General features: G+C 42.5%; 1 long non-coding RNA gene and 1 pseudogene across 2 annotated transcripts; one reads left to right on the top strand and one right to left on the bottom strand.

Moving 5' to 3' along the window:
* Positions 1 to 24,191: 24,191 nt before the first annotated feature.
* On the bottom strand, positions 24,192 to 24,664 carry LOC146696519 (uncharacterized). Its single transcript, XR_014923101.1, has 3 exons — positions 24,525 to 24,664; positions 24,314 to 24,438; positions 24,192 to 24,231 (listed from the first exon to the last, which is right to left on the bottom strand). It is a non-coding gene; the product is annotated as an uncharacterized LOC146696519 (long non-coding RNA).
* Positions 24,665 to 29,639: 4,975 nt separating this feature from the next.
* Positions 29,640 to 33,106, top strand: LOC146696518 (uncharacterized; annotated as a pseudogene). The gene is made up of 5 exons (XR_014923100.1): positions 29,640 to 29,713; positions 31,085 to 31,474; positions 31,632 to 31,784; positions 32,071 to 32,154; positions 32,248 to 33,106. The product of XR_014923100.1 is annotated as an uncharacterized LOC146696518 (transcript).
* The last annotated feature ends 38,983 nt before the right edge of the window (positions 33,107 to 72,089 follow it).

The raw sequence follows: 72,089 nt of genomic DNA, 5'->3' as shown, positions 1-72,089 counted from the left end.
CAGCTAAGATTGCCATGACATGGCTTCCACGCACTGGCAAGCGAAAGCAAGGCCGACCAAAGACCACATGGCTTCGAACATTCATGGACGATCTGAGAACTGTCGACATTGCCTGGCACGAAGCTGAAGCAGTCGCTGCTGACCGACATCGATGGAGATCACTAGCTGCCCGATGTGCCGCCCAGCGTAGGAGGAACTAAGTGCTAAGTGCTAAGTAATCCTATTAAAACACTGAACCACTGCAAATCAGCTCACTTTAAAAGAAATCTTGATTGCCTGCATATGCTTTGTATTGTGGCTCCCCTGTGGTGCTCTGATCAGAATCAGAATCAGAATCAGAAAGGGTTTTATTGCCAAATGTTCGAGCAGGTTTACAACATTAGGAAATTGCTGCGGTGCTTCAGTGCAAACATGCTGTCATAAATTGCGCTTAAATAGACATGAAAAAATAGAAGTAAGAATAAGAATTAAAAGTGCTACATAGAAAGATATATACATGAGTGCAGGTGGTGATCAGTGCCAAAACATGGAATCATGCAGTGAACACAGCGTAGGGTCATGAGCTAGTGGTGGGAACAGTCATACGGTTATTGTTCATGTGACCAACAGCAGAGGGGAAGAAACTGTTCTTATGGCGAGAGGTTCTGGTGCGAATGGACCGGAGCCTCCTGCCTGAGGGTAGCAGGTCAAACAGACTGTGTCCAGGGTGAGAAGGGTCAGCTGAGATCTGAGCTGCACGCCGCAGTGTCCTGGAGGTGTACAGGTCCTGCAGAGATGGGAGTCTGCAGCCAATCACCTTCTCAGCAGAGCGCACAACACGCTGCAGTCTCTGTTTGTCCCTGATAGTGGCTCCAGCGTACCACACGGTGATGGAGGAGGTGAGGATGGACTCGATGATTGTGGTGTAGAACTGCATCATCGTCCGTGTTGGCAGGTTGAATTTCTTCAGCTGCCTCAGGAAGTACATCCTCTGCTGGGCTTTCTTGATGACGGAGGTGATGGTGGGCTCCCACTTCAGGTCCTGAGTGATGGTGGTACCCAGGAAGCGGAATGAGTCCACAGAGGTGATGGGGGTGTCAGTCAGGATGATGGGGGGGAGTGGGGCTGTGTGCTTCCTGAAGTCCACAATAATCTCCACTGTCTTCTGGGCATTCAGCACCAGGTTGTTGTGGCTGCACCAAGACACCAGACGTTCAACCTCCCTCCTGTAGGCAGACTCATCCCCGTCTGAGATGAGCCCAATAACGGTAACGGTGATAGGAATACGCCTACAAATAATGTAATGAGGTCAACAGCAAAAATAAATGCCAATGGGCCAGATTTACTAATGCTTTGCCACAGAGCAAAACCTTCTTTGGCTACTGTCAAGATCTTCTAAAGTGTCACAGTGTCAGTGTTGTGACTGAAAGGGACACAGGTATTTTCTGTGGCTGGCCTTATACATATGTGTATTTGTAGGAGTTTCCCTTTCCTGCTACAAAACATTGGGAGAATATTTAAAATAATCATAGAAGCACAATTTAGTAAGGTTTGCATAATGACATTTAATGCTAAATTTAATAGCAGAAAGAATCATGATTTGTTTTGGCTGTGATAGCTAGTATAATTGAAATAGTTCAGGTGTTCGTTTTTTGGGACTTAGTGGGGGATTTGTTATCAGAACGAGTGTATAATTGTTACAGGTGGACAAATTGCTCTAACTTCCTCCCTATTCCTCTTTATTGAGTGCTAACCCTGAATGTTGAGTGCTGAGCCCCTTTCAAGTCTTTAATATGCTTCTGTTATTTTATTTAAACTGAACTGTGTTTCAGTTTTTTAGTCTCATTTTCACATTGACATAGGTACATAATTAAAACATCTCTCCACATCTTTCTCAGCAGTGTACACAGAGAGCTACGCTGAGTTATTTTCATGCAGCTATTAATAAGACTATGACAGAGTAACATATTAATGTCTGAATCTTAAAATATGTAATATCAACTTTAATGAAAACCTGCAGCCTCATGTAGCCTGCAGGGAAAACGAAAAACACAACAGCAATGTGCACGTTTACACACAAGGCACACACATAACACAGAAACAGCTCAGCCTCTAAAAGTAAATAATATTTAATGTTCTTGTACACAACACACAGATCAGCTGTTACATGGAGATTCTAGGTTTATACTGTGGAATAATTTGTGACTGAAAGGCAGCTTTCCTGGGGAATTCTGTGCTCCACCAAGGTTTGTAGTTCTGGGGACCACAGACAGCCTTCTTTTATTGATCTAGCTGTCAGGACATTACTCTTCTTGGACTTTCTCATTAAGTGTGCTGGTTTTTGAACCACTAATTTACACTACTCTGTGTAGGTAATTATTCAAATAAACTAGCTACATCTTTATACATAAATTACAGCACTGTAAGTATGCTAACTTGCTCTGTCGCTTTAAGTCGTGAAAATGGCACCAACCTCCAAAATAGCATTTTGATATGGTCCTAAATTTCATGATGATAGCTCTAACTCTTTGTTTTGTCTTTATAAGTTTTCTTGCATGAACTACCATTAAAGTGACATTTGTGTCAAAAAACAAGTATGATAGACTGACGTTAAACTTTATTTCTTATCACTAGCCTCTAAACTGCAGTCTAGACCTATCTACATGCATCATGGCTAACCAAAGTACTTCTGTATAGTTAAAATTATTCACTATTCTGTGGCTGCAGCCACTTACACCTTCACATACTGAAAGTTCTCTGTGCTTTCTGAGTGCTTTGAGCTAATACTAGCTTTTTTGTTAGGGTGTGTTACTGTGCCTCGACTCACAGGTGTGTCTAACGTTTGTGGATGGCATGAATCACTGGTTTAGCTTCATGATAGTTAGCATTCAAACTCTGGATTTTTTTTATGTTAGTGATAATATTTTTTGTGCTTTTTGCGTTGTTAGAGATGATTTGAAACAGTCTTTTTAAAGTAGTTTTTAACAGTTTAAATGTCTTTATATATTTGATTGATGCTGTTTTATTCTGGTAATCATATTTATAGATTTGATTTGACAGCTGTAACCACCACAACCCTTAACCCAGACTGCCTTTACATCAAACCTCTTGTTCCTCAAACATTGCAACAAATAAAATGAAAGATAATCATTGCAAATACTTATTGTTTAAAAAGTTAACACAAATATGAAAAGTTATCAATAAATAGTATATTTTCAAATCAAATCAAATCAAATCACTTTTATTGTCACATCACATGTGCAGGCACACTGGCACAGCACATGCGAGTGAAATTCTTGTGTGCGAGCCCCACAAGCAACAGAGATGTGCAAACACAACAACACAAACGAGCAAAATACAAGAATGGCCAACCTGAAACTAATAAATATATGTACAATATATAATAGTGTATGCATTTCTGGATGTGTATACTAAATATTTTCCTACGTGTGTGTGTGTGTGTGTGTGTGTGTGTGTGTGTGTGTGTGTGTGTGTGTGTGTGTATACACATTTTTACAAATTAAATAGTAAAAAAAAAAAAAAAATAAATAAATAATAATAATAATAATAATAATAATAATAATAATAATAAAATATATAAAATATACAGAGTTGAATATGTGCAAAACAAGTGGCATTTATATACAGTGTGGAGTGCATAATGTTGAAGTTCCAGTAGTGAAGCTGAGGTGTCTATGACGTGTTCAGCAGTCTGATGGCCTGATGGAAAAAGCTGTCTCTCAGTCTGCTGGTACGGGACCGGATGCTGCAGAACCTCCTTCCTGATGGAAGCAGTCTGAACAGTTTATGGCTGGGGTGACTGGAGTCCTTGATGATCCTCCCCGCTTTCCTCAGGCAGCGCTTCCTGTAGATGTCTTGGAGGGAGGGAAGCTCACCTCCAATTATCCGTTCAGAGCACCGCACTACTCGCTGGAGAGCTTTGCAGTTGTAGGCGGTGCTGTTGCCATACCAGGTGGTGATGCATCCAGTGAGGATGCTCTCAATGGCACAGTGATAGAAGGTCCTGAGGATGCGGGGGCTCATGCCGAATCTTTTCAGTCTCCTGAGAAAGAAGAGGCGCTGCTGCGCCTTCTTCACTGTTTTGTTTGTGTGTACTGACCACGTAAGATCCTCAGCCAGATGTACTCCAAGGAACCGGAAGCTGCTCACTCTCTCCACAGCAGCGCCGTTGATGGTGATGGGGGTGTGTACTTCTCTGCACCTCCGGAAGTCCACTATCAACTCCTTTGTCTTTGCGACGTTGAGGGTATTTTAAAAAGAAAACAACCTTTGAAAGAAAAATCCAAATCTTGCCGTATTTTTCTGTAATACTAATAACAGAAGATTGTGCAACAAACCAATATAACTTTTTTTTTCAGAGTAAATGTCTTAAATAATTGTGGGTATAGCTAAAATTAAGTATTAAAAAGTAATAGCAACCACACATACATGAAGACATTTCCACACACAGTAGTAAAACGATGCCCCTGGTGGCAAAATTTGGGTATTCACACAACTTAATTACTTTTTGGTATCCCTTATTTCCCAATGAGTCGGTTCACCAGATGCAACTCGTACTTTGATTTGGCATTCGATTTATGCCAGATGCCCCTCGTGACACATCCCAAGGACTTTAACTAGCTTGACCTCCTAAGCTGCTGTGTGTGCTTTATATTACAGTTACTGTCCTTTGGTGACATTAATCATGTAGTGAAAACCTGATAGCATAACACTTTAATTCCTGGACTTTTTTTTCTTATTTGTATTTAAGGTGAACTGGGGTTGTGCTGCTGGAACCATAATATCTCTGAGGGGACCTCCCCACGGGATTAAGTTCTATTCTATTCTAACAACCCCAAAGTTTTACCAAAGTTTTTAGCTTTTATGACATTGTACAAGATGTGGTGTAACTTCTACTATGAATATAAAATTCCTCTGTTAAATCTGTTGCCACAAAGCTGCATGCTCACCTGCCTCAGAACAGCTTCTGGCCTTTGAGCTTGTATGTTGCCACTGAGGTAACAACAGTGAGTAACAGAACATTGTCTCATATCTCCAAGGGCTTCTGTGCTGTGGCTGATTACTGCCTTGAGGATCACGAGCCCAGCTGTTCTAATGTTACTATTCCTCAAAGGAAAGTGTGCTACTTGACTAAATGCATATATTAAACGTGTTAAAAATGGGAGCAATTATTCTAAAGAGCCATTTAGCTATCCAGGGGGGATTTCCTCAAACACATTTCATGGTGACAGCAGTGTGTTGATGCATATCTGTGAGATATTAGTGCGCTAGTGGAGTGGACTGGATGGCTAAGGTAGTGAGATTGCTCTGAAATGAACCTTTTGTTTTACTGACGCTGGATGTTGTGTTTTCCAGGTGATGGGGCATGCTCCCCTCAGAACAAATGCAGAACCATTCAAACATCTTATTTTTGTGCTCACAGGCCAATGTGTTACAGCTAAATGCAAAAAAATACATTTTCAAAATTCAGTCCTCTTGTCTGCTGCTACGAAGGTCAGACTTAACCAAAAAAGGACGCCTTAGATTGCCAGAAATTGAACTGCAGCTTTGTCCCCAGTTCAGGGAAAAGCGATCAGATGCTGACGGCATGTTTTGAAAGGGCATATGCATAAGCGTGCACTTGTCACTTAAGCTGGGGCTCATAAATGCAATCTCGATTCCCCTAAGATCCCCTGAGGACGACACCGAGCATACAATTCACCTCTCAGCAGACGAGGCGGCAAAGAACAATGGAGATGCAGAGGTGTGAAAAAAGATGGTGCTGACTCTCTGACAGGTGAGACAGTGGTGTCACACCGAGCATGCCCACACTGTGGAAACACTGATACTCATTGTAAGTACACTGTTTCTGTCATACAGTACATCTTTACAGAAAGCGGCTTTATTTTCTCACGGTGCTGTGGGCTCATACACTATATCTGCTTTGTGAGATTAAAAGCACAAACCTACCAGGCTTTGGGGATTAACTTGTTTGAATAGATTAGGAGGCTACATCGGAATTGTTTTACACACTACTACTTCTTTTAACTCTGCATACTCATATCCAGAGTTAGCATCAGTAGTATAAATTATTCAGAGGTAGATTATCAGTCACAAGATTTTTCACAGTGGGGACCAAACCTAAAAACACAGTGTTTAAAAAGAACATATAACGAATTATGTAATCCAGTTTATATTAAGTATTTTATATTCTTCAATGTAAACACTTCTTACCTCAGCAATAGCTCTGCACACTGAAATGGGCTGGGAGGGGGTGGGGATTATGCTCTGTTGTAGGTGAGTAGTCGGTGCACGCATTGATTTATAATAGTTTTGAAAAAAGTTAATAACTTTTTTAATAATAACTTTTAATAATGCTTTTAATAATAACTTTCTTTCCGTAGTCATGGCAAAGTCTTAACATGACCATCAAAGCTTCATAGAAAGTGTTGGTTTTTTTTAACTTAAATTGTTTTTTGTTTTTTAGTTTTTAGGTTTTTTTATTTAATATTTACACAGCAGCACTGACTTTATTGTGCTCCTGTTTGCTTCTTATAACTACATATAGAATGCATTTAGTCCTTAAAGTAACCACTAAATTATGACAAGTAGAAGCATGAAGTACAATTACAATGCTGACAATACTGGAAATTTTATATAAACACAGGAAAGTAAAGTTGTTCAGCAAGCTTTTTTTTCTCTACACAGTCCAAGAAGAAAGTATCCTTGCTGCTTCCATAGGATGCATAATGATTAACTGATAATGAGCAAAAGTGAGGAACACTAGAAAAACAGAAGTTCTGCCAGTTTGCTGGTGTGGAGCATTCAGGGATATGCCTCAGTCTATAGTGCTCCACCCCAAGAGCTATATCTCAGACTCTGCAGGCCTCAGTTAACATTTTACATTTATTATTTAATTAGAAAAAGACTGAACAAGTATGGCTTGTTTGAAAGCTACCAGTCTACTGAACTGATATTATTTTGTCATATCTAGTGAAACCAAACCTGTTAATTAATTTGGTTTATTAGGTTTTTTTGTTCCCCCAAAACAGTACTATTATCCTGTTGGCATTAAAAAAAAGAGGTTGATTAATGTTCGTCTGTTCTTGTGGATACAAGCCTAGTATAAATGACTTTGGGTCTCATGAAATGTCTTTGGTGATGGTTCTTACATGTCATTCTGACAGACCTAACATGCTCTCATATAACTGCACAACAGAACACAGTGAAACAAAGATCCAGCACACTGGTTACTTATCACCAGAACCCCCTCCTACCAGCACATCACCCCTGTTCTTCAGGAACTTCACTGGCTCCCTGTGAAATTCCGGATAATTTTCAAACTTCTTCTGCTCACCTTCAAGGCCATTCATAACCTCGCTCCTTCTTACCTTTCTGATCTGTTAACCACCACTTGTTCTGCCCGTTCACTTTGTTCTTCTTCTATCCAGCTTACTGTACCTTCCTTCCGCCTCACCACCATGTGAAGCAGAGCTTTCAGCTGCTCTGCTCCCAGGCTGTGGAACTCTCTGCCGCCAGAAATAAGAAATATTGGTTCTCTCCCCCAGTTTAAATCCCAACTCAAAACTCATCTGTTCAAATCTGCATATTCACTGTGAATCCACTGTTTGTTCATTTTATCTTGTGCTTTTGTTTTATTGTTCTTATATTCTGCCATTGTTTTACTAAGTGTTTTATCCTATTGTAAAGTGTCCTTGGGTGACTTGAAAGGCGCTCATAAATAAAATTTATTACTATTATTATTATTACTGAAAACTGTTAAAAAAGTAAGAAATCATGCAAGCATATGTAACCACTGAAACGTTAAAATAAAAATATACTAGACACATGTATTTACCGCACCCAGGGAGAAAGTACTCATAATAATTGGTTTCACAATAATACCTCCGCAAAGGTTGTATTTTTCTTCAACTGCAAAGGCTGCATCATTTTTATTCTTCAGAACACAGAGCAGTGTTCATTATACAGGGTGGGCCATTTATATGGATACACCGTAATAACATGGGAATGGTTGGTGATATTAAAGTCCTGTTTGTGGCACATTAGCATAAGTGAGGGGGCAAACTCCTCAAGATGGGTGGTGACCATGGTGGCCATTTAGAAGTCGGCCATCTTGGATATAACTTTTTTTTTTTTTTTCAATAGGAAGAGGGCCATGTGACACATCAAACTTATTGTCACGGCTGGGGCGGCAGTCGTGTGGAGGGTGAGAAAGGAGGATCCAATAGCAGACAATGGCGGAGGTGCAAGTGGGTTTATTTACAGTGCACAAAACCAAGGTGTGAGCAGAACTGAACATAAACCTAAACTGGGAAAACTAATGCAAAAGGGAGGACATGAAACGAGGAGCAGAGAGACACTAAGAAATATGGAATAATGCAGACTACATGGTGCAAGTGGGTTTATTTACAGTGCACAAAACCAAGGTGTGAGCAGAACCGAACATAAACCTAAACTGGGAAAACTAATGCAAAAGGGAGGACATGAAACGAGGAGCAGAGAGACACTAAGAAACATGGAATAATGCAGACTACATGGCCCTCCTGGTGCAAAACAGACGACGCGACAGAGAGCACAGGAAAACACAGGGCTTAAATACACGGGGAGTAATCAGGGAATGGGCCACAGGAGGGAGACACAGCTGGGAGCAATAAGGCTAACGAGACAGGGGAGAGGTAAAACTGAACACACTGACATGAGACATGAACTTTCAGAATAAAACAGGAAACTAACAGACACAGAGAATCAGACAGGACACTGAACATGACAGGCAGACTCATGAGCAGACACAATAACACCATGGACAGACAGAAGGAACACAGAGAAGTGGGAGCAGGCAGGCAAAGAACAGAAACCTAACAAATGGCAAAATCACAACAGAATACACACTCGGAATGAACAAAAGCATAAGGAAACACAAAACACTGAGTCCTCAGACTCAGGACCATGACAGTACCCCCCCCCTCAAGGGCTGGCACCAGACAGCCCAACAGAAACACAAAAACGGACCAAAACCAAAAAAAAACCCCACGAACCAAAAAACAGAAAACGACCCGACCAGGGCGGGCGGTGGGGGTCCAGGACGGAGGGACACAGTCCGAAAAGGCCCAGACAGACAAGGTCAGGGGGCCGACCCGGAGGCCAAAACAGTTCAGTTCCGGGGGCCGACCGTGTGAAAGGCAGTGGCAGTGGGGCAGGTCCGGATGCCGGCCACGCAGTAGGCAGTGGCGCGGAAACAGTTCTGGGGGCCGACCGTGCAGACGGCAACAGCGGCGTGGAAACAGTTCTGGGGGCCGACCGTGCGGACGGCAACAGCGGCGTGGAAACAGTTCTGGGGGCCGACCGTGCGGACGGCAACAGCGGCGTGGAAACAGCTCTGGGGGCTGACCGTGCGGAGGGCAACAGCGGCGTGGAAACAAGTCCGGAGGCCGGCCACGTGGAAGGCAGTGGCGGCGTTCAGGAGGGCGTTCAGGAGGGCGTCCACGGTGGCGGAGATGCCCAACAAGCGGCCTGGCAGATGACCGACGATGTGAAGGTGGTAGTAGGGGACCTGAAGGCTGCGTGGCCCCTGCAGCCCCAGGCGAAGCGGAGGCTGGACCAGGCGAAGCGGAGGCTGGACCAGACGAGGCGGAGGCTGGACCAGACGAAGCTGATGAGGACGCTGAAGCAGAAGCTGGACCAGGCGAGGATGATGAGGATGCTGGAGCCGGACCAGGCGATGCTGATGAGTATGCTGGAGCCGGACCAGGCGACGAGGATGAAGACACGGAGGCTGGACCAGACGAGGATGAAGACACGGAGGCTGGACCAGACGAGGATGAAGACACGGAGGCTGAACCAGACGAGGATGAAGCGGAGGCTGGACCAGACGAGGATGAAGCGGAGGCTGGACCAGACGAGGATGAAGCGGTGGCTGGACCAGACGAGGATGAAGCAGAGGCTGGACCAGACAAGGATGCAGAGGCTGGACCAGACAAGAATGCAGAGGCTGGACCAGACGAGGATGCAGAGGCTGGACCAGACGAGGATGCAGAGGCTGGACCAGACGAAGATGATGAGGATGCAGAGGCTGGACCGGATGAAGCCAAAGCAGACGCTGGACCAGGCGACAAGGATGAAGCCAAAGCAGATGCTGAAACCGGACCAGGCGAGGCCGAAGACTCTGAGGCCGCAGCAGGCGAGGGTGATGAGACTGCAGCTGGTGATGAGACTGCAGCTGATGGCTGGACGGGCTCCTCGGGCCCCCCAGCTGACGAGGCAGAAGGCTGGACGGGCTCCTCGGGCCCCCCAGCAAAAACAGTCTCAGACCCAGTGGGCACTGGAGCCCCTGGCACACACAGAACAGAACCAGCAGGCACACGGGCCTCTGGCAGGAACGCAACAGAACCAGCAGGCACGCGGGCCTCTGGCAGGGACGCAACAGAACCAGCAGGCACGGAGACCTCTGGCAGGGACAGAACGGAACCAGCAGGCGCACGGGCCTCTGGCAGAGACAGAACAGAACCAGCAGGCGCGGAGACCTCTGGCAGAGACAGAACGGAACCAGCAGGCGCACGGGCCTCTGGCAGGGACGGAACAGAACCAGCAGGCGCACGGGCCTCTGGCAGGGACAAAACAGACTGCAGCTGCGCGGAGCACCGACCATGCTCAGGCAGCGACAGCCGGGTGCAGTTCTCAGCTGGGTTCTTAGCCTCCAGGGGTCCAGAGTCAGCTGAGGGCTGTAACTTAACCTCTGGTGAGGCCCTGGAGCAAGTAGCAGTCTCTAAACCAGCCAGCTGTTGAGGAACGATTGCATTTTTAACGTGTTTGTCTCTCTGCAAATAATACGTACTAGAAAAAGAGTCAAAAATGGGAGGCACAAGCGCAGCCTCCCGTTCACAGGGAGTCTGTGAAGACAGAGACGGCATAGATGACTGGGCTAGCGGGGATACCGGAGACCGAGTTGAATGCTGCTGTGCAGCTAAACGAGGTAAAGACAGCTGAGCAGGAGAATGAACGGGCAACAAACAGTCCTCCTTGTCATCTGCTGCACCAAACAAAGCCCCTGAATAAACTGTCCCACAGTCCAAAACAGAAAAAGAGTCCTTCTCACTCACCACAGTCGGCAGTTCTAAAGTCCTAATATCCGGCTGCGGGGTGACGCACCGACGGTGCGATCGTCGCTTCCTCCATGCTGACGGATCCAACGGGCCGGGCAAAATCACATCCGGCGGGCCGGGCAAAACCTCCGGCGGGCCGGGCAAAACCTCCGGCAGGAGAAGCTCACGTGACTGCTCCGGGGTGGTCGTAGTCCGCTGCTGCTGGACAAAGTCTGTGGTTTCCCGAGCTTGCACTACCCCCCGGGCTTTATGTAGGGTGCAAAGGAAGGCGGAAACTCCCTTAAGCTGGCAGAGGTAGGGATTTCCCTCCAGGATTGCCTCGATGGCATTTAACCCCACCACTTTTGCCCTTGTGTTGGTGGTGTGAGTTACCCAGTCCATCAGGCGTTGGATGCGTGTGAGGTCGCTCTCTCCGGACAAAGCTGCTGGATCCATCTCGTGGTCGCGTCGTACTGTCACGGCTGGGGCGGCAGTCGTGTGGAGGGTGAGAAAGGAGGATCCAATAGCAGACAATGGCGGAGGTGCAAGTGGGTTTATTTACAGTGCACAAAACCAAGGTGTGAGCAGAACCGAACATAAACCTAAACTGGGAAAACTAATGCAAAAGGGAGGACATGAAACGAGGAGCAGAGAGACACTAAGAAACATGGAATAATGCAGACTACATGGAATTAAACAGACGACGCGACAGAGAGCACAGGAAAACACAGGGCTTAAATACACGGGGAGTAATCAGGGAATGGGCCACAGGAGGGAGACACAGCTGGGAGCAATAAGGCTAACGAGACAGGGGAGAGGTAAAACTGAACACACTGACATGAGACATGAACTTTCAGAATAAAACAGGAAACTAACAGACAGAGAATCAGACAGGACACTGAACATGACAGGCAGACTCATGAGCAGACACAATAACACCATGGACAGACAGAAGGAACACAGAGAAGTGGGAGCAGGCAGGCAAAGAACAGAAACCTAACAAATGGCAAAATCACAACAGAATACACACTCGGAATGAACAAAAGCATAAGGAAACACAAGTTTCTCTTTGTTCACAGCCATTGACATGTCGAAGAGGTTAACACGTGAGGAGCGGATCAAAATTGTGTTGATATCTGGTGAACGCAGTAACCGGGTCATTGCAGCAGATTTCAATGCAAGACACCCTACGAGACCACCCATCGCCCATGCTACAGTTAGCAAACTGCTTGCTATGTTTCGTGAAACTGGTTCAGTGTTGGATTTGCCAAAATATGGACGCAAAAAAACTGTCACTAATGAAGAAACATCAGTGGCTGTCCTTCATTCAGCAAGAGCCCACAGCGTAGCACTCGCCGCATGTCACTGGAGAGTGGCATTAGTTGAACATCCCTTCAGTGGATATTAGCTACTCACAAATGGCACCCTTACAAACTCCAGATACTGCAGCATCTCAACGAGGATGACCCAGATCGGCGCACAGAATTTGCAGAATGGGCAAAACAAAAATTGGAACAGGACCCTCAGTTCATGCAGAAGATTTTGTTCAGTGATGAGGCAAACTTTTATGTGAATGGTGAAGTTAACAAACAAAACCAGCGCTATTGGTCTGACACTAACCCACATTGGATGGATCCCTCCAAGACTGTTGGAACAACAAAAGTCACGGTTTGGTGTGGTATATGGGGTACAACGATAGTGGGTCCATTCTTCATCAATGGAAACCTCAAGGCCACTGGATATTTGAAATTGCTACATGATGATGTGTTTCCTCTTTATGCACTGAAGCTGGCACTGAGTTTTTCCAGCAGGATGGTGCACCACCACATTATGGGTGCCAGGTCCGAGCATTCCTAGATGAACAGTTTCCTGGAAAGTGGATTGGTCGTCGTGGGCCAGTTGAATGGCCCCGAAGGTCTCCCGATCTGACCCCCTTAGACTTTTATCTTGGGGTCATCTGAAGGCAATTGTCTATGGTGTGAAGATACGAGATGTGCAGCACCTGAAACTACGGATACTGGATGGCTGTGCTGGCATTTCTCCTGCGGTGTTGCTATCAGTGTGTGAAGAGTGGGAGAAGAGGGTTGCATTGACAATCCAACACAATGGGCAGTACATTGAACACATTTTATCAGTGGTCAGAAACTTGTAAATAACTCATGAAAGAATAAAGTTACATTGAAACCAAGCACACCATTGTTTTTCTTGTGACATTACCAATAAGTTGGATGTGTCACATGACCCTCTTCGTATTGAAAAAAACCATAGTTGCATCCAAGATGGCCGACTTCTAAATGGCCCCCATGGTCACCACCCATCTTGAGGAGTTTGCCCCCTCACATATACCAATGTGCCACAAACAGGACTTTAATATCACCAACCATTCCCATGTTATTACGGTGTATCCATATAAATGGCCCACCCTGTACAATAATAATAATATGTTAAAAAAACTGACCAAGGTTGGACTGTACACTGGAACAGTACACTGGCACTTTTGTAAAACCACATCAGGCTAGGTCAAATTGGGCAAGGTTATTTTTTTAAGGACCTGAAATTCAAATTATAAAAAAGAATGCCTACATTTTCAGCCAAGTTGAAGTTCATGGAACTTCACAGGCATAAATCACTTAGTGTGATATAATTATTAAATTTTATATTATTCAGAAGCAGGAATGGATTTGGCTCCTCGTACAAGTTCAAGCAGAGCACAAAAGACTGAGAAACCAAAAGCAATCAACCCCCTGAAGACTTTATAGAATGCTGCACCTGACTTTCAATACTATATGTGAACAAATACAGACTCCTTTAAAGAAGTCAGAAGTAGAAATCTCGCCTGAGAATTTATTACTGGAATTGTCATAATCACTATGCTACACATTTAGTGGGAAGCAAAGGGATAATATTAACCTTCAAAATGAACAAAGTTATCCTGTTTTGATGTGTTGATATTCACACCAGATAACATTAACGTGTTTGAATGCTTCCCTGAGCTGTCTGTCATGTTACATCCGTCTTTCATCTTCTGAGTTTCTCATACACCTGTAAATCCCATAAGCCTCACATGTGTACAAGTGTTATTGGGAGAGTGGCTGACATTTTAAACAAACTGTCACCTAATCTGTCTGGGTAAGGGCAGCACTTGATAGGTGAACTTGGAACTTTGAGGGAGATAGCTTTTGAAATGTCAGCCACAATGAAAAATAACACAATGGCTCCCAGATAAAGGAAAATATGCTTTGTGTTCCCAAGGGCTCAATGCACAGTCTGGCGCTGCCATGAATTAAATGCAGTAACTACATCACAGCCCTGGAATCTGAGAGATTCATGCTCAGTGAAACCGAAGTGGTTTTGAAACCAGATCCCATTTCTGTGCAAATTCCCTTTCCAATCTAGTGTGTGTGTGTGTGTGTAATATCTGACAAAAATAATCACATCATCTGCAGTTTGAAATTAGTGTGCACAATATTTTTCTTATGACTCTGCCAGATGTACAGCTCAACTATGGCAACAGTAATAGAAGTAAGAGGGATGAGACCATCCAAAGACTGATAATATACTGGCAAGTGGCCTCACTCTGGGACAGAAAGAAGAGCTGGCTGGTAATCTACTTCAAAAGTGGCTTGCACTGAGAAGCGAGACACGCCGAGTTAAAAGCAGGAACAAATCCACCCGCCCAATGACTGACAGTTGTTGCAGTGAAATACTGGGCTCCAGGCACTGCCAGAAGGAATAAAACCTCCACTGATTCTGATCCAATTTGGGCTAGCCAGGTTACAGACCGGCGCATTCATTGAGAAAGACAAGAGTTTTGGAATTGGCATTCTGTGAGGTGCTCTTGGATTGTGCAGGCGGGCAGTGTTGCATTTGGGAGATCGATGGCATTTTCTGGCAAGGAACACTCGTCAGTCAGCAGCTCTCCTGATTGTGGACCCTTTACTGAAGATGAAATCCAGCAGTCCACTGTAAAGCCACCGCCCTCCTGAAAATGCTCTGTTTTCACAAGTTCCTGCAGTAATTGGGATGGAAAGAGACCTCTGGGTGGTGGTTTGCACTGTTCTGCTGGGGAAAGTAATTTGCTGTTTCCACTGTGAACAAGAATATAGTGATGTAATTCAGGTCCAATTCCTCAATCATTTTACACCTTCTGTCTCCAGTGACTCTCCTCCTGACTGTAATTATTGCAGCAATGATGCAACATATACATAAGTGTAGCTGCTTATGCCACATAAAGCAGACGCTGAATACAGGCTATACTCACACTGTAAAAGGTTGTTGTAAATTTTACTGAGAGCTCGTAAATTGCTGTAAAATAACAACATTAATGTTGTATTTTCATGTATAGTATTACAACCATGTTTTTAATTACAACACAATAGCTGTTTTCGCTTTTTTAACCTTACAACTTTTTCTCATGTAAAGGATTATTACTGTATGCACTGTAATTAATACACATATTTAAGTAAAAAATACTCCTATCCTGTATCTCAATGTATAAGTACCTTTTGAATATGTGAATGAGCAGCAGTGACTGAATCCATCTCACACTGCTGCTTTTGCCAAAGCCAGTGGCACTTTCACCTGCTAATAAGAAGTCACAGCCAAGTACATCTGCATCTGAATCTCGAGGTTCAACATCATGAAAAAGAAATCATGATGTGGACAGGACAGGACAGGTTTTTTTTCCCACCCTGTCCTGTCATTGCTTAATTACAGAATTAAAAAGGAAGACCCTCTTCCCCTCATGCAGACGTGTATTTCATGCACTCTAACGATTTCTGGAGGATTCTTTCAAATGTCAGTAGTTTGTCAGGGTTAACACGTAGCAAAGTATATTTTATATTGCACATTGTCAGAAGCAGGTGTGGACTCAGCCCTACCCACAGGCAGGCATGTTCCACACAGTCAAATGACTTCTCGTATGTGCACATATCACATTTATCTTTTGCTGTATTTTTACCCACAAACTCACCGCTGACCTTTCAGGAAGCACCGACCCAGTCAGTAGCTGCTGCTGTGCCTGTTGAACAAACAAAAAAACAGAAAAGAAATGTAAAAGGGCCACATTTGCCATTCCTCTCATTTCTAGCCAGTGGCCACAGTTTTGCAAGCTGAGATGACAGCTGTTACTTTTACATATTTTATCAGCCAGACAGGTTATGCTGGCTGATAGTTTTCAGGCACCTCTCTGTTTTAGTGAGGTGGCCACCAGCAACTTTATACATTCTAGCCAGTTTTGTCATACTAGGATAATGCTCATTAGGATGATCTAAGCAGACAAAAACAAGCCACACTGGGATTTAATCACAAAGAAAGACACTTTAATTACCACTAAAATAGAGAAAAACGAGACAACACTGAGCTCGGTCAAAAATAACCAGAAAAAAGTCTACCTGAGACACAAAGATGATACAGGAACAACACGGAGACTTGACGTCAATATGTCACAGGAAATTACATGGTGGTTCAGAAAAAATATAAATATCTTTAAGCTTGGTCCTAATGCTTCTAATTCTTTTTTTCCCCTACTGCTGGAATTGTAACTAATTTAGCACAGACTGGAAAATTGATCAGGGACAATTGTAGGCTATTTTTCCACAGAAAATACTTATTCAGTCAAAGCAGATGAAAAGAATATGAAGGAAGCAAGAAGTAAAGATTTCCAAACAAAATCATGAATCAACACAAAGCCCATAAAACCTCTTCTTTAAAAAACAAGAGAGTCTTAATTGTGACTGACTGAGATGTACTTCCTGTTATGATTTCAGATATGATCTGCATCATATAGATTAAAATGGGAATGCAAGCAGTTTGGATGCACCATGCTGGTATGCTTGGTAAGTGGTTTCTTGGTGATGTCCGCCTGCATATTTGGAATCAAATATATTAACATTAGTGATGTGCGATACCACTGATTTCCTTTACGATCCAATACCAAGTAATATTCAGGGTGGTATCGACGATACTGATCCGATACCGATAATTTGTACATAAACGTATTTAATTTATTGTATATCAAATTATAGCATCATAATGATTACAGGACATCAGATTACTTGTTCTTATAACTTAATAATGCAGAGTTCATCATATAGAAATAAAAAAAACTGAAATTGTGCACTATTTGAACACCTTGCCTGCCTGCAGCACTAAAGGACTCCGTGAGAGACGTCTGTCTCGCCCTAGCAGCACCTGTCCTCAGGACCTTCTATCGCTGTGCCATTGAGAGCATCCTCACTGGATGCATCACCACCTGGTATGGCAACAGCACCGCCTACAACTGCAAAGCTCTCCAGCGAGTAGTGCGGTGCTCTGAACGGATAATTGGAGGTGAGCTTCCCTCCCTCCAAGACATCTACAGGAAGCGCTGCCTGAGGAAAGCGGGGAGGATCATCAAGGACTCCAGTCACTAGTCATTGACTGGAGTCAATGACTAGCTAGTTTATTGTGATGGTGCTTTGTTTTCTCTATTATTATGTTGCTCTTTGTTGTTTGCTGTCTCCTCTGTTTGTTTTTTTTGTTTGTTTGTTTTTTTTTCTCCATACAGGTGACCCAGGAGTTCTTTTTTTTTTCTCTCTCTCTTCCCCCCCCTTCTCACCGTCTCTTCTCCCCTTTGGTTTTCTTTCTTTCTCTCCCCCTCTTTCTCTCATTCATTCCCCCTGTCCTATTTATTAAAAAAAAAAAAAAAAAAAAAAAAAATGACGAAGGATGAACTGAAGCTCTGCCATCACGTAATATCGCATACTGCTGTTTCTGATGTCATTTAAAAAAAAAAAAAAAGAAAAAAAAAAAAGGACTCCAGTCACCCCAGCCATAAACTGTTCAGACTGCTTCCATCAGGAAGGAGGTTCTGCAGCATCCGGTCCCGAACCAGCAGTCTGAGAGACAGCTTCTTCCATCAGGCCATCAGACTGCTGAACACGTTATAGACACCTCAGCTTCACTACTGGAACTTCAACATTATGCACTCCATACTGTATATAAATGCCACTTGTTTTGCACATATTCAACTCTGTATATTTTATATATTTTATTATTATTATTATTATTATTATTTTATTTTATTTTTTTACTATTTAATTTGTAAAAATGTGTATACACACACACACACACACACACACACACACACACACACACACACACACACGTAGGAAAATATTTAGTATACACATCCAGAAATGCATACACTATTATATATTGTACATATATTTATTAGTTTCAGGTTGGCCATTCTTGTATTTTGCTCGTTTGTGTTGTTGTGTTTGCACATCTCTGTTGCTTGTGGGGCTCGCACACAAGAATTTCACTCGCATGTGCTGTGCCAGTGTGCCTGCACATGTGATGTGACAATAAAAAGTGATTTGATTTGATTTGATTTGTCCCTGTCCTCCTCTTCAGTTCACCTCAACATATGCTCGTCATATTCTGTGATATGATTTACTCTGAGGTGTTTGACAAGGTTAGTGATGTTGCCACAACCTGAATTTCAGTGCCCCTCCCGAAAATCTCCCAGAGCCACCATTCTCCCAAATTTCTCCCGATTGTCCACCCGGACAACAAAATTGAAAATCCATATTGCAGAATTCATAGCGCGGCCCAGCCAATTCCAGTTTCCAACAATGGCGGAAACGACTTAATATTACTCTTATTTCTCTTTCTGGGTCGCAAAAAAACTTTTAACATATTTTCAGGTGAGAATGTAGCTGTGTAAACTTCAAATATCTGAGCCGACCGACACATGGAGTCATTGGAGTCACACAAACCACCTGCAACTCAACACCTCAAAGACTAAGGAACTGGTTGTGGACTTCGGGAGGTCTAGAGCAGGTCCACTGCCGGTTCAGATAGAGGGGGAGGAGGTGGAGGTGGTCAACAAGTACAAGTACCTCAGGCTGTGGGTGGACAATAAACTGGACTGGTCATGCAACACAGAGCACCTGTATAAAAAAGCCCAAAGCCGACTGTACTTCCTCAGGAGGCTGAGGTCTTTTAACATCTGCAGGAAGCTCCTGAGGATGTTTTACCAGTCAGTGGTTGCTGGAGTACTTTTCTATGCTGTGGTGTGCTGGGGGAGCAGCAAAGAAGGACTCATCCAGGCTGGAGAAACTGATCAGGAAGGGCTCTGTGGTCGGCATGAAGCTGGACACTCTGGTGACAGTGGCAGAGAAAAGGACACTAAAAAACTGCTGGACATTATGGACAATGCTGGGCATCCTCTGCACACGGCCATTAACAACCAGAAGAGTCTGTTCAGTGACAGGTTGCTTCTCCCCAAGACAAGAACTAACAGACTTAAAAACTCCTTTGTCCCACACGCCATCAAACTGTTTAACTCCTCTCTGGAGGGGAGAGGGAGGGGAAACAGGTGGACAAAGGAGGGGGGAACAACTAAGCTGTAGTGCCTCTTCACCTCACTGTGCAATACCTTTTGTGCAATACTTTTGTTAATAGTCAATGGTGCAAATAGACCTCAATACTTGAAATGTGCAATTCACTTGTATTTTTATTTTTTATTCCTATTTATTCTATTTATCCCCTTCGTATATTTTATTTATATATGTCTCTGTATTTATATATGTGTGTGTGTGTGTGTGTGTGTGTGTGTGTGTGTGTGTGTGTATATAATATTCTGTAACTGTAACTTCTGTCGGTGCTGTGCTTTTGGAAACCGAATTTCCCAGAGGAACCCACCCGAGGGATTAATAAAGTTTTATCTTATCTCTTATCTTACATCGTCTTCAAACCCCCGTGGTCTTTCACTACTCGGGTTAAACATGATATATAAGTCACTTTGATAACTTAAAAATGTTATTGTTTGGCTTTTTCAGTGTTTTATTTGTTCGTGAGTAAATCGTTTTGGCTGAGATTAAAGTTATTAGATTAGATTAAATTAAATTTAACTTTATTAATCCCAGAGAGGATTAAAAATAGCCTGTTTCATTCTGACGATGAACTGAAGAGATACATAAATGACAGTGTGAGACAATCTAACTTTTGAACACTAAATCATGCAAAGAAATGCCATTTGAGCCCAAAAATAAAAAATAAGAATATACACCAAGTAATATTATGTCTCCTTTTTAAATATATAACAGTCAGCATCCTCACAAGCTGATGACTCCTGTAGAAATTATGGAAATAGAGGAAGAGTATTCATGTATTGCAGAGTGAACAGGCATTTTTCTAACCTTTAACCACAAATAATAATAGAAGAGGTAGTTGATACCAAGTCTCTCTCCTGGTTGGGAAGATTTATTTCCTGTTTAGAATGCTGGCGTCCTCCATGCTATTACTCCGGTCTTTCTTGTCTGATTTTTCTTGAGATGAAAACTGAATTTGTGCTTGTTCAGCCATCCTAACTGAACCCAGTTTTCTTCTGTTTATTCCAAAAAACAATGGGCTGTCACTTCCATTAAGGTAGGTGGCCTATCCACAGAAACAGCATTTGCCTTGTGAATTTGGAAGTGTATTTTCTTAAAATAAGCTTAAAATACTCTGAAGAATAATGGATTGTATTTATATAGCGCTTTTCAAGGCACCCAAAGCGCTTTACAATGCCACTATAAGAAATCCAAATGCAGCTATAATGTCTTATACTCATGGACCTACTGGTATGTTTATCAGTCTCACGTGTTTCTGTTTTGTTGTCAAACAAAAATGACAAAAATGAACCAGTCTAAACGGAGTGACGCATAATCGAGCTCCACTTGCTGTGTTTATTATTTGTAAGTGTTTTGTGAAAGATGGCTGAGAGCCTACTCACCCCTGCCTGTAACTTAGACTTCTGGCGGCCCACCTTCTCATAAACATTGGTCATATTAGACGACATGCATCATATTAAAGGGACGGCATTGGTTCACTGGACATGTAAATATGAAGATAGTGAAGAATAACATCCTTGTGGCTGCAGTTTACCACAGGCTGAACTGCAGTGCAGAATGGGGTTAGGCTTATTCGCCGCAACTAATACCTCTTAAGGGTAGAATTATCCCTGTCATCTATTATCAATATCAATAATCCTCAATAATCCTTTTAGAAATCATAGAAAAAGAAGCTGACAATCTGACACTCATCTGGTTTAATTTTTTCTGTCTGCATGGCAACTTTGCAGACAGGTAAAGCTAGCTAATACATTAGCATTTGTCTACTTATAATAGCTTTAATTTGCCAAAGAATCTGAACAAATACAGGTATTAAAAAACCCATAGTAGTTTCAGATTTCCTCAGTTTGTCAGATTAACAAAAATATAAAAAATTACTTCATCCACAGTCAAGTAACAGTAAAATTTCACACTGGTCACATCAGAACAAAGCTGAACTGCAAGGATGCTGACACGGTGAGAGCAGAGAGTTCACAGAAAAACAATAAGTAATTGAGGTGGTAATTCTTTTGAGTTGCGGGTGAAAAAGTAGTCACCTGCGTCAATGCCACTTCCCCTTAAAGGCATTCACATGGTGTGAATTTGACTTAAGGTGCTTTAAGTATAAAGCTGAATCCTAAAAGCATAAAGCATAAAGAATGGAAGAGAATAGCATCTAATTATCTTACACCACACTTTTATTTCTGTACAGAATAAAAAAAAATCTGATTTGTTTAACCAGTGTTGTGATTACTCTTTCCTCACCACAAAAATGCTGTGATATTAATAAATCCATACTGTGTAAGCATTGTCTTTTACATCATGTCAAGTTCTGCAGCTGTAGTAGATGTCAAATGTAATGTTTAATTTAATGTAATCAAAATATTTTTGTCTGAGCCTAACCCATATTGTTACACCCAATTTCCAAAAACCTTGGAGCACTGCAGATTTGAAAAAAAAAATATATATATATATGGATATTATCAGTATTGTAAATGATAAAATATTCATATTTACAATTCTACGGTTCTTTGCAGATTCATGAATCTCTGTTCACATATGTTAAATCAGTCTTTAACACGCTTTTTTAAAGGGATAACTTGATAGGGTGCCAGAGAGGAATCCAATCCAATCCAATTTTATTTATAAAGCACTGGATCACTGTCTCAAAGTGCTGCCGTGAAAGAATTGGCTTTATTTTTGCCAGCTGCCTGAGGTGAAAGAAGCTAGATTTTACCACTGCCTTAATTTGATTATCAAACTTCCGATCACAGTCCACTTTGACCCCCAGGTTTGTGACAGTTGGCTTAACATACTGTGTCAGGGAATCTACATACACATTGGGGGTCTCAGTGGGGCCACCAAAAACCATCACCTCTGTCGTCAAAGCAGCTTGCAAAGAAAAGCGTCTGGACTTCTTTAAGTTGCTTGAAGACGTTTCACCTCTCATCCGAGAAGCTTCTTCAGTTCTAAGGTCAAATGGTGGAGAGTCCCAGATATAAACCTAGTGGGAGTAACCCCCCACAGAGGGACAAAAGGACCCCCTGATGATCCTCTAATCGCCTGAGCCAAGGTGTGAAACTGGGTGTGGGTCCCAATCAGCCAGAATTTCGGGTGTGTTCATTGTGAAACCTGGCCCCACCTTATCATGCGAATTCCTGAGGTCAGATGGCCCAGGATGTGTGTGGGCGTTAAGGCGTCTGGGAAGGGATCTCAAAACTGGATTATAGATGGCAGAGAGTTGGTGTCGTAAACCACCGCCTCTGTTCAAAGATGGTCGCTCACAGTGGACATACAGTGGGGCAAAAAAGTATTTAGTCAGCCACCGATTGTGCAAGTTCCCCCACCTAAAATGATGACAGAGGTCAGTAATTTGCACCAGAGGTACACTTCAACTGTGAGAGACAGAATGTGAAAAAAAAATCCATGAATCCACATGGTAGGATTTGTAAAGAATTTATTCGTAAATCAGGGTGGAAAATAAGTATTTGGTCAATAACAAAAATACAACTCAATACTTTGTAACATAACCTTTGTTGGCAATAACAGAGGTCAAACATTTACTATAGGTCTTTACCAGGTTTGCACACACAGTAGCTGGTATTTTGGCCCATTCCTCCATGCAGATCTTCTCGAGAGCAGTGATGTTTTGGGGCTGTCGCCGAGCAACACGGACTTTCAACTCCCGCCACAGATTTTCTATGGGGTTGAGGTCTGGAGACTGACTAGGCCACTCCAGGACTTTCAAATGCTTCTTACGGAGCCACTCCTTTGTTGCCCGGGCGGTGTGTTTTGGATCATTGTCATGTTGGAAGACCCAGCCTCGTTTCATCTTCAAAGTTCTCACTGATGGAAGGAGGTTTTGGCTCAAAATCTCACGATACATGGCCCCATTCATTCTGTCCTTAACACGGATCAGTCGTTCTGAGATTTTCCTTGTTTGAGGTGACCAAATACTTATTTTCCACCCTAATTTACGAATAAATTCTTTACAAATCCTACCATGTGAATTCATGGATTTTTTTTTCACATTCTGTCTCTCACAGTTGAAGTGTACCTCTGGTGCAAATTACTGACCTCTGTCATCATTTTAAGTGGGGGAACTTGCACAATCGGTGGCTGACTAAATACTTTTTTGCCCCACTGTAGATGGCTTCTTTCACTCCTCTTTCAAACCATCTGTCCTCTCTGTCCAAAATGTGAACATTGGCATCCTCGAAAGAGTGTCCTTTATCCTTAAGATGCAGATGGACTGCTGAGTCTTGTCCTGTGGAGGTGGCTCTTCTGTGTTGTGTCATGCGCTTGTGAAGTGGCTGTTTGGTCTCTCCAATGTAGAGGTCTGAGCATTCCTCGCTGCACTGTACAGCATACATCACATTGTTAAGTCTGTGTTTTGGCGTTTTGTCTTTCGGGTGAACCAGTTTTTGTCTGAGCGTTTTGCTCGGTCTGAAATGCACCGGGATGTCATGCTTGGAGAAAACTCTCCTGAGTTTTTCTGATACACCGGCTACATAGTGTTACGGCCGAGAGGGCCAGGCAGTGGGTGTGGACTCAAATGCAGACACAGAGGGAGGCAAAACGGGCGTGAGCACAGAGTTTATTTACAGAGCTGAGCGAAGTTACAAAACAGAAAACTAAGAATGCTATAACCTATGCATGCTATGAACTGTGAAAGCTATGAGCGGAAAACTGTGAGGCAAAACTGTGAACGAGAAACTCTGAGGGCTGGATTCCACAGAGGGATCTGGGGAATGGAGAAAGGGGGCAGCGGCTTGGAGGGAGGTGTGAAGTCACTATGATGAGAGGAGGAAAGTAGTCAGTGGTAGTCTCAATGAATCACAGCTGGAGAATTAGGCTATGGTGGTTTGGGCTTACGCGTTGCAGATTTGAAGTGTCAATCGAGGAGGGAGTGTCCAGGGGGTTCCGGGTGAGGAGTGTCCAAAGCAGATCCAGAATAGGCTTGGAGTGGGGAGCTGAGCAGGGAGGCAGGCAGATGGGTCCTATGGCGAAAAAGGAAAGAAAACACGGTGAGGAGAAAAAACAGTAATCCAGAGTTCTCGCAAGGGCTTGGCGGCCTAGCACTAACATGTGTTAGCAGAAGATCTGGCAGGGGTCTGTCGTGAACGCTGGTCTTATATGCAGGTGACTTGATTGGAACCAGGTGTGGAAGCTGATTGGAGTCTCCGTCTGAAGGTGGAGCCCAGCAGAGTGGAAACACCCCGTATTCACCCGGACCATGACACATAGGGGATGACAATGTTGTTGCGTCTGTCCTTCTTATCCTCCCTCGCTGGTGTCTGATCTTCTTTTCTGTGCCTCTTTGCTGACTTTAAGAACGCCCATTTAGGATAGCCGCACGTTTTGAGTGCTTCCTTTACATGTGTGTGTTCCTTCTTTTTTCCTTCAGGCTTAGAGGGAACACGTTCTGCCCATTGGTGTAGGGTCCTAATTACTCCAAGTTTGTGTTCCAAAGGGTGATGGGAGTCGAAGAGGAGGTACTGGTCCGTGTGTGTGGGCTTCCGGTAAACTTCGATGTTGAGTTTGCCGTTCTCTTCAATGTGCACAGCGCAGTCCAGGAAAGGCAAACAGTTGTCCTTTGTGTCTTCCCTGGTGAACTTGATGTTTTTATCCACAGCGTTAATGTGCGCAGTGAAGGATTCCACTTCTTGTGTCTTGATTTTGATCCAGGTGTCGTCCACATATCTGTACCAGTGGCTGGGTACTCTTCCTTTGAAAGAGCCAAGAGCCTTCCTTTCCACTTCCTCCATGTAAAGGTTGGCTACAATAGGTGACACGGGGGAGCCCATGGCACAGACATGTTTTCGTCTGTAAAAGCCTTCGTTGTATTTTAAATATGTAGTGGTGAGGCAGAGGTCTAACAGTGTGCAGATCTGATCGGGTGTGAAGTTGGTCCTGTCCTCCAAGGAGCTGTCTTCTTGTAGTCGTTTTCTGACAGTCTCCACGGCCTCCGTGGTGGGTATGCAAGTGAAGAGAGAGACTACATCAAAGGACACCATGGTTTCATCTGGATCCAGGGTAAGTTTCTGGACCTTGTCGGTGAAGTCGGTGGAGTTCTTGATGTGGTGTGGGGTGTTCCCCACAAGAGGAGCAAGGATGGTAGCAAGGTGTTTAGCAATGTTATAAGTGGCTGAGTTTATGCTACTTACTATGGGTCTGAGTGGGACAGCTTCCTTGTGGGTTTTAGGAAGTCCATAGATGCAGGGTATGGCATCCCCTGGGTAAAGGCGGTGATATGTCGATTAGAGGATCATCAGGGGGTCCTTTTGTCCCTCTGTGGGGGGATTCTCCCACTAGGTTTATATCTGGGACTCTCCACCATTTGACCTTAGAACTGAAGAAGCTTCTCGGATGAGAGGTGAAACGTCTTCAAGCAACTTAAAGAAGTCCAGACGCTTTTCTTTGCAAGCTCCTTTGACTACGATGACCTGGATGACTGAGAACCTTCACAGACCCATCACCTCTGTCTTTTTATCATTGAATTTTAAAAAGTTAACAGACATCCAAGTCTTAATGTCATCAAGACACTGAAGTAATGGCTGTGTAAGGTATCTGCCTTTTTTCTTTAGAGGGACATAGATCTGACAGTCATCAGCATAAAAGTGGAAAGGAATGCCGTGCTTTCTTAGTACAGAACCAAGAGGAAGCAGATATAAAGAGAAGAGGAAGGGGCCTAGAACTGAGCCCTGTGGGACACCACACAAGAGGGGAGCAGAGGACGACACATAGTCACCAAGGCTGAAACAAAAAGTTCGCCCCGTCAAGTAGGACCTGAACCACTCCAGTGCTGTGCCCCTAATGCCCACCCAGTGCTCCAAACGAGAGAACAAAATGGTATAATCCAGGGTATCAAATGCAGCTGTCAAATCTAAAAGCACAAGAACAACACAGTCCCCAGCATCAGTCGCTAAAAATATGTCATTAAAAACTTTTAAAAGGGCTGATTCAGTGCTATGAAAGGGTTTAAAACCAGATTGGAAAACCTCTAAAACATTTTGCTTTTCCAGGAAGGCCATTATTTGGCTGTAAAGAAAAGGTAGTTTGGAGATAGGCCTGTAATTTGTAAGAACCGTAGGATCAAGAGCAGGTTTTTTAATCAGGGGTTTGACTACTGCATGTTTAAAATCTTTGGGGACAACACCTGACATCAGACTATGGTTTACCAGCTCAAGAACCAAAGGACCAACTGTAGGTAACACCTCTTTTAAAAGTCGAGGAGGGACAGCATCATTTGGAGACCCTGCAGGCTTAAGATGACCAACAGTCTCCTTTAAAAAGGACAGAGTCACAGGCTCAAACCTGTCAAAGACAGCAGAGCAGGAAACAGAGACTGAGAGGTCATGAGCACAAGGAGAGATTTGAGCCCTTGTGGAGGAGACCTTCTCAATAAAAAAGTGTATAAAAATTTTCACAGGCTTCTGATGAGGGCTCAATACAGTCAGTATACGGTGCATTAAGAACAGTTAATAGTTTTAAATATAACACGCGGGTTTGACAAAATAATGTCAGATAAGTGTTTTCTTTTGGCATCTTTTACAGTTCTTTGATATTGACGCCAACAGTCCTTCAGCATCTGGAATGACACTTGTAGTTTGTCCTTTTTCCACTTGCGCTCAGCTCGACGGCAGTCGCGTCTGACAGCTCGGGTCATGTCGTTCAGCCAGGGCTCAGATTTAGTTTTAGGCAGTCTGGTTTTTAATGGAGCCACAGTGTCCAAAGCAGTCCGACAGGTAGAATAAAACCATGAGCTCAGTTCCTCAGTCTGGCTGCATAAAAAATCCGGGATCTTACAGATCTGGTCAAAGACTGTTGAATAGTGTTCAGCAGTGGAGGAGTTAAAAACACGACAGCGCTGAGCAGCAGCGCGAGGTTTAACTGAGGCACAGGCAAGAGGAACTTCAAACATCACAGGACTGTGGTCAGAAAACACAGCATCACAAATCTCTATGTTATGGGACCTGTCACACATTGCACCAGATTAAACGAATCAATAAGGTTTAAAAAGCCCTTCGCCATGGGCATATCAGGACAACACGTGAATATTAAAATCCCCAACAATAAGAACACGATCATATTTTGGCATGAATTCAGCCAAGAAGTCAGCAAAGTCACTCACAAAGTCCTTATTGTATTTTGGAGGCTGATAAACCACCGCACACAACACTGTGTGAGAGCAGCCCAGCTCAAACACAGACAGTTCAAAGCTGGTGAATGATGGGGTTGATAGCTGCTTACATTTAAAATGACTTTTAAAGATCGTAGCTATTCCTCCTCCTCGGCCCAACATTATTAAAATAGCAGCAATCGCCAGGTAGAAGATCTGAGAAGATGCTGCACTCACCGGCGCCCAGCCACGTCTTGCACACACAGAGAAAATCCAGTCCTCGGGATGTGAAAAAATCCTTCAGGATAAACGTTTTGTTCGCTAGGGACCTAGCATTTACCAGGCCAATCCTAGCGGTAAGCAGTGGATCCCGGTCGCTAGCCGTCCTAGAAGCCCGACACAGAGGCCGCAGGTTCCGCAGATTCACACCATGCCGGCGGGAGCGAGGAGAGCAGGGTTTTCGGGACTGGAACATCCCATCCAGGCCAATGACAGGTACACAGGTGCTGCCGTTTGCCCTTTCTTCCTTGCCTTTCTTGTCCCTGAGTCTGCTTCGGCAGTAGGTTTCTCCTTGCTAAAGGGAGTTTTTCCTTCCCACTATTGTCAGTCTGCCCCAGGGCAGCTGTGGCTACAACTGTAGCTTGCCTTCACCAGTGTATGAATGTGAGAGTGAATGAATAGTGGTATTGTAAAGCGCTTTGAGGGGTCCCGAAAAGCGCTATATAAATGCAATCCATTATCATTATTATTATTATTATTGCCAAGTCCTTGAACTGAAGGGTAAGGGTGACATTACTTTGGCTCTGAGCCCATTCTTGTTTGCAGTGCTGACGGACAGATTGGCAGATGAGGTCTCTGTTGTGTTTTCTCTGTGTATGTTCACAGATGACCTTGCGAGCTGTACAGAGAGTAGGAAGCAGATAGAAGAGAGCCTGGGAAAGTGGAGGTATGCTCTGGAGAGAAAAGGAATGGACATCAGGGGAAAAAGACAGAATACGTGTGTGAATAGGAGAGAGGTGGGTGAAATATCAAGGGTCAACTGCCCAAAGCCATGTATAGTACACAAAAGCTGTATAGAAGCTGTATAATGTAGTGGTAGTGAGATCTGCTATGATGTATGGTTTAGAGATGATGGCACTGACAAAAAGACAAGAGGCTAAACTGGAAGTGTTAGAGTTGAAGATGTTAAGATCAGAATCTGAATCAGAATCTTTATTGTCATTGTCAGAGGTACAACGAAATTAAAAATGGTCCCTGATCATTGCATCATCCCTAACGATATCAAAATATAAATAAAACAATAAAATTCAATAATAAAATAAATAGAATACTTAAAGTATAAGAGGTATCAACAAACATTCACATACGTTCCCTCATACATGCTTCAGTCAGCGCATAGATTAATACAAGAGTGGCATTTGTTTTGTAGCAGTATTCAGACGTATTATTGCAGTTAGATAAAAGCTGTGTGTGAGTCTATTACTCCTTACACTAATTGCTCTGTACCGTCTGCCTGAGGGCAACAGTTCAAACAGGGAGTGGCCAGGATGTGAGGTATCTTTTATGATGTTTTGGGCCTTTTTAAGAAGCGGGTTGCAATAGGTTAGAACACTCTCAATGGTGGCTTTATAGAAGGACACCAGCAGTCTCTGTGTGATGTTATTCCTCCTGAGAATTCTCAGGAGGTACAGTCTCTGTTGTGCCTTTTTCAGTAGCTCGGAGGTGTTCCCACTCCAGGAAAGGTTCTCCTCTATGTTGACTCCCACACTGAAAAAATGGGAATTGGCAGGCTTTTGAATTTGCACAAATGAATTTAGTTAATGCTACACAAGCCTCTCATGTTTCTCTTATTTACATGATTAAATAAAGTACCATTTACTTGATTATAAACAATACTGAGACTACTCATTTTTCTTGCATTGATTTAAAGTGACTAAATTAGAATACTAAAACCATTGTAATCATGTTTGACCACAACCGGAAATGATGCAATATATTCAAAGACAACAACTAAATGCGATTGGATAATAAGACCTAGAGTCTTATCCAATAAGACAACAACATAATTTAAGGAGAGCGCAATTGACCGCCAGATTCTGGAAGACTGTTCAGCCACATGCAACCTTTGGCACTGAGTCAGGCATAGTGAGAAGGTAAGTAATTTAAATACATTTGTTTTAGTTGGGTACGTTTTCACAGAATTGTTGTAGTGCATGCTATATGAAACGTAATCTGTAATGCACCTACATGTTGTTTTTACAGTGCTAGCTAAAGTTGGTATTAGCTTTGTGGCTAAAGCTGAAAAATATTAACAAATTGCACATAGTCGGGAGAAAGCAGCTGTTGTCGGTCAGATATGGAATTTATGCATGTGACAGAGAGCACTGACGTTTTTGATGGCTTAGCAAGTTAAAACGTCACTGAGAGCGCAATAGTGTTTGTGTTACTCGTGCTAGCTATGGCTACATTGGCTAATTAGTCCGGCTGTAACTGTCAGAGTTTCAGAAGCTGGGAGGGCCACAGTGCCATACCTTAATTCTTGCTGATGACATGCACTCAAGTTATAAGAAGGATCCTGCCACCATGCCCAAATAATACAGCAGATATCTACAAGGAGATAAGTTTGTTCAACAGACTATGTCTTATTAAGTGATGTATAGTGAATTTTCCAAAATCGGCCCAAAACAAATTAGGACCCTTTCCCCCCCCCCTCTTTTTTTCTAGTTTGTGTAGAACATATGTGAGCTGCTTCTCAAAACATTATGTATAAATGAGGAAAGACTGGTACTTTAAAGAAACCATTGATGCTCTTCTGGACTGGAATACCCTTTTTCAATTAAAATTAATGTTTTTTGTGATGGTGGAATTTTTACCTTTATGATTACAGAAGTCAAAACATCAGATGATTATAGCTTACCATCTAAACTCCCCATCTCTTGGCAAGTCTGAATTAGAGAGCTCAGCTGTATCGGCCTTTCTAGTGGATTTGCTTAAAGAGGAGATAGCTTAAGTCATTAGGTACATATTCCCTGACATTCTAGAGGTCAACCTTGCACAGTGTGTGACATAAAGAGTATAACTTATAGAAATGGAATGGTACTGGCCCAAAGGGCAGCAGGTGGATTGCCAGAATACTGAAAAACCATATCTGCATTGTACCACAGCATATTCTACATTGTCAGAGAGCTTGATGGCTGGTACAGAGAGCACGACAGAGCTTTTGAGCTCCGCCCAGTATCCACAAGAATATTCACTCTCGCTTCACTCTGTGAACTCCTTGATACTTATCCATTGGTTGACTATGAGATTGGATCAGTCCACATTGTGACTTTAAAAAGGCATATAGAAATAAAAGGTGTTCATATAAGTGTAATAGGTTCAGTCGCATGTATTTCATTAGATAAATTCTACTTTTTTATGTCTGATCTTTATAACTTTGAGTATTGGGTATGGATAGCTTTATGAAAACTAAACTGAAAGGATTCTTTCTGAATGTCTGATATTTAATTATTTTTTTCCTACAGAGTCCTATGGGGAGTCCTATGGTCCTAAAGACTGTTTTGGCTGACGGAACCTGTCGAAGGCTCACTCTCTAATGAAGCGCCTGAATCAACTGAGGATCTCATCGTTGAAGTCAAGAGACAGTGTTGTCTTCAGGGCAGCTTCAGTTTATGGATTCCTTGTTTGGGAATGAGTTTCTTAACCTTACCTCAGTTTCAGAAGTAGCAGACAAGGGGACTCTTAAAGCTATTGACATGTCAAAGCCCACCACATGGACATAAAAAAGAGTAACAGAGTTGGTGAAACTCAAGATGGAAAAGACTTTTTCATACAGAAGACATGAAGTTGTTCGTGCTGCACCAATGGTGGAGGCTTTCATGGCAAGATGGCCTGCTCTATTTGATTTCCATGAGGTAAGGTTTGCCTCATACACGGTGTTCTTGTGGTATTAGCCTAAAATGGTTAAGGCACAGTTGTTATTTGACAGCCCATTTCTTCAGCATGAGTGATTGCGGCCTTCTTCCAGGTATTAAACCTTTGAAGCTCATTTCTCTGTGCTCATGTTTTCAGATCAACGCTGAGTTTAAGAGAATTGCCACTATCCCCCCTCAAACAAAGTTCCTGGCTCAGCTGGATCTCCACTTGGACAACCTGGTGAAGTTGGTCAACAGAAGAGGAGAGCTTGGACTAATACTGAAAAGAATTGTGGCATAAATGGATAATGTAAGTGATAAAGCCTCAACATTCACTTAACATGATCCTCTTTGGATGAAATTTTATAATTGTGGAAGATTTCAAATGTTTCCCATGATAAATTCTCTCATTTTGTATTTTTACATCTACTTGTTTTTTTTAACCTTCACTTTGTCAACTTATTATTAATTGCCAGTAAACCTATTATTAATTTGTGTGCCTTTACTTTAAAAACATTCATGTAAAGTACACTATTAAAACTTAAATGAAGGACAAGAGCTGAATGAAGATGCTAATTACATACATTTCATTTCAGTGTGAAGATGTTGATGCTGAGTGTGTTAAGGGAGTGTGTATCTACATGGGTGAAGACCCTGGCATGCTTATCCAGGAGTATGTGGTATGTACTTGTCTTTTTTTTTTTTTTTTTGGACTTTCCACAGTGTGTCATATTACTTACTTGGAAATGACTAACATGGCTTCTTTTTTACAGGGCATGGAAGAACGTGCCATCAGTGAGACTGTTGAAGACACCACTGTTTGAATTTATCTTCTTAAAGAGCAAGCTTCAGCAGATGAACAAGAGTTGTCCTTGCAGGCATCAGGGTGGCGAAGACTTTGGATAATGTAGCAGTTGCTGTGATAATGCTATTTGGACTCATGTATGCATTAAACCTTGCCTACCCTGCTGACCTTCGCTATAACTTTGACGTTTTCCAGAAGGTTTTCATGGAACTGGATGGAGCTAAACTCTCTAAAGTTCTTGCTTTCAAAAACCATCTGTTTCATTGAGAAGTCAAAGACTGCACTTCTGCAATTCTTTGCAGTTTTTCATTTTGTGTTCAGTAATGTTATACTGCTTATGTTTTTATTGCTTTCCCCTCATGTGACTGCAATGCAGGATAATTTTTCCTTTTGGTATCATGTTGTAAGAAATTTTTACTGACGATTTTTAGCAATATGTTCTAAGTCAACCTTAATGTCCTGCTTACATGTTTAAAATGAAGATTAAAATTCATGTAGGTGTTTGGTATTAGTTATGTAACAATGTCATTTAAGGCTCAACTTAGTTGAAATCTTATACAGGTAAATACTTGTACAGAAGCTGAAACTGTTGTCAAATAACACACAAGTTATATTTGGGTAAATCTGTTTATTCATAAAAGCGTGTTGCTTTTTTTCAGGTAGTCTTAATTTAGTTTACATTTTCAATTGTGTAATTAATACAAATGTTTTATATGTAAGAGATGACAGGATCATCTATAAGCACTTTCTTTTATTTGCTGCTAAGGTCAGTTTTTTGTGAAATATTTGCAAATATATTCCCAAACTAACTTTTTCTTTTAGTTATTTCTGCAGGCTATCTTTAAAAATGTGTTAACAAGTTTACATGGATGTGATTTTAGACTTGTTCATGGCAGAATTGCTGCTTTCACTGCTGTTACAGTTTAATAAAGGTGAATTGTTCAGTAGCACTCACAGTCTTTGCCTTTTTTGTCAATAATAATCAGTTAATATTTCAATTGAAAAAATTAAGTAGGATTTAAAGCCATAATTTGTGTTGCAGGAACATAATTGCAATGTGTTTACATTACATAATATCATTGTGTACCACTGGCAAATAAAAATAAGTTGGTGTTAAACATTAAAATATATTGACATTATGCAATACATTGATATTATGATAATAGATTAATATTAGTACATCAAACATGATTTTTTAAAGTAATCTGATATAAATAAAATACTTTGATCTGACAAGCATTAATTACTTGAGGGAAAGTGGAAAATTAAGTCAGTCATACTTATTCATATTATGTGGGACCGATGTACACAATAAAATCAAGTAAATTGAAAGAACTTTTTTTTTTCAGTGCAGGAAGCAGAAGCCTGCCACCCTTTCTACACACACATTAATGAATAGTGGTTGGATCTCTGCCTTTTTCCTTTTCTATTATGAGGTCTTTGGTTTTTGAAGTGTTGAGGAGGAGGTTATTGGCATTACACCATAATAGAATAGAATAGAATTCAACTTTATTGTCATTGCACATGCACAGGTACAGGGCAACGAAATGCAGTTTGCATCCATCCAGAAGTGCTTTAGTGATATAGATATATTACAATATATATTAGCAATAATATAGATATGTGAGTATATTACAGAAATGGGTCTATTATGGTATGTTATAATGTACATGGTATGAAGTATGTTGTGAATATTCTATAACTATAAGTATGTACAGGCTGTAGTGAGTACAAGCTATGTACAGGATATGAACAGGATATAAATATGAAAAACTATACAGAATATGAAATGAAATAAATAACTTTACAGAATCTGGGATATACAGCTATACAGAAATGGGAACTATGCAAGTTGTAAACAGTTGTAGGATTAAAGATTATCGAATGTACAGAATGATTATTTACACAGAGCTATACAGTAGTGCAGTTAAGATAAGTGAGGGTGTAGATAGTTTCTACAGAGGCTATATAAAGTGCTAGTGGTTGTGAGTGGTGGTTCAGTCCATGTTATTATTGTGTTTGAGGGTACAGTTGTCCATTGTGGGTGTGTGTATGTTCAGTCCATGAGTTTAACGTGGGTCAGATGTCAGGAGGCAGAGTTCAGGAGTCTGACAGCTGTGGGGAAGAAGCTGTTCCGGTACCTGGTGGTCTTAGTCCGGAGGCTCCTGTGGCGCCTCCCAGAGGGCAGGAGGGTGAAGAGTCCATGTGATGGGTGACTGGGGTCTTTGATGATTTTCCCAGCCCTTTTCAGACACCGCTTCCTGTAGATGTCTTTTATGGCAGGAAGTGGTGCTCCGGCGATGCGCTGGGCAGTTTTCACGACCCTCTGCAACGCCTTCCGGTCCGAGGCAGAGCAGTTCCCGTACCAGACTGTTATACAGTTGGTCAGGATGCTCTCGATGGTGCAGCGATAGAAGTTCACCAGGATGTCTGAGGACAGGTGGTTCTTCCTCAGAGTCCTCAAGAAGAAGAGGCGCTGGTGAGCCTTCTTGACCAGCTTGGAGCAGTTGGTCGTCCAGGTGAGATCCTCGGAGATGTGGACTCCCAGGAACTTGAAGCTGCTCACACGCTCCACAGCCGTCCCCTTAATGTGGATGGGTGGATGTGGGTCAGCATTCCTCCTGTAGTCCACGATGAGCTCCTTGGTCTTCTCGGTGTTAAGCAGCAGGTTGTTTCTGTCGCACCACTCAGCCAGACGATCCACCTCCTCCCTGTAGGCGGCCTCATCGTTGTCACTGATGAGGCCAATCACCGTGGCACCGTGACAGATGCTCCTCCTCGTCTCTGTATGCAGACTTGTCACCCCTGGAAATGAGCCCCATCACGGTGGTGTCGTCTCACAAAGATGTTGCTCCGGTGGAGAGGAGTGCAGTCGTGTGGGTAAAGAGCGTAGAGCAGTGGATTAAGCACACAGCCCTGGGGTGAGCCAGTGCTGAGACTCAGGGCTGAGGATGTGTGATGGCCAACTCTGACTTTCTCTCTCTCGGGCGATCGTGGCTCAAGAGTTGGGCGTTCGCCTTGTAATCAGAAGGTTGCCGGTTCGAGCCCCAGCTTGGACAGTCTCGGTCGTTGTGTCCTTGGACAAGACACTTCACCCGTTGCCTACTGGTGGTGGTCAGAGGGCCTGGTGGCGCCAGTGTCCGGCAGCCTCGCCTCTGTCAGTGCGCCCCAGGGTGGCTGTGGCTACAATGTAGCTTGCCATCACCAGTGTGTGAATGTGTGTGTGAATGGGTGGATGACTGGATATGTAAAGCGCTTTGGGGTCCTTAGGGACTAGTAAAGCGCTATATAAGTACAGGCCATTTACCATTTCTGTCTACAGCCCGAGAGGAAGCTCTTGATCCACATGCAGGTGCTGTATGGAAGCCCCAGGTCTTGTAGCTTGGCCACCAGTTTGTGTGGAAGGACGGTGTTAAAAGCTGAGCAGTAATCCACGAGGAGCATCCGCACATACTGTAGCTCCCATGCTCATCCAGGTGTGTTACGGCAGCATGGAATGCTGCCGTAACACTGGTGAGGATCCAGGCTGCGGGGCAAGGCTGCTGTAATGTGTCTGCGGACCAGCTTCTCAACGCATTTCATTACCACTGGGGTGAGTGGCATTGGTCTATAGTCATTCAGGCTGGTGATATGGGACATCTTAGGCAAGGGGACTATGGTGGAGGACTTCAGGCAGAGTGGGACAGTCGCCTGTACGAGGGATTTGTTGGGGATCCTGGTGAAGATCCCATCCAGCTGTTCTGCACAATCCCTCAATATTCAATCTGGCACACCATCACGACCCGCCGCCTTCCTCGAGTTAACGGGCTGCAGCGTGCGCCTCACCTCTTGCTCTTCCAGGGTGAGGGTGGTGCTGCTGTGGCTCCAGCAGCACCTCCGGTACCATGGCCTCAAAACAGGCGAAGGAGATATTCCGCTCCTCCGCCTGCGCCAGGTCACCTTCCGCAGCTCCGAGATTGGGCTTATAGTTGGTTAGATGCTGGATGCCCTGCCACACCTGCCGGTTATTGTTACTCTCCAGATGGTCCTCAATCCTCCTCCTATTCTCCCCCTTCGCCTCTCTGATGCATCTCTTCAGGTTGGATCGGGCTGCGGTGTAGTGGCCCCTGTTGCCAGACCTGAACGCGATGTTCCTCTCCTTCAGCAGCTGCTTGACCTCCCAGGTCATCCAGGGCTTTTGGTTGGGATAAGCCCGGATACATTTGTCTACTGTAACAGTGTCTATGCAGTGTCCAGGTCCTGATGTTCAAAGATATCCTAGTTCTGTCAAAACAGTCCTGCAGCTGCTGAGGGGCACCTTCTGGCCATATGGTAATATTCTTTGTGTGTTATTCTGTGTGAGCTTTTCTTGAGGGGGGCATATGCAGGTTTTAGAAACAGTGACAAGTGGTCAGACTGACCCAGATGTGGCAGAGGTCTGGCCCTGTAGCCCATTTTGATGTTGGAATAAACTTTGTCCAGAATCTTGTCACCCCAAGTGGCACACTTGACGTGCTGGTGGAATTTGGGGATTGCTGCTTTTAAGTCTGCATGATTAAAGTCCCCTGCTACGATAAGTAAAGCGTCAGGGTAAATGCTCTTTTTATTATTGATGTTTGCGTGCAGAAGTGCGATCGCCAACTTAGCATTAGCATCTGGTGGTATGTAAACAGCTGTTATTATGACAACGGTGAACTTCCTAGGTAGGTAGATGGGCCTGCATTTGACAGTCAGATATTCATGTCTGGTGAATAGTGACGGTCTGTTATCACTGTGTTTGTACACCAGCTGTTGTTCACATACATACTCCTTTGCACTTACCGGAGTCCACTGTTCGGTTATGTCTCTGTGAGGTGTAGCCTGCTAGCTCAATTGCAGAGTCCGGAATGGATTGGTGTAGCCAGGATTCGGTGATAAGAAGGATGCATGAGTCTTTGATGTAGTTATTTGCTGCTATTTGCAACCTCAGTTCATCCCACTTGTTCGCGAGGGATCTAGCATTTGCGATGAATAGACTGGGGAGCGGTGGTTTAAGTGGCTGCCTCCATAGCCTGGCTAGCGCGCTGGCCCTGCATCCTCGCCTTCTCCTTCTCTCACGACGCCACCTGCGCCTCCACCCCGAAGGGATAACAATCCATGGGGAGCCTGGACTCCTCGCTATTTCCACCAGTATCTTGTGTAAGCGGACAAATTTGCTAGTCACACTCTCGCGGTAACTTACTCCAATCTTGAGGAGACCATGTCGGCTATAGATGTTATTTGCTTGGCTGGTAGAACACAAAAACAAATACAAGGTGTACAAAATTATCCAAACATAGCATCGATCGGTGGGACACTGAGCTGCTGCAACTACATGCGCCGCCATCTTGGTTCTGTCCAAGATGATTTTCAGTGGAGTGACCAGGAGGGACAGGATTATTAAGAAGTGCATCTGAGGGACAGCTCAGGTTCAGCAGGTTGGTGTTAAAGAGGCATGGCTGAGATAATTTGGACATGTGCAGTGGAGAAATTGTGGATATACTTGACAAAGAATGTCAAAGATGGAGCTGCCCGGCACAAAAAAAGAGGAAGACCCCAGAGAAGATTCAGAGGGTTGGTGTGATGCTGTGTCACACCAGGTAAGATGGAGGCAGATGATCCGCTGTGGTGACTCCTAATGGCAGCAACCAAAATAAAATAATTTTTTTTTTACATTTTTTCCTAAACAAAAGCACCCAGTGATACAACGTATTGCAAATTCCTGTGTATAAAGATAGTTTAAATCTTTCTAAAATTAACTAAAGCCTCCAACAAAATGTGACGGAACAACGAGTCTAAGTTTATATTGAAAATGTCTTTATATTGAGATGAGGTGATATGAGTTAAAGTTTAAATTTCCTCACTTTCATGCCGTAAGATTAAAACAGCCTTTGAAAGGCGCAACACTTGTGACCAATTGCTTGGGAGTTGCAGATTTAAGCCCCTGTCAATAACATAGACCTCATAAATATTTCCACATCAGCGTCACCACTGTAGGCACTAATTGAACCACTTATGTACTAAAATATATTCAGAAATCACTGGAGATGCATGTCTCCAAAACAAATCTCAAGCCTGGTTTTATAAATTGTTTAAATGTGCTGCAGTGGAAAGGTCGAGGGAGAAGACAGACACGAGGCCTGTTTGATCCCGCTAGTGTCTCCCCTCTCAGGGCTCACACCTGGTTGATGGAAGCTGTCATGTGCTACACAGATCTTTTTTTGGCCTGCCGCTTCATATGCTAAGGTTAGACTGTAGCCAAACATGCTATTGACATACTGTGCTCTAGACATCGACAGCCCCTACCCACCCGACCCCTCACCCACAGTTCCCTCCCTCCCATCACTTCATCTGACCCTTGATCTGCTGGAAGAACCTTGTTTTCTTTCATCGATTTTTTTCTCCCCAATGAAAATGCATGTTGCTATTAGCACAAAATGGACAGCTAACTGCAAAAACTGAGCTTTCTGATGTGTGCTGCATACATCACTGCTGTGAACAGGACATGGTGTTAAATATTAAATAGGAGAACCTTGACAGAAGGCCCTGACTGCTCCTCTGGGAAAGGCCATTTGCTTCAATACTTGTGCTTCTATTCTACCCATTTGGCTCAAATTAGTGCGTTAGAGCTCTATTAAATGGAGGACAGAAAATGAAGATTTGATAAAGCCTGTGCCAGTGTCTCAACAGGGGCATGTTATATGGATGTGTGGTACAGCAGCTGAATTCCACCCTGCATTTCACTTTCTCTCCCTTTCTGGTTTATTCATGGCAGCCTGATGTTTTGCTGCTTTGCTTGCTGCTTACCTTTTTATTAGGGTGTTAATCTCTCCAAAGTGGAATGGCAGCATAAAACCAGTTAATTTGGTCCATGCAGGATGACACACTCTTTAGGCTTAGGCCTCATTTTACTTAATGTCTCAGAAAACAATGCAATATCATTATGGGCACAGACTAAGGTACAAACATTTGGAAATAAAAACAAAAGTGGCATTGAGGTTGATTCTCTGAGGGTGTAAGGCAAAATATAAACAGTAGGAATAGTTCAGTTCAGTTGTTGTTTGAACAACACCACTTTGCTTTCAAATTGCATAGTTGTTGTAGACCTGTGATATACTTTACCTGGTCGAATTTGCACGCGACCAGTTTTCATTTATTTTTCCTGAAATATCTGGCTCTTGAATTGACTGGCTTTCTGTTTCTACATGCTTTATCAGTCCTGTGCATAGACTGTAGATGAAAGATCGGTGTTGTCAGTCGTCCTCATTTTGAAGTGAAGCAACTGCTGCCATGTTTGTTTTTTGGGGATGGAAGAGAACATATTGGGATTTCAGGGCAGAGTTCAAAGTTATCAGCAAGCTGCTTCCATTAGCTTGCATATGTGGGTAAGTAGTGCAAACTAATAGAGTAGTAAAACACTAGACTGGCATGTGCTTTATTTTTGAAAATAAAGCACGCATTTTGAAAATAAAGCACTTTATTTTTGAAAATAAAGCACATACCATATGACAGGGCAAGATTATTTGCCATTAAAAATGTTTCAAAAGGGACCAATGTGGTGAACAAGATGAGTTCAATGACTTTAGATGGTGAAAGAAGAGTCATAAAACAATTCACTGAGTGTAATCAAAGGACTGGCATTTATTTAGTACTTTTCTAGTAATATTGAACACAGGATGAAGGTTTTCCAAAGGAGTTGGAGAAGTTTTATTAGTTGTACAAAGTTTCACCCCAGCAACAAAAAAACATCAGATGTGATATTTAATGTCTTAAAAAATCTTTTGAATATTTCACCTGCTGACGATACAGTGGCAAGGTGAATTATGCAAACCACCTGGAATGACTTGGGTTTCTTCATTAATTGGTGTTAAAGCGTGATGTGATCTTCGACACAGACTAACAAAGTTGAAATGTTTCCAGTGTTAGTCATTATCCCGCCACATTATCCCAGCTCCTAATGAGCTTCAGCTGGACAGTCACCCTGACACATTTCCCCCTCGTGCACCCTTTTTACACCATATGTAGCACCACAAGTTCTTTCTCAAACAATTCAACATTAGTTTCATGTGTGCATAAAACACTTTCTCCCACAGGCCCAGAGCAGCCGTGTGGTGTCCTGAGATGGACTCCATGCTGCATGCATGATTTGTGTATTACAGCCTGATAAGCACAGATTTCCTTAGCTGTTACCCTGGGCTTCCTTCACACCTCATTGAGCATTCTGTGTTGTGCTTTCAGAGTCTTATTAGATGGGCTTGAGAGAGCAACAACTAAATAGTCTCCATTTATAGATAAACTGTCTATAAATGGAGAGTTTATCTATAAATGTCCTTTTGTGGACTGAAGAATAAATCTAAATTCCATGAATGACTTTGTAAACATTTCAAGATTTATGTAAATCAACTTTCATTAACTGCAAGTCTTGACACATCTTCCATGTTGGACTTGTGTTACGATGTTTTCATAACTCAGAGACATCATGATACTGCGCCTGTCCCAGGGTTTTGAGTTCTTTGAAATTCTGAATTCATTGTGATGCCGTGTTCTTAGTTTTGTATTTTTAGGTTTTACTTCCTGTTGCTGTTTCCACTTCCCTGATTAACCTGCATGAATAAATATTCCTGTCCTTTCTTCATTCTCCTTGTCATTGGCATGTATCTACTCCCATGTGCTGTTTGTCTGTCTCCTTGTGAAGACTTGGATTTCTGTTTATTCCCTTTTGGACTTGGCTCACCCTAATAAAGATTAATGTTATGTTTGTTTAATTCTTGTTTTGGACCCATTCCTGTACAACACAAGACATAAGAAGCAGTAGCCCAAACTGATTTCAATGACTGTCCTTCAGAAGCCTGTACTATCTGGAGCTTGGCACAGTAACATAAGGTTTAACCTTGGATTTTCAGTCTTATGAAGGTGGTCCATTTCTTACTGGGGTATATTGCCATGGTAACTCGTGCTGCAGATATAACTTGCACCAGAGCAGGTCCTAGAGAAGCAATCAATATGTATAAAAGCCAGAGTTTACTAAAATGGTAAATGGCCTGTATTTGTATAGCGCTCTACTTAGTCCCTAAGACACTACATTCAGTCATTCACCCATTCATTCACACACTGGTGATGGCAAGCTACATTGTAGCCACAGCTGCCCTGGGGCGCACTGACAGAGGCAAGGCTGCCGGACACTGGCGCCACCGGGTCCTCTGACCACCATCAGTAGGCAACGGGTGAAGTGTCTTGCCCAAGGACACAACGACTGAGACTGAACCGGAGCTCAAACCTTCCTCAACCTTCCTATTACAATACGAACTCCCTAGATGGTTGAGCTGGTCTCCAGAGTGAAGGAAAAAGTAGCCAAGCTCTTTCAAGACTGATGAAAAATATCTAGGTGATGGTTTCATGAAGCTGGTTGAGAGAATGCCAACTATGTTGAAAGCCAAGTTGTTGTTTTTTTGTTCTCTTTGAAGAATCTAACATCCATTCGTCCATTCGCTTCCGCTTATCCTTTTCAGGGTCGCGGGGGGCGCTGGAGCCTATCCCAGCTGTCATAGGGCGAAAGGCGGGGTACACCCTGGACAGGTCACCAGTCTGTCGCAGGGCTAACACACAGGGACAGACAACCATTCACACTCACATTCACTCGCACATTCACACCTAGTGGCAATTTGGATTATCCAATTAACCTATCCCCACAAGCTGCATGTCTTTGGACGGTGGGAGGAAGCCGGAGTACCCGGAGAGAACCCACGCAAACACGGGGAGAACATGCAAACTCCACACAGAAAGACCCCGGCCTGATGGTGGAATTGAACTCAGGACCTTCTTGCTGTGAGGCAACAGTGCTAACCACTGTGCCACCGTGCTGCCCAGATTTAGACTTTTATTGTCGCTTTTGTTTTTCTGAGAGTAGATGAGAAAACTTAAAATTTACATTTTTAAAGTTTATTAAATGGTTCAAGTTACACAACGCCATGGTCTGACTGGGACTGGATAGACCATTAACTCCATTCCCTTGTGAACCAAGTTTTTAAATATCATACAAACAAGACATGAATATGATTGGTTAAAAACCTAATGAGAAGCCACAGTTTAGACTGGTGTTCGGTCCAGTTTCCGCTTTTCTCTGCTCCAATCAGATGCTTTCTCCCTGTAAAAATAAACTCTTCTTTATCGCCCTGATGCTATGCAGGTTAATTTTCCACAGCTGCTTCACCCTGACTGTCCATGCTTATGGGTTCTTCCCAGCACCCATCTCAACACCCAACACAATGCACAAATGTGTAAAATAAAGATTAAAAAAAAAAGTAAAACCTTAACAGCGTTACATTTTCAGCTGGGAGCACACTTATCCTTTTCACACCCCTGTGCAAAACTCACCATCTGCCTAATGAAAAGATGAGACTCTGAGGCAAAAAATAAAAATAACAAGTAACTGGTTCATGGCTTATTTTTACTAACTACTTTAGTTTAGTTTATTTTAGTTTTTTAATCATTGTTATCGTGGCTGCACTGAACGAGAGGCACAGCCTGAGGGGGCCACAGCCAATATGCTGTTTGTTGTTAGAATTAATCTACCTAAGTTCTCTGGTAAAGGTGTTAGAGTTAACTAAACATGAGTACAATATTTCAATTAAAGCAGAGTATTAAATGGACAGTATGTAAATTCATTACAGGCCATATTATTTCTCAGATCATGTCAGAAGTTTAGGTGACTCCTAACCTGCAGGGACATTTCTTATTATAAGCTACCAAATCAGTAACTCTAGTATCCACATGGAATTGTCAATGACCCCCATGAAGGGGGACATTACCAGTGGGAGGCCGAGGGGGGAAAAGTTCTTTAGTAGTGTAGCCTTGCGAAGAGGGGGCCGCTCTTTTGAAATTAAGACACCAGTTGCATATCTCCAGTTCAAGCACTGCTACAAGCAGCTTTATTAACTATTCCCAAAAAAATGTCATTAAAAATAGCGCACATGTTGGTTGAACTAAAAAACTCAGTTAAGAAACAAGGAAACAAACAGAGGTCGGAGCACGGTGTGGAGCACTATTGAGTTACTACTCTCTAGTTCTGTGATCACACACTGAAACCACTGCACACAATTCAGTTAGCTCACCCGGTGCCACCAAAAACCTGACTCCCTGTGTGAACACTGGCTGCTACCAGGAAACCCTACAAGGGACGGCCAGGGTTAAAGCACCACTGACACAATTTCTAAAATAAAACCGGAAACAAAAAAAAAAAAAAATGAAGTTTAAAACTTGCAGGATGATAATCAGCACTTGACAAACACTTAAAGAAAACAGTTCAGGCAGCTACAGATTAAGATTCTTGAGCATGCAGTTCATTATCAGAAGTTATCAGTTAATCAGTTATAGTAACTCATTAGCTGATAATACATTTGCTGCACATAGCTTACCATGGCAAAAAGGCCTACCACAAAGGGTGCACGACCTTTTGCTACCTACAAATCTCCCACTATTTTCAGTCAATCTCCTATACACTACACCAGCTTTGTGGTGAGGGTTTTTACATGGGTGTATATGAGGACTGACTGAATTTTTGTATTCAGGGACGATTGTGGCTCAAGAGTTGGGAGTTTGCCTTATAGTTGGAAGGTTGCTGGTTCGAGCCCCGGCTTGGACAGTCTCGGTCGTTGTGTCCTTGGGCAAGACACTTCACCCGTTGCCTACTTGTGGTAGTCAGAGGGCCCAGTGTCCGGCAGCCTCGCATCTGTCAGTGCGCCCCAGGGTGGCTGTGGCTACAATGTATCTTGCCATCACCAGTGTGTGGATGACTGGATATGTAAAGCGCTTTGGGGTCCTTAGGGACTAGTAAATCGCTATACAAATACAGACCATTTACCAGCTTCTTGTGGACTGTTTTTTGAACTGCCTTGCTATTTAGTCCATCCTCACTTCAACGACCACTTTGCCTAAATCTGCCGATGATGTAAATGGTAAATGGACTGATTCTTATATAGCGTTTTTCTACTCTCCTGGAGTACTCAAAGTGCTGTATACAACATGCCACATTTACCCAATCACACACATTCTCACAAGCACTGACTCTAACGACATTCACACACATTCACACTCCGATGAAGGCTGCTCTAACATGAACCAAACCTAGCTGTATGTCATAAATGTATGGGGGACTGTAGTTAGATAAAAGATGATTAATTACTGCTGGAATGAGGATGGGATTTTGAGCCGGAGCTGTGTGTGTATGACTGAATACATGGAGAACTGTTGACTATTTTGAGCAGCAGGGTAACGGTAGCTGAACTGAGCAGAGTCTAGACTGTGGTGCACTATGCCTTGCAAATAAAGAGTGAAATCCAAAGCAGTGCAGTCAAGCTGAGGAGGTGAAGCAGTGTGGACAGTCGATGAGAAGCTGCAGGGTTGATCTGGATGAGAAGTTATTGTTCTACTTTTACCAAAAATTATTTAAAATGTGTTTCTCTCTTTCACAGTGGCTGTGTGATTATGCCATCTTTATTGCGGGGCAGCTAATGTTACACATTATTCAAAATTAATTTTTAACTTTTTACAATGTTTTTATTTATTTTATAATCATTCATTATAATTATTTATTTTTATTATATTATTTGTTATAACTTTTTTATTAGTTTGTGATTTGATAGCATTTATAAACCCACTAAAAGTTAGCCTTAAAAATGTCTTAATTCAAATATGAAACATTAGATGACAATAAAAGCTTTTTCAAGAAGTAATTTATTTCTCAAAATGTAAAAATACACCTTACATTCTGATCTGTTCCATTCAATTTTGTGATGTTTGCTGTTCACTTTGACACATTTCTGACACATGGCCTTGGTCGCTAAGAGAGCTACTATAGCATGGAGGAAGTCAAAGGCTCAGTGGTGCTAAAAGCTTTTCTTTGTATGTGTGCAAAAGTTTTTGATCTAACCACAAAAAGTAAGCGACGGTACTTCCCCTTACTGGCTTCTCGCTACCTCTTACTCTTGTTTTGTGGAGTACAACACTTGTTGGGTACCTTTTATTAAAAAGTTGAAATGGTGCATCCCAACAGTAAATACTCTGCTAAAGCATTGCTAGAGTCGAACATCAAAGATAACGCAGCTACTGACTTGATTTTTTATTACAGCTATCATCATGCTAATAATGTCCCCCGCCATTACCACCACTTCTGAAGCCAAAACTATGCCCTTGCATCCAGTGCATAATATATCATTCTGAATGTGTCCATTAAACTTAATGAGGTTAAATTTGGCTTCTAGTGGCGAGGCTACCTTTACTGTAGGAAATGTTGTGAGCCCCGCACCCCTACCACCACCACACACACAGATACAGTAGTGTGATAATGTGATTTTTAAAACAGTCATTAATAACAATCTAAGAACTATGCAAAACACAGAATCCTACAGTGAGGCATTAGGATTTATTAAGACAATACGAGGTCATGAATTTCTGTGTGTAGGCTTTCATTTCAGGAACTCGATAATGACCTTGATTCAGAGACAAATCTTGTGATGCAGCCATGAATAATTTTGTGCAGCACTAAATCTGAGAGCACTACATTTCCTGCTGGCAAATAATAAAACGCTTCTCACCTCATATATTATAATCTCACCTTCCATAATCTGGTTGATGCATCATCATTTCAGGGGAGGAAGTAAGTCTTCTGAGGTGTCTATTTTAGTTAATCATGCCAACTCTCACAATATGTTGCTACACACTCTTAAATGCATTATTCATCAGAGAATTATCACTCGTTTTTAGACTGGTCCCCCGCACGCTGTGGAAATCATGTTTCTGTAAGAATAAAAATCTCATTTAGCTGTACATACATGTTGAGGATGTAATTTAGGAAAGCCCGAGTTGCATATTTGTAGAGGACTCTCATCTTGTTTGTGCTGGATTAGCATCTGAACCCCAAATGTCATTATACTGAAGTAAACAATGAACTTTGCAAATAAAGATATTGACCTTTTGTTATCGATCTTCAAATACATCCCTCTGTTGAAATTAGATTTAATTAGATGCTCAAAATAACCTGGACTTTAATTAACTAGATCTTCTTAATCGACACAGTACACAAACATCTTAATTAAAATCGTTTTATCTATAGCGCTAAGATGACCGTTAATACTTCCTCCTCCACCACCTAATCGTCATTAAAAAGCAATACTGCAGTGAAAAGGGAAGCAGAGCAAAACACAAATGAAGAAAAGGGGCAAATATTGGAGAGAGGAGGGTTTGTTTGGTTGACTTGTAATGAGGATGGTGCTGCTGATGGGGGTGCGGTGTGCAATATGTTATGGATTAGTGTCATACAAGACAGCATTTCTGGCCTGCAAACATTCACACTGCATATTCAGTGGAGATGATGTCTTAATGATTTCACAATTGCTCATAGCCTCAGGCTCCCTCACTTCACTCGATTTATAGCTGTGGGCGTTCCAGCCTGTATATAAAACTGCGTTCAAGTTCAGTGTGGTTTATGGGTAACGAAGTCATCCAGCAAAAGTAAATAATATGTAAATCTCCATGACAGGAAGATATATGATCATTACTCCAAAATAAGAGCCCTACCCTGTCACGAAATCATTTAGAGTGGATTTATAGCATTTGAAAACATGATGGTGTGGAGTTTCAAAGAAAAAAAAAGAATATCAAGATAATTTTCGAACAGCTGATGGCCTTGTTAACTGGAAAAACAAAGATGCTGAAGATGTTTCTGAGAAAGGGGCTTACTTGTAGGTGATCATGATGTTTATACATGCACCTGGAAAAACCTGCTTATGTATATATATATATATATATATATATATATATATATATATATATATATATATATATATATGTTATTTAGATTTCACTACAATATTCATTCATGCAATTTTATATTTCATTTATTTTTATTACTTCTGTTACCTTTTGGTATTTTGAAGTATGCAAGATTTAATTAGTGTGACTTTTTTCAGGAGATCTACTAACAACAGTGCCAGTTCCTTTTAATAATGACCAGGCCAAGGGAAACACCGATTAGTGGGTCAGAAATGAGCAGACCTGATAAAGGAGCAAGTAATCTACAAACAAAAAAAGTATAAAAGTATAAGAGAAGGAAGCAGCATGGCAATTAAGAAATGAGCTGGTGAATGTGTGTAGATAAATGTGTGAGATCTCTGGATAAAGTTACAGTTCAGGTGGAGTGCATGAATCATTCGAAGGAGGGCTGTGTTATTACAAACAACTCCACCATATAAACCTGAAACATAACTTTTAGAATCTGTAGAAGAAAAAAAGATTGTGACACAAAGGACTCGCATGTACACACTGACCCAGTTAAAGCACTGCACTGTTCCAAAAAATAGTAATGTCAAATTATTTTTCTGTGTATTTTACAGTTGTGTACTGTTTTTCTAGAATATCATTACATTTACATAAGTAGACTGTGATCTGATGTAAAATAACATAACATCACTGTAAATGTAATAAAACACAATTTACCTGTTTTCTAATATATTTTTTTGTACATATGCATATTTAAATTGTAAAAATACATCCAGAAATGTATCATAATTTCATGAATATTTGTCTGTTATGTGAGAGAATGATCTGTTAAAGTCAAATGTAATACTATGGAAAAATATATAAAATGATCGAAAATTAATGAGAATAATCAATCATTAAAGGAGTATTTGAATTATAATTTTGCTGAAAATTTCATGTCACCTAGGTCTGATTCAATAATTCAGAGGTAACAAGTGAAAATATAATTAATAGGAATAAAAACTAAAAAAAAACATATTGTGGTGTGTTGGGGGAACAGCTAGTTCTCTCCCATCATGCCTTGGGACATGTGCTGCTGTTTAGATGTTCTTGTTTTATTGTTTATGGTTACGTTACTTTTAACTGTTATCTTGAATGTTGTGTTTATGCCGTGGTGCAGCGTCACTGACAGTTGTTGTTTTGTAGAGAGAGTGCTGTACCATGAGTGACTTCTGTTGTGCTGTTGTTGAACCTTGAGGCACATTATAGCACTGGCAAGTGTTTTAATAAGGAGCTCCCCCTACCAGCTTGGGGTTGAACAACAAGCTCTATCTTTCTCTGTGAGCTTCTTTGTTAAGCTTCCTCTGCATGCCACAATGTGCTAATTACATATTTTGAAAAAGAAATGTAGAAGTAGGAATTGCAATTAATATAAATAACGCTAAGCATCGGCCAATGAATGTGAACTAACAACAACAAGGTCGTGGGTATGGCTGCGACCGTAGGAAAAAACCCTAATATGAAGGTATTTTACTGTGAATTTGACAGTAATGTTCTGTTCTTGTAGAATATCATTAAAGTTACGTAAATAGACTTTGACTTCACATTTTGAATGTAAATTAACGTTAAATCACTGTAATGTAATACAACATAATTGTCTTGATTATTAAATGTATCTGTCTGTACATATGCATATTTAGATTGTTAAAATACATTCACAAATGTATCATGATTTCACAAATATCTGTCCATTATTTGAAAGATTGAACTGTTGAATTCAAATGTAATGCTATGGAAAAGCATATAACATGATCCCTATGAGCTTGTGTTACATCACATAAGTATTATTATCATTGCTAGTAGAGCGATCGTGGCTCAAGAGTTGGCAGTTCGCCTTGTGATCAGAAGGTTGCTGGTTCGCGCCCCGGCTCGGACACTCTCCGTCATTGTGTCCGTGGTCAAGACTCTTCACCTACCTACTAGTGATGGCCAAAGGGGCCGATGGTGCGATATGGCAGCCTCGCCTCTGTCCCAGGGCATGCAATCCATTATTATTTAAACCAGCTGTTAACTGTATATTTCTGTACATTTACGTATTATGATTCATATTTCCACATTCAGTGACCTTGTTTATAGGTAATTTCATTGTTTGATCACGTTAAAATGTTCCTAATTTAATGTCTAAAAGCACTTGGAAAAGGCAGAATCCCATGTAAAATTATCGCAACAAACTCTATTTTCATTACTGAAAATGACCGTATTTTTCTGGGACAGTTATTTTCTGTTATTTTACGGTCGTATTTTGGCACCCCAGCTGCCGGAATATTACCGTTTTTTTAAGATGTCTTTTTTTTCCTATTTATAGATGATTTCATTGTTTAATGACATCAACATGTTCCTAATTTAATGTTTAGCGGCACTTGAAAAAGGCGAGATCCCATGTCAAATTAGCGCAACTAATTGTATTTTCATTACTGGAAATGACCGTATTTTTATGCGGGAGTTATTTTCTGTAATTATATGGTCGTATTTTGGCGCCCCAGCTGCCGGGATATCACCGTTTTTTCAAGATGCTTTTTCTAACAGTGTGGTTTATGTTTTATTTGCAGCCTTTTCCAAGTTCGCTCTGAGCAGCTTTTCAGCTGACTTTTTCATCATGGAACCTTCCCCTCCAGCAGGTAACTGAAATAGCAAGACTGATCACACAAATCAGTCCAAGCTGCTCTGCCCACCAAACCCACTGCCCCACCACTTCTCTGCAGACCACACCCTTGCCACATACCCCTGCCACAGTCATCTGCACCCTTGAACTTAAAAGGCTGGAGGGCCAGATACCACTGGGTGATCCAGGCGTTCGCATCCTTCATGCAGTGGAGCTATTGCAGAGGTGCATAGTTTGAACAGAGGTTGAATGAGGATCCCAGGAGGTAATAACAAAGAGAATTGACTTCCCACCGGATGGTCAGACACTCCTTCTCCCCTTTCGGATGAGATCGGTCAAGGGGCTGGTCACTTCCGCATAGCCAGGCACAAACCGGCGGTAGTAACTAGCCAATGCTCACCTCTTTCTTGGTCTTGGGACGTGGCCAGGATGCAACGGCTGTTGTTTTCTCCACCTGTGGGCACACCTGCCTCCCTCCCAAGTGTTACCCCAGATGCTGTATGTCCCTCTGTCCAACCACACACTTCTTCCAGTTGGCCGTGAGCCACGCCTGCCTCAGATACTCCAGGACTGCAGCCACCTACTGCACATGCTCCACCCAGGTGTCACTATGGACGTCATACAACTAGGAGGTAGCATTTGCAGCTTGTGGATGCAGAGCCGGGTCCATGAGGCGTTGAAAAGTGGCTGGGGCCTCAAGCAAGTTGAATGGAAGTGTAACAAATTGGTACAAACCATATGGAATGGAAAAGGCCGTTTTTTCGTTGGACTTACATTGCATATAAAGGAATCTGCCAGTAGCCTTTGGTTAAATCCAGTGTCATGAAAACCGGTCCAGGAGCTCGTCATCCCGGGTCATGGAATAAGCATCAATTCACAAGCATCATAGCGGTAGTCAGCACAGAAACGTATAGACTCACCTTTCTTCACTACAAGAATTATAGGGCTACACCACGTATAGTACAATTCTTCTATTACACCTTGTCTATTGCTGAAAATTGCCTAAGGGGGGTGTGGCTTCCTGCTGAACAAAAACTGCCTTCACACTATGGATTTTGCCCTTGTATTGTTATTTGCAGTGGCACTATGGGATATTTGTGTATGTCCCCATGCACACACCTGACCTTCACCCACTCTGCCTCCAACAATGCCTCGGGCTGTACCAGGGTATGGTGGACCATGGTCTCTGTGCTGCCCAAGTCCACCATAGCCTTGCATACACCCGCTTGACAGCTTACTGCAGGGGTCGGCAACTCTGGGCAATAGTGATGGGTCGGTTGCAAACGAAATGGCTCTTAGAGCCGGATATTTGAGGTGAACGATGCGAGCCGTGGGTTTTTTTCTTTTTCTTTCTCTTGCCCTCTCTTTCACTTTTTTTCGCTTCACGCTGCAAGTCACCCTTGTGTTTGCGCTGAGCAGAGCCTTGCGTTTGCGCCCCTCCCCCCTCTGCTCAGCGCTGAGCTGAGGGGGTGGGGCGGTAGTTACACTCGCAACAGCAGTAGCACACAACAAGAGCAGGAGGGAGATTGAAAGAAAGAGACAACACCATCACATTGGAAAGGTACAGTAAAGAAAATGAGTGACACCAAGAAAAGAAGCAAAGTCTGGAACCATTTCAATCTTATTGACAAAACAAAGGCAGAGTGTAGAGTCTACAAGAAAAGGATATCATATAGAGGCGGCTCCACATCAACATGCACAGGCACCTGAGAACTATCTACCCAACAGTGCAATGGGAAGATAAAATGCAGTCAGTTGAGTGTGATATTAATATTTCTAAATGCCAACTTTTCCCTTAATTAAAGACCTGGGCATTCTTTCCCCCCCCCCCCCCCCATATTTTAATTTATATTTTATTGTGTTGTGGTTTGCAGTGTTTTGTGTTGTTTCACTTTAATTTGTTTAAAAGGAAAAAGCTGAACATTTAAGTAGTTAAAAGTTGAAATGTATTAAATGTAAATAGTTTTTGTATTTTATAATTTATAATTTATTTATTACATTTTATGTGGAGTGAATAAATAAGAGTATATTTACAGTGTCCCCTAGAGACAAAGCATGTATAAACTCCAAAACACGTTCAAACTCCAAAACACAATGGAAGTGCTCCAGGATGCTAGGGGCAGTGTTGAGCTTTTGTTACCTGGTGATTACACAAGCCAGGAAGTACCAACAATCGGATTGGGTGTGTGGTAGTAACAGATAAATTAAAGTTTTTTTTAAATTATTTGAATATATATATATATATATATATATATATATATATATATATATATATATATATATATATATATCCATGTACCTCCTGTACATGGATGACATCAAGCTGTATGCCAAGAGTGAACGAGACATCGATTCACTGATCCACACTACCAGGCTATACAGCAATGACATTGGAATGTCGTTCGGACTGGAGAAGTGTAGTCGGATGGTAACAAAGAGAGGGAAGGTAGTCAGAACTGAGGGGATTGAACTACCAGAAGGCAACATTGCAGACATAGAGGACAGTTACAAGTACTTGGGGATCCCACAGGCGAATGGGAACCATGAAGAGGCCACTAGAAAAGCTGCAACCACCAAGTACCTGCAGAGGGTCAGGCAAGTCCTGAGGAGTCAGCTGAATGGTAAGAACAAGATCCGGGCCATCAACACGTACGCCCTGCCCATGATCAGGTACCCTGCTGGGGTAATAGGCTGGCCAAAGGAGGAGATAGAAGCCACTGACATAAAGACAAGAAAGCTCCTTACCATGCATGGAGGGTTTCACCCCAAATCCAGCACCCTGAGGCTGTACGCTAAGCGGAAGGAAGGGGGCCGGGGACTGGTGAGTGTCAGCACCACAGTCCAGGATGAGACAACGAACATCCAAGAATACATTGGGAAGATGGCCCCAACTGACCGAGTGCTCAGTGAATACCTCAGGCAGCAGAAACCCAAGAAAGAGGAGGGAGACGAGGAACCATCATGGAAGGACAGGCCCCTGCACGGTATGTACCACCGGCAGATAGAGGAGGTGGCTGATATCCAGAAATCCTACCAGTGGCTGGACAAAGCTGGACTGAAAGACAGCACAGAAGCACTAATCATGGCAGCACAAGAACAAGCTCTGAGCACAAGATCCATAGAGGCTGGGGTCTATCACACCAGGCAAGACCCCAGGTGCAGGCTGTGTAAAGATGCCCCAGAGACAATCCAGCACATAACAGCAGGGTGAAAGATGCTAGCAGGCAAGGCATACATGGAACGCCATAACCAAGTGGCCGGCATAGTGTACAGGAACATCTGTGCCGAGTATAACCTGGAAGTCCCGAGGTCAAAATGGGAGATGCCCCCAAGGGTGGTGGAGAATGACCGAGCTAAGATCCTGTGGGACTTCCAGATACAGACGGACAAAATGGTGGTGGCTAACCAACCGGACATAGTGGTGGTAGACAAACAGAAGAAGACGGCCGTAGTGATCGATGTAGCAGTTCCGAATGACAGCAATATCAGGAAGAAGGAACACGAGAAGCTGGAGAAATACCAAGGGCTCAGAGAAGAGCTCGAGAGGATGTGGAGGGTGAAGGTAACGGTGGTCCCCGTGGTAATCGGAGCACTAGGTGCGGTGACTCCCAAGCTAGGCGAGTGGCTCCAGCAGATCCCGGGAACAACATCGGAGATCTCTGTCCAGAAGAGCGCAGTCCTGGGAACAGCTAAGATACTGCGCAGGACCCTCAAGCTCCCAGGCCTCTGGTAGAGGACCCGAGCTTGAAGGATAAACCGCCCGCAGGGGCGTGCTGGGTGTTTTTTATATATATATATATATATATATATATATATATATATATATATATATATGAGTGTTTGTGTATTAATACAAAAACAATAGAAATGCTTTCGATTGTGTAATTTAAGTGATCTAGGTAGCTCTGTTTTGGAAGTTCAGTTAACGTGAAATGTGTTTTGCAGTTTGTACGTGTTTCATCTCTAGGGGCCCCCATAAATATTTACATAAAGAAAACCACTTTTTTTTTACATTACTAATTCCTTTTGTGCATAATTTTATATTTTTGTTGATAATTAATTAATTAAAGCAACCAAACAACCTGAAGAGCCGGTTGGGAGCCGAAAGAGCCAGCTCTTTTTAGTGAGCTGAGCCGGTTCTCTAAAAAGAGCCGTAAATCCCATCACTACTGGGCAAGCGTGCCACAGCTGGCACGCAAAGGGTTAACTGATGGCACAACCATAGCTGGACTGGCCATCGGGCCTACCGGGCATTTTTTTATTATTCAACATTTTTTTGTAAAAGTATAAACAAAGAAAGGTTATGGATTGGCCAGATGTTGGTCGATGTGTAAAAATAACTCAGTTGTTTGGTGGTGGCTATGGCGGAGCTTCCACAGAGGCCAGCAGGTGGATGAGGCAAAGGGGAGGCAGGAGGAGGAGAGACCCGCCGGTTCGTATTGAGCTGAAAAGGAGCACAGTTTGTCCCGTATTTCAGCTAGAATGGAAAAAGTTTTTCTGTGTCTTTACGCTGCAGCTGTTTCTTCTTCTCTCATTCTCTTCCCCTCCCTCTCCTGTTGCTACTTCAATCATGAAACTGATTAATGATCAGCTGATCGGCTTTCCTCTCTTGTTTGTTTATCGCCCACTTTACGCCAGAAAGAGGAAACCGGCGAATGTCGCGCTAAACAACAGGTTGATAAGGTTGATCAGCTGTTGTTAGAATTTATTTAATATTAATTTCTAGTGTCAGCTGATGTTTGCTGGAGCCACAGCTCTAAAAGCTGCTGGTCATGATATCGGTTTGGATATGAGGTGAGAGGGAAACATAAAGATGAAACCAGGAGATGTCCTTACTGAATCATCAGAGCTGAACAGGTGATGGAGAAACAGGTTTACCTTTTAGGTGACATGAATGAGTTGAAGTTATGAGCCGTTTCTGAGAGACAAATAACACCAGGATCCTTTTCTAAGTAGCTGACAGCTGGTAACTGTGCAAGGGCGGGTCTAGCAAAGTTTTGCCAGGGGGGCCAGGTAGGGCATTAACAGGGAAAGGGGGGCACAAAGAAATACGTTTCTTTCTTATTCTCATTCAAAATGTCTCGCTTTTATTAAATAATTATCTCAATCTTACACATTAAGTTTTTATCTGATGTAAAATGTATAGAAATCATACATATACCAACAAGACTGTACATCACTGTCACAACAGCGTTTGTTTTCATTCAAAGGCTTTATGGCTTTTCCCATAATACCTGGTGGACCGGTCTCTAGTCAAAATGCCCGGGCCGATTTTTTGTCCCAGTCCAGCCCTGGGCACAACACGCAGTGAATTAATCTGAGAAGGTGCATTAAAAAATAAAAGGCCGGGCCAGTGGTGCACATCGCAAATTAGCTCGCATAGACACATTAGTTGTGCCGCTTCTTAATGACGATATCTTAGCTAACAACCCCAACTACCAGATTCAACTTGTAATTGGCTAAGAATAACTTAACCTACCGGTGAGAGGGACGTTGCTAGCTGGCAGTTTTTTCAAGCGATGTTGAAATTTCCACATTCCGACACTTCAAATGCTTCAGGAGCTCTCCGCTCAGCGCAGCATCAGCACTACGGAAATACATGGATACATCGGTAGATTCACGACTGATCAAACCAGAAAGCTTTAATGAGCAGTTGGATTTGTCTCGCATTAACTGGCTGGACACAGAGGACATCGAAATCCAGCTGATTGAAATAAAAAGCTCGACTCTGTGGGGGTCAAAGTTTGCAGAACTACGAATGCAGCTGGAATCCACAGCTGTGCATGTTCATGGAGCTTGCATTTTCAGCTGCTGGACATCACTACCTGACAAGTTTAACTGTCTTCAGAACATTGTGGAGGCCTTATTGACAGTATTTGGCTCTCAGTATTTTTTTTTCAGTATTCAGTATTTTTCTCTCACACGAAGAGTGTCCTCAGGTAGCCGTCTGAATGTTGGCCACTCGGAGACCTGTGTCTCTGAGTGGGAGACCAGAGATCACATTAACATTTGTATCCCTGTATTAACAAACATGCCATATTGGTTCAGTTTATTTTTCCTATCATTGTTGTGAGGAGACCATAAATAGTAGGGGTGCAACGATACACAAAATTCACGGTTCGGTTCGATACTTTGGTGTCACGGTTCGATATTTTTTCGATACAAAATAAAATGTTCATGCCTTTTTAATTTGTCATTTATTAAAATTATAAATATATATTTTAACTCAAAAGTACAGTTTTTAAATTTAACCCTAACCCTTGTGCGTGTTTTTTATTTTGACAGCGAATGCGCACCTGCGAACCACTTATGTGCACCCCTGGTTATTTAGCTCATCATATCGCAGCCACAGAAACTTTTTTGTCCATGAAACCATAAAGCTGCACTTTCTTTTTGCCTTATAGTCTGATTTGTCATAACTTTTCCGTTTTGCGGTAAGCTTTTCTTTGGCTGTCACTTCTTCACCCTGACCTGTCTTATTTGGCTCAGCAGAACTGAAATATAAATCCTGCTGCTTTTACACACACACTCACATAAGCTCAGCGATTCTCTGCGCGATCAACCTCTCACATGTTTAAGCTTGCTGCTGGAGATTTCACTTGTCATGTTTGCATAGTAAGCTAACGATTGATAAGACGATGTCAGAGGAATTGGTGCGCAAATTATCATCACTCACCAATCAGTACTGTCGCTCTCTATACACAGTTCACGCGATTGCAAAGTGAAAGCAAAAAAACAAGCGCAAATTCAAACGCGATTTCAATATGTCACATATTGACAGTGGCTCACCGATGCCAATGACATAATTACCCAGCTACATTTCCGAAAGAATGCAAAAGCATTGACATATATTTTTCCTTCCTACAATAGCCGGACGGGCAGAGATAGATTTTGGTAGCCCGACTGGAAAAATCGCTAGCCCCAGGACGTCGGGCTAGCGATTTTGCGAGCCCTGTATCTGATTGAGGAATCACTCATCTTTGGAAAAGAGAGTTTATTACAGAGAAATGTCTCTTTCCAAAATAAAAGCTATACTATCTGCTTCTTCTGGGCTATATTCTCAACAGCATATTAAACATATCAGGTCCCCATAAGGAGAATCATGTGCTAACGGCTGTCTAAATGACTCGGGTAAAGTTTGTAGCATGCATGCTTGTTGTTTTTGTCTTTGCACTAGGATGATGTCGGCGTAAATGTGCAGTCATATTCGTTGTGTTCCCACTAGTGCTTTCAGGTTAATCTCGTTGAAATGACCTTAACGCCACAACACGGCAAATCTCCGTTAACGAGCTACCCCTGATAGCCCCGTGCATGGGGCTAGACGGCCAACACGTTAACGAGCTAACTGCGCTAACACACTAGCTCCCACCCATGTAATTGAGCATTGCGTGGCACATCCAACATACTGTTTTACTTTAGTCCATGACGCGCTTACCTTCAGGGTCATACGTCACATGAAAACCAAAATAATTCCAAACGCCAGATCTGAATGAGGGTGGGAGAGGTTCAATTTGCCATGTTGCAAGGAGAGCTTAACTTCTGTCTCGCTAGCTTGCCCTGCGCTCTTCCTTCTGACTATGCTGTCTGTGTGGAGCGCTCAGTGGATCTGCGCTCGACAGTGCAACCTAGGCGGAGTAGTCGAACGCAGATTCACTGAGCGCTCCACACAGACAGCATCGTCAGAAGGAAAGTTGATAAAATAAATTACAAATGTTGTATTGTTCGATACATATGCATACCGAACCGAAAGCACTGTATCGAACGGTTCAATATCGATACAAATATCGTTGCACCCCTAATAAATAGCATTTGCATTTTCTGTTGTACAGTTCATTTGCTGTTATGGAGTTCTTGTTATGGATAAAATGTCTCTTTATTTTGTTTCAAAATAGCTCATAACTATTCACTGATAGCTGCCAACATCTGCGAACAAATCTAATTGTATAAAGTTGTTCTATATAGTGTGTAACTGTTGATATAGAGCGTTATTAAATTTATTGCTAATGCAATCATATGGCACATTGACTTCTGAGGAAACTTTAGATGGCACTCATCATCAAAAAGGTTGCCTACCCCTGGCTTACTGGTATGCTGTACATCCCTCCCTGACTGGGGAAAGGCTGTGGCTGGGACTCCTGCCGGTGTTCCAGCCACAGTGTTGGGAGGGTTTAAAGGTTTAAAATGTAGACTTCCACTACAGATTACAGAATACATGCCTCAAAATGTGTTTTGTCACGTATTCTGTTACGTTACTCAATGTGAGTAACGTATTCTGAATACATTGGATTACTTAATGTATTATCATGCTTTTTACAACTGCATGAATGTACTATTGCTGTGTTACGACTGTGGCCGTAATTGTGTGGGGATTTGAGTGTCTAGGTGCTCCTCCGGGTATGTTACGATTTGGCGTTGGTAATGTGTTGTTTTTGCGTGACTGTTATGTGTTTCCTACTTTACTTTGAAAGTCTGTGTCATCTTAGTGTGTTCAGTTTACGTTTCCTTGTCTCGTCAGTTCTAATTTGCCCCGGCTGTGTTTCCCTCCTGTGGTCCATTCCCTGATTGCTCCTTCTATGTATTTAAGCCTTGTGTTTCAGTATGTCATGGTCGCGATCTTCCCCCCCGTTGTAAATAGTTTGACGTTTTGATGTAAATAAATTCGTTTTGAGACACTTTTTGGGATTTTGGTGGAGAGCCTTAGTGTTTTTCTTCGTGGGTTTTTTTTTCTTTATCTTTGTTTTTCTACGTTGCACCCCGGTTGCCTAGGCCGGGGTGTAACATATGGGGGCTCGTCCAATCACTGTGGGGTCCGAGGACCGCTCCAGCCTCCGTCTGTCTTCGTTGGAGGGTCCGTGGGACCGCTCCACACTTCATCCGCCTTCGCTGGAGGGTCCGTGGGACCGCTCCAGCCTTCATTTGCCTTCGCTGGGGGGTCCGAGGGACCGCCTCAGCCTTCGTCGTCTGCTGGAGGGTCAGGGGGACCGCTCCAGCCTCCATCAGTTTCATCTGCCTCCGCTGGAGGGTCCGTGGGACCGCTTCAGTTTTCATTTGCCTTCGCTGGGGGGTCCGAGGGACCGCCTCAGCCTTCGTCGTCTGCTGGAGGGTCAGGGGGACCGCTCCAGCCTCCATCAGTTTCATCTGCCTCCGCTGGAGGGTCCGTGGGACCGCTTCAGTTTTCATTTGCCTTCGCTGGGGGGTCCGAGGGGCCGCCTCAGCCTTCGTCGTCTGCTGGAGGGTCCGTGGGACCGCTCCAGCCTTCATCCACCTTCGCTGGAGGATCCGAGGGACCGCCCCAGCCTTCGTCGTCTGCTGGAGGGTCCGTGGGACCGCTCCAGCCTTCATCCGTCTTCGCTGGAGTGTCCGAGGGCCCGCTCCGGTTTTCCGTTTCCACTGGAGGACCCGTCCAGTCATCAGCGTCGCCTGCGGGACGGTGGCCGGTGCCGTATGGGCTGGACATGGAACTTTTCATTTTTTCGTTGGGGTTGTATGTTTTAAATGTTTGTTTTTTTTGGGTGGGGGGTATGTTAGGTCTATGCTGGGTCAAGTGTGCTGCCTGTGCAGGTGTTTACCGGTCACAACCCACTGGTGTTCCTTTCCCGAATGTGCAACTCCAATCAAAGACTTGTGCGCTGGTCCTTGTTGTTGCAAGATTTTAACTTGGAGATCAGCTACAAGAAAGGGAAGGTTAACGTATTGGCTGACACCCTGTCTAGAGCACTGTCTCCTTGAATTAAACATTTTGGGGTTAATGTTAATTCTTGGGTAAGGGGGTGTTACGACTGTGGCCGTAATTGTGTGGGGATTTGAGTGTCTAGGTGCTCCTCCGGGTATGTTACGATTTGGCGTTGGTAATGTGTTGTTTTTGCGTGACTGTTATGTGTTTCCTACTTTACTTTGAAAGTCTGTGTCATCTTAGTGTGTTCAGTTTACGTTTCCTTGTCTCGTCAGTTCTAATTTGCCCCGGCTGTGTTTCCCTCCTGTGGTCCATTCCCTGATTGCTCCTTCTATGTATTTAAGCCTTGTGTTTCAGTATGTCATGGTCGCGATCTTCCCCCCCGTTGTAAATAGTTTGACGTTTTGATGTAAATAAATTCGTTTTGAGACACTTTTTGGGATTTTGGTGGAGAGCCTTAGTGTTTTTCTTCGTAGTTTTATATTCCTTACCTTTGCTTTTCTACGTTGCACCCCGGTTGCCTAGGCCGGGGTGTAACAGCTGTGTGATTTATTATTATTACTGAAGGTTAGTCGTCATACCAATACCAACCAGATTTTTAAATCTTAATATAAAATGAGTAACAGTAGGGTGGACATTAGGTAAGGCTGCACAGCCTAACATATGAAACAGGAAAAGACCGCTGTGTAATCAATTTATTTTAACAACTGTATTCTGAATACCACCTTTTCAAACAGTAACTGTAATGAAATACATTTACTCATATTTTGTATTTTAACCTCCTAAGACCTGGCGTCCACATATGTGGACATCACATTTTGGGTATTTAGACCAAAATACAGAATTTTGCTCTACAAGGGCCTGATATCCACTTACGAGGACATTATACTGCCACTGTTCAATTAAAAATTTAAACGAATTTCCTCATATGTGGCTCTTATTTTTCTTAAAACAAAAATAAGGTAAAAAATCTGGTAATTCTTTGTTTTTACATTCATCGGGCCCCAATGTGACCAAATATCAAAGAGATATTAAAAATGCATGCCATCGAAGAGTACGGGTCTTAGGAGGTTAAATACGTAACACCGGTAGATGTATTCCGTTACTCCCCAACACTGCATAGCCACCTCCAACATACCCGCCTCAGCTTTTGCAGAGCTTCCTGTGAGTTGGGGGCAGGCATATAGTGCGAAGAAATGATAACTAAAAACTAAATGTCTTAAACCAAAAGTGACAAAACTGTTTGTTTACTATAAAGACACCTCCTGTGTTGTACCAGTGCCAAAGACTTCACACCCCAAGGACCTCAACAGCTACAGGCCGGTGGCTCTGACATCCCACCTGATGAAGACCCTGGAGCGGTTGGTCCTGGCTCAGCTTCGGCGCCTAATAAGCTCATCACTGGACCCACTTCAGTTTGCCTACCAGCCTGGCATTGGAGCGGATGATGCCGTCATTCACCTCCTACATCGTTCCCTCGCTCACCTGGAGACCACTGGAAGCACTGTGAGAATCATGTTCTTTGATTTCTCCAGTGCCTTCAACACTATTCTTCCCTCGGTTCTAAAGGACAAGCTGGTGAACTCTGGAGTGGACCATCACCTCACTACCTGGATCCTGGACTACCTCACCGACCGACCACAGTATGTGAGGACTCAGGGCTGTGTGTCGGACAGGGTCGTCTGCAGTACGGGGGCCCCACAGGGAACGGTTCTGGCTCCGTTCCTCTTCACCATCTACACTGCAGACTTCTCCCACAATTCCACCCAGTGCTTCCTGCAGAAGTTCTCTGATGACTCTGCAATAGTCGGCCTCATCACTGATGGGGACGACAAGGAGTACAGAGGTCTGACCCAAGACTTTGTGGACTGGTGCCAGCTGAACTACCTCCAGATCAACGCCAGTAAAACCAAGGAACTGGTGGTAGACTTCCGCAGGCACAAGCATTCTCCACTGCAACCACTGAACATCCAAGGTATGGACATTGAGGCTGTGGACAGCTACAGGTACCTTGGTGTTCATCTGAACAATAGACTGGACTGGACTCATAACTCAGACGCCCTCTACAGGAAAGGGCAGAGCAGGCTGTACCTGCTGCGGAGACTCAAGTCGTTTGGAGTGGAGGGCCCACTCCTGAAGACCTTCTATGACTCTGTTGTGGCTTCTGCTATCTTTTATGGTGTGGTCTGCTGGGGCGGCAGCATCTCTGCTGGGGACAGGAAGAGACTGAACAGGGTGATCCGAAGGGCCAGCTCTGTTCTAGGATGCCCTCTGGACCCAGTGGAGGTGGTGAGTGACAGGAGAACGGCGGCTAAGCTGTCATCCCTGATGGACAACATCTCCCACCCCATGCAGCAGACTGTGACAGCACTGAGCAGCTCCTTCAGTGGGAGACTGCGGCACCCACGGTGTGGGACGGAGAGATTTCGCAGGTCTTTCCTCCCCACTGCTGTCAGACTCCATAATAAAGACTTTAACTGATCAAGCACACACATCCATACATATGCAATAATACTAAGTGCAATAATCCTTTCTGTCATCGTTGTATTTTTACTCAGTTGTATATAGTATTTGTATTTGTATTCTATTTTTATCTTATTGTATATTTATTTTATTTTATTCTATTCTGTACAGTTGTGTACTGTATTTATTCTTATTGTATTCTAATTTTTGCCTCATAACTTTTGCACTGTCCACTCCTGCTGTGACAAAACAAATTTCCCACGTGTGGGACTAATAAAGGTTATCTTATCTTATCTTATCTTAAAAAGAAGCAGACAAAAAATACTATACTGTACAATGCAGCTGAAAATTCTACAGTAACAAACCACCTACCTCTGATGTTAATATGATGATAGTGAAAATAGATATATACATGTGATGTTTAACTATCAGCTGAACCCAGATTATAGAGGTGTCACTTTGTATAACAGATTACACTTTAGGACCAGATTGCGGCATGATTCAGCAAATTGTGTGTTAGTTTAAGAACAGTGCACCATAGCATTAATATATCAAATATAGCAAACAGTATAAACTAGCAGAGACACACTATCAGACAGATGCAGTGATATTGCCAACTATACTCACCTGTCAAGTAGCTCAGTAACATGATGTCACTGTAAAAAAAAAAAGGGGGGAAGGCGATGATTTCTACACCTGTTAACATGTCCTGTGAATGTTCTATATCTGTCACCTTGTGACATGCTACTGAAATAGAGTTGGAGAATGTTTCACAATGCTGATATGACAGTCCTGTGGATATTAAAATATTCACCCAATTTTGCTCTGGATGCTTCCTTTTCCCCTCCAGCACTCAGGAAATGTGAGCTGTAATGTAATATCTGACCTTTGAAGAAATCAAATCTATATCACATTTTATGCAAAGACTGGTATTATTGTATATGCCAGGCAGAGATAAGGTTCACATGATATGAGGCCCCAAATTTATTTGCTTTTACAATTTTTTATGAGGGATAGAATCAATCCATGCGGCATCCTTTCTCATCAAAATGTGAATAAAATTGTAACAAAACGAAAAATTTGTAGAAAAACATTGTAAATTAAAAATAATTATAAAGCAGTATGTAGTATTCATAAGTATGGGGTCATGGCAGTTCATGAACTACAAATTTGAATTCTGTTATAGAGATGGATTTTCCTTCCCTTTTTGGTTTCTGCAGGTTGGCATTCATTCAGCTTTAACATCACTTTGGGTTTTTGGCTAGCTTCATGTTAGCAAGCTGTCTGTGCAGGTGCTTGCAAAGAGTTGATGTTGTAATAACATAATGCAGCTGTTTCTGTCCTGCAGTTTGCACTTAACATTGCACTCTTATCCTTTTGTGCAATAAAAATAAAAGTAATGTCCATATCAATGCTGTAGACAGCCTTGGAGACATGAACTGAAATAAGCTAATTGTAGTGCAAGTGCAACCGATAAGGTGGGATCAACAGACAGGCTAACAATTCCAAGGGAAGTGAATTACTGGAAACCAGTTGTCCACAGGAACTCATGCATTTCTCTCCTTAACAACATACCTACCCAGCATATCATCATTTCTTTTTCATTTACCTGTCCTGAAAAAAATCCAAATAAAGATTTGACCTCACCATTAAAGTTACCACAACACTATAAATTCACATCAAGTGCTCAAGTGCCCTCCTACGTCGTCGCCTGCACCATCATATCAGCCAGCTCTCTCCCTTTACAGTTATAGTCCCTACATTTAGATTCCCTACTCTCACCTCCACCTCTCTCGCTGCCTCCGAACATGCCTTCCCTTCTTTGTCCAACACTAGCACAGCTGACACAGCACAGGAGTGTGGGAGGCAGCTATTGTTAACCCCGGCCCTGGCTAATCCAGTACGGAAAGCTCGTTCTTTATGATCCACTTGATCTGGCTAAGATTTTATACTGAATGCCCTTCCTGACTCAACCATATCTATCCAATGGTAGTTGTGGCGCACAGAGTCAGGAAGGGCATCCATCCACGCTGAGTTGTGGCCCCCTGTGGCTGCATTAGCTAATGTTAATACACTAATTTAACTGAAATACAATGGGTACTATGGGAATTGTAGAAAGAAGATGAGTAGTAGTGTAGGCACAGTAGTTGTATTTCAGTTCAATTAACATATTACTATTAGCTAATATTAATACACTAATTGAACAGAAATACAACTAACATACCCACACTACTCCTAATACTCCTACTAATCTTCTCTCTACAGGTCCCAGAGAGCCCGTTCACTTATCTGGATCATTTAATCTCATCTCTCCAAAAGACCTGCTTGATTAGATTTTTGATTAACATCATGCTAGAGTGGCCCTTGGTGCTTGTGATAGCAGCTCCATCCCTGAGCGTTAACTGCCCTACTATGGCTTGGATGCATTGTGTCAGTGCTATAGTGATTACAGGCCTTCTGCCGGGCAGTATGAGGCTATTGGCGGCAACAATTACTTAGCTCTAGACTTGCTCCACACACTTCAAACAGAATGCCATGATTGGTGATGATTTTACAGCTATTTGAAACTATAAAATAGGCACTGTGATAAATTGACACATCTGTGCTTAAGGGTTAAGACTCCAGCATGTCAGGATTCAGTAAGCAGCAGCAGTTTGCATATTCCTGTTGTACCGTGTTTCTTAAATGCTATCATCTCATCAGGAGAGCCACTGATCTCTCTGTTGTTATTTTGTTTTGGTTTTTGGGGAAAACGTGGATGGGGGGACCAAGTCTGGCCCCCTGCTGTTCCTGGCGCTGCTGTAATTATTCTCGTTTGAGGAATATTTGGCCTGACATTTTGTGTTCCCTTTGCAAGCCAGGGAGATTGGAACAAAAGCAAGCATTACGGTTTGCCATGTGGCAAGCTTATTGCTTTGGATGTATATGTCTTCGTTTTTACTGAGCTGGATTGCACTGTTAGATCATTGTTGACACAATGCTGTGTTTATTAGTTTTTATGTGCATCTTCTTTCCAGCTATGTGCAATGATTTGAAAAAGCTTCAGGCATTTCTTTCTATGTTTGTCTGTACATACGTGAAATCATAGTCACCAGCCTTTGAATTTGCTTTATATTTAAATATAATTATCAGTATTTAACAAAAAGCTATGTATTGTAAGTATATATGGTCCAAATGTTGATGAACCCTCATTCTTCCACGGATTTTTTTAGTGCACTCTCTGAACACCTTGATTGCACAATTATTCTTGGAGGCAACCTCAACCTTGGACTAAAGGAAGAAATGGATAGGCTCAACACAACAGGAACTCAGCGCAATTGGCAGTCCACAAATATAATCAAAAAGTATATGAGTGACTATGGCCTTTGCAATGCATGGCACTCCCTTCACCCCAACAGTAAGGAATATTCTTTCTTCTCACATGTCCATCACTCTTACTCTCGTCTGGATTATTTCCTAGTCAGCAGCTCACTGCTGAGTGATATTTCAGACACTGAGATTCACCCTATAGCTGTCAGCGATCATACACCTGTATCTTTAACACTAATACATAAGAAGAACGCTACACCAAGTAAAAACTGGAGATTCAATACAACGCTGCTCAAAGATGAAGACTTTGAGATGAAGAGTGGACTTCATATTTAGACTTTAATGACACTCTCGGAACATCAGCTTCTGTTCTATGGGAAGCAGGGAAAGCTGTGATGAGAGGTAAAATAATTTCTTTCTCATCACACAAAAAGAAAGAAGAAAACAAAAATATTCAGGAACTAGAAAAAACCGTCAAATCCTTAGAAGAAGCCTACACGTGCGACCAAGATAAAGAAATAATGAACAAAATATGCAAAACAAAACTAGAATTAAATGAAATTATTAATTAAAAAAACACAATTCCTGGTACAAAGACTTTGCTTGCAGAATTTTGAACACAGTAACAAATCAGGTCGATTTCTAGCTAACCAGTTAAAAATAAATAAAGAAAAAACAACTATATGTGCTGCTAAAGATTTATCGGGGAACACAATATATGACCCTGGAAGAATAAACAAGATTTTTAGGGATTTCTATGAAACTCTATATTCACCATAAATAAACCCGTCTAAAAATGAAATTGATCAGTTTCTTGACAACGTAACTCTTCCAAAATTACTGGCGCCGGTGCCCACCTCTCAATTTTAAATCCATGTAGACATTGAGGGTTCTCGGGAGGGGCCGTGCTAACACCTGCTGCTCTCTGGCAGCAGCACCATGCTCTCCCGTGTTTTAAATGCACCTTAGAACAACACGCAGCAACACTACACATGAGCGAGAGGAGGGAGGTTTGGGGTCTTCACACACCTCAGTTCTCTGCTGGCCATCGGGGCGGGGGGGCTGGAAGGAGGTGTTGGCCGTCCGATTGGGATCTGGGATGCGGGGCCTCCCTGCTGCTGTGGAGCCTGGGGCGGTCTGCTTGCCTCCACCCCGGGGGAAAGGGTAACATCTCCTGGGTCTAGGTGCCGTTTCCTCCTCCAGGGGCGAGGGTACCTGGACCCGGGGTATAGAGTTTGTTTGGGGAGTGTGATTGTGTGTACAGTGTCCATGTATGTCTATCCCTATGTTGGTTGAGTGCTGAGTATTTGTATATGTGTGCATGAGGGTGGGAATGCATGTTTGTGTCTGTGTGTGCCTGTTTGTCTGTGTCTATATGTCAGGTCGGGTCTTACACTCCACCTCTCTGGGAACTCCCAGGCCCTCCAAAGGTCTAACTCCTCTCACCACACTCCCTGCCGGTAACTGATGCCCTCAGGGGTCGGTGCGTTGGTAGTTCTTGGTGTCCGGGGCTGGGCGCTCAGGTATGTACCAGCTCACTCCCGGTGACTGATTGACGGGGCCTGGTGCCTGTTGCTCGGTCAGGCCTCTTCTGGGGCAAAGAGGGCCCTCGGGCCTCCGGCCTCTGGGCCTGCGGCTCGGTTCACCCTGGCACAGCTGGCTGTCGGCAGAGCCGGCGGGCACGCCACTGCAGCCCCCTCTGGCTTCTGCTCCGTGGCTACTGGGTGAGCCCTCATCTGGGGCTCTCCTCAGCTCTTCCCAGGAGGGTGGCACGGATGCCCCTCCGATGGTCCTCCTTGGGCTCTCGCACTCTGGGGCCTCTGGATGTCTGGAGCCTGGATCTCCTCCATGCCTGCTTCATGCCCTGGGGGACAGGGCTATGGCTCTACATCCTCTAGCCTCTAGCAGACCATTACATGGGGAAACCTTTTGAATACAAGCGCGCTGATCCACACAGGTGTGCACACGGGTGTTCACTGTTCATAGACATAAACTACACCTTTATTGGCTGCTATTTCCAAGCACATTGTGCGCTGTCGGTCCTACGTGCTGCACAACAACATTCAATATTTAGTATTTACTGCTGTTTACACTTAGCTAGATTAATGTGATGGTGTTGTGTTTAGTTTGTTGCTCTGTTTTTTTCTTGTTTTCTGTTCTTTTTCGCTCAACAGGTGATCCAGGAGATTTTATTTCTTCTTTCACTTTTTAAGTGCCCTTTCTCTCTGTCCCTCTTCCCTTCTGTTTTTCTTTTCCTCCATCTTTCTTTCTCCCTTCCGTATCCCTCAGTCATGTCTGTCCCGCCTGTAACAACAGAAAATAAAATAAATAATAACAACAAAGGTTGATCAAATGGACCAATACGGCCGTGATAATCCATTTGGCAAAGTAAATCCATTGGGTATCCTTGTTGGTCCTCAGACAACAATTCTGACGGCTAAAGAACCAAATGGGACAGGCAAAAAATAAATAAATAAATAAATATAAAGGCTCAAAGGATACAGTGTTTCTCACTATGATATCCTGTTAAGACCTTTTGTCAGATTTGATGGGAGCAAAGAATTGAGAGTTCTTCCATTGGTATAGATGGCATAAATGAAGGAGAACCTTCTATACCAGACCTGCCCTCTTGAATATCAAGGTTTTATGGTTTGCTAAACTGGAAAAAGGTTTTTGCATCAATAAATTCACCAAGCAGAAAAGTGCAACAGAAGTCGACCTAGTGACAAAATTATTACAGCCATGAAATTACTGACAAGTCCACCAAAAACAGGATTCAGCCTGGTGTCACTGATAGCACGTTCATCTGTCTAAGTTTCATGCTGTGCAGTGATTGTTGACCAGTGTTGTACATGCCTTTTTTTCCTCCCTGTGGATCATTTGAAAATATTGTAGGAAGTAGTTAGTAATGTGCAGCCGAAGATAAAAAGCTGCTCCACAGCAAGGCTTCCTGTGCTGTGATCTGCCGTTTGTACGCTGTATGTACAAAATTAAATGAGGTCTCTGTTCCAATTATTTTGCTACTGACATCATGTTCTTCTTTTTTTCTTTAAATCATCTTGGGTTAGCTTGGCTATGGTGCAAAGAGAAACGCCAGCTGCTCTTCTGCTGGATTCCTTACAGAATGGCTCTAAATGAGCATTTGCTGCCATGTTAAACTACATTCCCAAATCAACTAAGACTGAAATTTTGGAGAAAACAACTAAAGTTGGCCCACACATAACAACTGTTGAATTTTTTAGCAGTTAAGATTAAAGACAATTCTTTTTACCGTGTACAGTGCAAGCTATCTGTGTTTGGGAATGAGGAATTATTGGATGCTTTACACCTAGTAAATCCTGTTTTTCCTAATCAGTTTTTTCTAGTGCTTAGTCTAGAACAAGAATCCTTCATAAGAATTCTACCCTGACTGTCAGAGGGGTTTAAGGTGAACCCCAAGCTTTACATTAACTCAAACAATTATTTTTAGACTTTCTTTTGAGGTGTTTTATGTTCTTAGTTTATTAGTTTCTATAAAAGGCGCACCTGTTTGCCAAAGACAAGGAGGTAACAGCAAGACCTCTCAAGTAAGCTTTATCTCAAATATTAAGCATTTAAGGAATGATTTATATTGATGAAGGGACCGCATGGGGACATATACAGTAAATATCTTTTTGGCCAATGAAAGGTACATATCAATACCTTGGGGTTCATTTATTTGCACTTCATCTAGATTGCACCTGTAGGGACAGAAATGGACTTTTACTGTACCCCTGTTGTTATAAGTATGTATATAATATTTTACCCAATACAAGATTTAATGGCAAATTTGTTAAAATCCTTTGTTACATAGCTACTAGACTCGAGTTTTGATCTTAATCAAGGTTTTTAGATTTTGTTTTGTAACTTTTAGTAAAAATCTCTTTAGTTCACATAAGTCAAACAGCTTATTCTTAGTAGGTTTATTATTTTATTTTCATTATTTTAATGAGGTTCAAAGTCAATATCTACCGGTAATTTCTGTTTTATTAGAATCTTTTTCATAACTATATAAAGGAGGTGAACTTCCTGACAAAATAGTCTACAGGTAGCCTAGCAACAATAAGGACACATTTAAATATACCACAATTAGCTGTAATTAAAAAAGATTATATTATAACACTTGGCTAGAACTTGCTGTGTTTTTTTAAGTAATAAAAAAAAGGAAATGAATCTTTTAATTAACTTATATAAAATATAAGTAAGCACGACAGAGAGCAGTTTGGGTTGATGCTTATTGTTACATTATAATGGGTTGTTACTGTCTTGGTTCTCTGAAGATAGATACAAACAAGCAATACCTATGATCAATTCAGTTTTCATTGTTAGAACCACTTGGGCTAATTGGACCAAGCCACTCAGAGTAAACTGAACCTATTTGAAACAAGACTCTTGGAGAAAGAGAAACTAACAGAGCAGAGAGCTGTGTGGTGTACTGAGAGCAAACTGTCTGTCTCGTAACAAATTAAATGGGAAGAACAAAACAGTCTGTGAAGATAAAGTGACGAGCTGAGACAAGGACAGAGGACACCTGTGTGCTGTGCTCTGCTGCTGTGGTCCATGATGGTGTTGAGTAGGACATGAAGTGATTAAACTCTCACTTGAGAATATGCTAAAATTACACAACCATGTAATTAGCTGCTCTGTTTAAATCCCTCAGTTTTTATTATTTTTTCTGATCTTTCAGAATTATAATTATTTATAATTATTTATTTTCCAATATCTTGGATCTGCTAAGAATGCCCTCACAGTGCCAGTACTGGACCCTGACAGAAGCAGTACTAATTCCAATGAGGCAGACCTTTCAAAGCAAGCCTCTCAGATTGAAAACTGGAAACTGACCTGATTTTAAGAATTTCAGGGGAGCCAATCAGAGCGTGTCCAGCAGTGATGATTTCTGGGAGTCAGACAGAAACAGCCTGGATGGAAATATTGGCAAAGCTGTGTGTCTATACCTTTAACCTGAGGTTAATTTTTAAGGAAGTAAAGATGCATTACGATTCATTTAGGAGCATTTTTGTGCTGGTTATTCAAATAAATAAATATTTACAGCAAGTGCAGGCTCTGAATGAACCTTTTCGTCATTGTAAAACCTACTTTTTTTTCTTAATCTGTAAATACTGTGATTTTTGAAAAGTAACTTGTGTAACTGAAGTTGTTTTACAGATGACAGAAACAATTCTGATTGCTGATTTATTAATGTTAGCCATGTGACAATATGGTGAGCAACAAAGCAAAGCAGAGGTTGTTAGTGATGTGCAGATCGATCCTGAAATATCGATTCCTCCGATACCAATCATTTATGTTCTAGAATCGATTCTCACATTAAAATATCGATATTTTAGTAATTTAGGGTAAATTTGTAGTTTATCATTAACAGGAACACAGTGGAAAGAAACTATAACATTCGGATTGTCTACATTCAAAGGAACTACTTCCTCTTCCGCCTTTCATAGTCATTTGCGAAATAGGCTCTGTCTCGCAGCCCCTTGGCGTGCGCACTCACAACAATGGCTGAGCGTAATTGGAGTCATGTGCGAACCTATTTTATGGGGAATAAATAATACATTTTACAGTGTTTATTTATCGGATAAAATACGTTAGATGTCCGGATACAGCGGGGCTGTCCAAATTCAGAGGCTGCTTCCACCTGAGGACCCGGCCTTCGCGGTCTAAAGAAAGCCGCGTATACGGCACGAGCTCCCTCGGTGGAGTGAAACTGCCGTCTGCTCCTTGCTATCTAAAATATAACCGGACGCTGGCGTAAACTCTCGACTGTCTCACACTTCTGTTTAATCAGTTTTCTGTTTGACGTTTATTCAGCTGTGTGAAAACCCAGAGGAACCCTCCTGAGGGATTAATAAAGTTAAATTGTATTTAATCTAATAACTTTAATCTCAGCCAAACTGATTTACTCAAGAACAAATAAAACACTGAAGAAGCCAAACAATAACATTAAGTTATCTAAGTGGCTTATATATCATGTTTAACCCAAGTAGTGAAAGACCACGGGGGTTTGAAAACGATGTGTCGATCAGCTCAGATATTTGAAGTTTACACGGCTACATTATCACCTGAAAATATGTTAAGTTTTTTGCGACCCAGAAAGAGAAATAAGAGTAATATTAAAACTAAGCAGCTGCCGTCATTGTTGGAAACCAGTACTCTGATGTCCTGTAATCATTATGATGCTTTAATTTGAGATACAATAAATAAAATAAGTTTTTGTACAAAGTATCGGTATCGGATCAGTATCGTCGATACCACCCTGAATATTACTTGGTATCGGATCGTAAAGGAAATCAGTGGTATCGCACATCACTAGAGGTTGTTCTGCAGCCCTGTAAGGCAACTAAAGGTCACTGTGATAAGTTTAATACTAAAACAATTCCCTGTGAAACTCCTTTTGGCCTTCAGCTCTCTTAATTATTCATGACAAAATGTCAACAAGGTAAGTCAAGTCAAAGTTTGTTTATATAGCACATTCTGAACAACCTCTGCTGACCAAAGTCCTATACACGGTACCCTGCCTCTCGCCCTATGACAGCTGGGATAGGCTCCAGTGCCCCCTGCGACCCTGAAAAGGATAAGCGGCAGCGAATGGATGGATGGATGGATGGATGGATGGATGAGAGACTGGGCAGCTGTTATGCGAAGGGGTAAGTTGCTCAAAAGATTAGGAACCACCACTGGAAGGTTAAACCTGAATCTCAGAATCTCCAGCAGTGCTGAGGTGCACATGCAGCAAACAAATCTCTATTTAAAAAAAAAGAAAAAAAAAAGAAAGTTGCTGCAAACAAATGTTACCTCTACTTTTTCATGTGTCTGAGCGAACACACAAACTCCATGAGCGGTCCTTTGGACCACTGTGAGCAATAGCAGACGTATGCACTTTGGACACGCCAGCATCGAATCCATCCAAGTTACATGGTTT

This window comes from Copadichromis virginalis, linkage group LG12, assembly GCF_057382275.1.
Source record: "Copadichromis virginalis isolate Kocher_CV1m ecotype Utaka linkage group LG12, C_Virginalis_male_GT1.1, whole genome shotgun sequence".
Classification (NCBI taxonomy): Eukaryota; Metazoa; Chordata; class Actinopteri; order Cichliformes; family Cichlidae; genus Copadichromis; species Copadichromis virginalis.
Note: the sequence above shows the minus strand (reverse complement) of the source record. Positions and strands in the feature narration are given on the sequence as shown.